A 72,089-nucleotide genomic window follows, 5' to 3' on the forward strand; every position below is an offset into this window, starting at 1 on the left:
GGCCAGGTATCACCAAAGTGAACCACCTCCTTCCTTCCTACATTGCTGTTGAATTCGACATACAAGTAAGTAATTGTTCTGTTTAATTCGAATTACATGGATCTTGGTTTGGGTTTTTAGATAAATTTTTGAAATTCCGCTGCGTTATGAACCAATAAAACCCAACAAGTGGTAGCTCCAAATCCCGTAGCAAGCCTAAAAGTACAATAAATTTTTCGCGAATAAAATATATTATTATGTATAAAACGTTTCCAGAAAATTCATTTAAACATTGTGATGAAAATATCAAAATCTCATACTCCCTTTCTGAAAACGTATACGACAGAAACCAGGGTCTTACGAAGCGATATCCCATATCCAGCACTGCCCTGTTTCTAGTCATAAATACGACCAATTCCATTCATGGAAATTGGTGTAGAATTCAAACGGATAAAAACGCATCTTTATAACTAAATATCAGAGTTTACATCTAAAATACCGTTTGAAATCAAAATTTTATTCATATACTGACACCTTTAGACTACTGCAACTCTAAGGACTTATAATTTGTGTAAGTCAAAAGACTTCCAACACAAAGGAGATTGCCCGTCTGATCCGACTCCAATCACCTGAAAGACATCAAAAGTGAGGGGTCAGTATTTGGGAAAATACTGAGAGAGTTTGCATATTACTAACGGTATTATATAAAAGAAAACATAATATTGCATGCTCAAAACATATGAAAATAATATAATATTCTCAAGCGATTGATCTGATCGAAACCCTGAACTTGAATTCCTAACCTTTTGTACTCATATCATTTCCATATCAAATCATTTCGTATCCAATGGTCCGGCCCCGGGATAACTCAACCGCGTTAGCCGCGACCAACCTCTTAATCCCAAGTTGTGGGTCCCAGGATAACTCAACCGAGTTCAACCCACTAGCTTTTATAAATAACACGCGAAAGTAAAATGCAACTCACAGTGACCGCTATCCAAATAATAATATTATTCCCCAATCACGTAAGTTCCCTGCGTTATTCGGTCCTTTAGCAATCCCAGCTCGTCGGTCTGGTAGCTCGTCGACACGTTAGTTACTTATCCAAATTACATGTACGTTTAATTCATAAACGTAGACGTAGTGCTAAAACTCTAAGTTATGAACTTTGGTTAACACGATCTTATTCCAAATACGACTCTTAACTTTGATAACCTCTTAATCGTATTCTTTTACTTAGTCGAGATACTTATTATATTCCTCTTATCGATTCCCAACTACAGGTTCTATATTCAAATTTCACGTTTTCGGGGTCCGTGATTCATTTTTAATGTCCGACATACTAGAAGTCGGAAACTAGGTCAAAACAGGGCGGAAATGCTCAAACTGATAAGTTCGTTGGCTGACCCTGTGCGTTCGCGCACTCTGGTGTGCGCCCGCACACTCTGGTGTGCGATCTTTCGCACAGTCCGGAATCCGTTTCCGGTCACTCCGACGTGCTCCAACTCAATTCTGTCATGCTCCCATCTCATTTTAACACAAATCTCAATTCAAATTTCATCAAAAACGACAATAGAAACATGATTTAAGAACGTTCGATTCAATCGCAACGTTATAACTTCAAAACAGCCCTTATTTACCAATTTTCGCAACAAAAACGTCGAACTTACCTTGTTTTGAAGCTCAAAGATGGTAGAGGATTGAATTCTGAGCAAATCGATATAAAGAACGCGCGATTTGGACGAGAAACGGCGAAACGACGTTGAACCAAAATGGATCGCCACTTTTCTCCCTTTTCTGGATTTTTCTTGCTTCTTCATCATCTGACTCATATGAGTTTTTATATATATATATATATATATATATATATATATATATATATATATATATATATATATATATTGGCGAATATACTCTTTTAATCCTTTATTTCTTTAACTTAAACCAATTCTCTTTTAAACTTTCTATTTTAACTTAACGGTTAATCATTCACTTTAACTCAATTACGTACGTATCATTTATATCCAAATAAATAATACGATTCCAAAATTATTATTTTCTGTCAAAAATCTTTTAATTGCTATTCTCGAGGCTTAATTGGATAATTTACACTTTGGCCCTTGAACTTTTCAAAAGTTGCAATTTAGTATAAAACATATCCAAATTTTAAACAGTCTCCGATTGACTCGAAACTTCCACCATAGATACTACAAAATATTTCGCAGACTTTGGCAAAATAATTATCAACTCGGGATTTATATTTTATTTTATACTTGATTATCTCTTAATCCCGACAATTCTGTTTAATGGAAATTATTCCAAATTTCCTACATTATTATATTAAATCCACTTTTATCGAAAATTATAACACGTGACACGATATAATTTAATTTAAATATTCGGGGTATTACACAATCAATACGGCACAACTAAATTTTGTTCGAGTCCTAGGAAGCGGGCACATGATCCCACCAGCGGACCAAAGAGTTGGGAAAGAGTACTGCAAGTATCAATTCCTCGAGACGTAGCACCAATAAATGTGTTATCTCTTGGAATGTGATCCCGAAAGATATCACCGACGGAAAACTTATTTTTCCAACCAAAAAAGAGGCCGAAGTGAAGTGTATCACTATCAACACAGTTCGGCCACACCTTGAGAGAGTTTTCGGAAGCGGACGTGCTATAAAAAGATGGGATCCAAAAAAGCCCAAGTATGGAGTTGAAGATCAACCAGGCAAAACACCAGTTCCTAAAAATGATACACCTACCATGGTTACCGAGAATGGCACACCCATTATGATCTCCAAGAATGGTACGCCTACCATGGTTACCAAGAATGGCACACCAACTTCTGTTCCCAAGAATTATACACCTGTTGTTGGTAGGAATGGTACACCAGCTGTGTTTTCTAAGAACGGTACACTACCTTCAGTTCTCAAGAATGATACACATATTGTTGGTAGGAATGGTACACCAACTGTGGTTTCTACTAACGGTACACCAGCTGTGGTTCCCAAAAATGATACACCTGTCATTTCTAGGAATGGTACACCATTTGTGGTTCCCAAGAATGGTACACCAACTGTGGTTTCCAAGAATGGTACACCAACTGTGGTTCCCAAGAATAGTACACCAGCTGTGGTGCCCAAAAATGGTACACCAACTCTGGTTACCAAAAATGGTACCCTAAGGAGGAACGTTTTTGAAAGAATTTCTGAGGTTCGATGTCCGTCGTGCAGGACATGTTTCAAAGCGGAACAACATTTGTGTCGCCAGAACCAGACGACGTTCAAACCAAAAGCACCTACAAAGGAATGGAAGAAACATGAGCCAAGGTGAGAAGTGGGTATCACTATTTTTAAAATAATGTTTCGGTCAACAGAGGATCAACCTCATATGACAAAAACTCAAAAGAGACGAATGCAGAGAATGAAGCAAGAGTCTCGTAAAATGGTTGATCCTACAGAAATGCAGAGGTCAAAAGAAACGGAGAAATCTCTCCCAATAAACAGGCGTTTGATGTATGCTGATGAAAATAATAAGCAAAGTACACGTATCTCTATGCACCAGAGTCATCGCTCTCATTCACCGGTTATGAAGACAAGGAAAATTTGGATGGAAAAGAAACGTGTTGATATAGTGAAGCAGGCAACCTCAACCGCCGAACCAAAGGTCAAAATGGAAATAATCACTATAAGTGAAGTCGGTTCTGAGACGAATAAATTGTCATATAGAGATATTGTACTTTTAGAAACAGATGGCGAGCTACAAAGGTGTCACAGAAGACTCACATAAGATTTGCATGGTGACACTACCTGATTCGTTCCGCAATAAGCCGGGACAAAAGGGAATATTGGATGGAAACATGGTTATGCCTGATGTTGAAAACGCAGAAATTTTAGTTGTTGTGTCACTTGGCAAACCACCACACTGGATGACGAGACACATTCGGCCATTATATATTAAGGCCCATATTAATAGCATACAGGTGAATTGAGTACTTATTGATAATGGTGCTAGAGTTAATATATTACCTGCCCGAATGTTGAAAAAGTTGGGGATCGCACGCGATCAGTTGGAACCAACAGATGTCTACATGACTGATTTCGCGCGTGGAGAGACGCCAGCTGAGGGTTATATAACACTGAGAACAAAAATTGGCCGAGTCGAAATAGAAGAAGGTTTCTTTGTGGTGAACGCTGGAAGTAACTATAATATTCTACTCGGTCGGGATTAGATTCACTCCAACATATGTATCCCGTCAACGATACACCAGATTTTTATAATATGGCGTGAAGACGGGATCGCTGAAGTAATCCAAGGAGATTCAAATCCATTTGGGGAAGATACTAATTCCATGGAAGCGTTAATGTACGACGACCAGGTTAAAGATATACAACCTTTGAGTGCTAAGTACAATAATGCATCACGGATGGTTGTAAATGCAGATCGGCCGATCGCGGTTTCCCTAGGGGGGTAAGGGCCGATCTTCAATAATACAAAAGTATGATGAGTAGACACCAAGGAATCAGAAGAAAAATTAGTGAACTTCATGAGACTCATGAGCTCGACTCCGCGGAGTGTATTTATGAGGATCAAGATCAAGATCCAACCAGAGCACTTCAAATTGTCGATCTGCAAGTGGCTATGGGGAAGATAGAAGACAATCTTGCTCAGGTGCAAGATGCCTTAGTTGAGATCAACATGAGATCCGCGGAGCATGTCAAGCTGATGTTCATCAGTTCGACATTCGATCAAAACTTGGCGATCATATAAGCTGAACCTCATAAGGCTAAGAAACAACTCCAAAGATTAATCGGCCCAATCAATTTTTTTAAGAAGGTTTATCTCAAACACTGCAGGGCGATTAAAAAGTTGGAGAACTTTATTAAGAGACAGTGAAGTAGCTCAGTTTGTTTGGACAGGGGAGCAGCAACGGGTCTTTGATGAGATCAAAACGTATTTGGTCAAGCCTCCTGTCATGATGCCTACCAAATCGGGACAACCCCTTTTATCGTACATCCCTGTTGTGAATGAGTCCATAGGATCGATGCTAGCTCAAGAGGATCAAGGGGTTGAGAGATCGGTTTACTGGGGGCACGATCTTGTGTAACCTCAAATCAGTGTATCAGATAGACCGAGCAACCGATAGGAGGAAAGAGTTGTTGGAATGGTTCACACATCCTGAACCGACAAACCGAAGGATAAAGACGCTTATCTTAATTTTGTGATCTTGTCAGAAGAACTAAATAGGATGTGTTGAGATGGTCTTTTATTAAGGTGTATCGGCCCAAAGGAAGCTATGTTGGTAATGTCTGTAGTACACGAAAAAATCTTGGGGGCACATCAAACAGGGCCAAAGATGTGATGGTTGATCCACAAGTATGGTCTTTATTGGCTAAAATTAGAACAAGATTGCATTCGGTACGCCAAGGGTTGTGAGGCATGTCAAAAGTTTGGACCAAAGAGCGATATAGTGGTCAGTGGAAATTGATTCCCCAAATCGGCTTCTAGCCGAACTAGTCTTATGGTGAGACAAGAATTTGATTCGGAAAATCAGCCAAAATCATTTTGTAATTCCGAACTTATTTTATCTGTATTTCATAAATTGGCCGAACTAGAATTAAGTGAAGCAGATTGTTTAAAGTGATAACCAAAACATCGGACTAAAGTGGCCGATTCAAAACGAAATATCAATTAAAGGAAGCATGCATATAATCTGGGCCTCAAAGGTTAAAACAAGCCTAATATTTAAAATGAAAAGCTTGTTGGGGCATTGTTTACACGGGCCCAGAAAATGAGCCCAAAGAAGATGGGTTGTCAAGGAGCATAATGAGCTAAATTGGGATTAGGCCCACAATAGCTGATTTGTTTAGTTTAACTATAGAATGAGTCAAAATGAGACGACTTTGTGTTTCACTAGAAGTGTTATTTTTAGTTGTTGAGTTTTAGTCTGTTTTCGTTTTCCTATTTCATAGGGGGTTTGTCCCTATAAATATTTTGTTTTTTAAATTAATAAAATCTACACAAATCAATCAACAAAAACCAATTCAAAGCCCTATACTTTTCTATCCCAAATCCCTGCGGTTGGTTAACTTAGGAGTAGATAGACATCAATCCTGCTTAGTTTTTTTAATCTCCGGATTGATACTGTTAGATTTAGTATAGTTTAATTACTTTTGTTCTTTTTGCGGAACAAGTTCGTGGAACACGTTTGCGGAACAAGTTTTGCGGAACAAGTTCGCTTGCGGAACAAGTTCGCGAGACAAGTTTGTAAGTTTTGTTTACGAGACAAGTTTGTGAGACTTGTTTGCTAGACATCTTTTGTTCCACCGGTGAAACATGATCGATATGTTCCGATTAGGAAAACACCTTTCGATTCACCAGTGAGACCTGATCGATTCGTTCCGATTACGCAAACATTTTTTGTTTCGCTAGTGAGACTTGATCAATTCATTCCGATTAGAGCATCAGACCGAGACACAACCGAATCATAAATTCAAAGATTCCAGTGGCGGATTATTTTCACGCGAACAATTTGTTTCGGTTGTGAGCTAAGGCATATACTCGAGGATTTGTTAGACCGGTTATGAGCATCGTTGTAGTTAGAGGTTTCCTTTTGGATTGCTTGTACTCTACTTATTTATTGCTCGGGTGCGTGTGCGTTCTTATTGGGCTATGATTGACTTTGTTGAATACAGTGACTTTCTAGACGTTTTGATGTTGTTTCCTCTGTGTTATGTTGAATGTTGAGGCGTGTGCATGGCGAAAGCATTAAATATGTATTTGTGGTAAATAAAAAGTAAAAAGGGAATGGCGAGGTTTTAGAAGTAAAAAATAGAAGATTGTGATGACAAGTAATTGAATTTTGGCTTGTTATAAAAATAACGTAACACATCCGTCGTGTGGGATAAACACTTATAGAAAGATACAAAAACATAAGGTGCTGATAGAGCCAAATAATTGTCCTTCGGAAGTGGACCTTATGAGAGACAGTTGAGCGTTCCCTATTTATTTATGGTGAAATTCTAACGTTATCTTTTATTTTCTTTACAAAAACAACACATAAAACAAGATCAAATGTGGTAATGTTAATGTGACATCTTTATCACTTGGCTCCATTATTTTGAGTGATCCAAAAGCTTCTTCTTGTTTTCTTGGGATGTTGGTATTCATTTTGAATCTGTGATCAATGGATGCACCATCCAGTAGCAGAGACTCTGCCAACAAGTGGATGGCTTTCGAGGGTGCAGCCGGTTTGGATGCTTCCAAGAGAGTATTAACAGAAGCAAACATAGCAGAAAGAACAGCTGAATGGGGGCTAATTCTAAAGTCAGATGTCGGGGAAGGTAGTTTCAAAGCAGTCGGAGAGCAAGATCGAAGCAAAAACTCGTTAGAGAGATCGTCCAGAAAGACTTCTGAGGAATCAGATGCTGGACCCGCCCTTCCCAGAGTCTCCCAAGAATTGAAGGACGCTCTCGCGAGTCTACAGCAAACATTTGTTGTTTCTGATGCCACCAAGCCAGATTGCCCTATCCTGTATGCCAGCAGCGGATTTTTTACTATGACCGGCTACTCTTCTAAGGAGGTTATTGGACGAAACTGGTGAGCATTATGCATGTTTCAGTGTTTATTTTGGAATCATTTCAGAAACTTCCCGTTTTACTCTCTTTTTCGTACACATAGAAAGACCAAGTGTTTATTTTGTCTTTGCAGCCGGTTCCTCCAAGGTCCAGAAACAGACAGTGAAGAAGTGGAGAAGATACGAGCAGCCGTGAAAAATGGGAGTAGCTACTGCGGCAGGCTGCTTAACTACAAGAAGGATGGCACTCCTTTCTGGAATCTTCTCACTGTGACTCCTATCAAAGATGAGCGCGGAAATGTCATCAAATTCATCGGGTTAGTTAGTTATACTACTTATAACGTATTACTCTTTCCATTCATAATGTCTCATATATGTTTTCCAAAATATAGAATGCAGGTAGAGGTCAGCAAATACACTGAAGGAATTCAAGAGAAAGCATTACGTCCTAATGGATTGGCCCAGTCTTTAATCCGATATGATGGTAATTCCGCATTCTTGGTCTTGCTTCATTTTCCAATTCATACTAGTTTCATCATTCACTGCATTTTTCGTGTCTATCAGCTCGTCAAAAGGACAAGGCTTTAGATTCAATCACAGAGGTTCTCCAAACTGTGAAAGATCCCAAATCTCATATTCGATCTGCGAGTCATGACATATCTAGCAACCTTAACTATCTTCTGCCTAAATCAGTTGAATTTGACAACATTAGTACACCTGGTAGACAAACTCAGCTGATGGATGATGTCTCTCAGGAGGCTTCCAAGAAAACTAGAAAATCAACCCGAATTTCCAAGATGGGGTCAGTCAGTATTCCTATTCAAAACTTTCAGAGGATATTCCCTTAAGGTATGTGTTGATAATTCTTGTCCCGCAGGTCGAAAGCAAAATCTTTAAGTTCTACGGGAATTAGGGAAGCACCGCCTCCAACTGTTGATCTAGAGCTTTTAATGACTAAGGAGATAAAATTGTCAGCCAGTTGGGACCGTACCGAAAGAGATAGGGAAATGCGTCAAGGGATTGATTTGGCAACCACATTGGAGCGCATTGAAAAGAATTTTGTCATCACTGATCCAAGACTTCCTGATAACCCTATCGTAAGCCATATAAAACTTTCTTGTATTTGTAAAACAAGAATTTTGTCATCACTGATCCTAGACTTACAGTGGAAAATGCAGTTTGACAAGACTATTATTTGGCCTTTATGTGCAGATATTCGCATCCGATAGCTTTCTTGAACTAACAGAATATACGCGCGAAGAAATCTTGGGAAGAAACTGTCGGTATGAAACTTTCTTAAAGTCATTCTGCAACTTTAAGTTGCACTCACGTAGTAGTTGAGTTTTTTGTTCGATGCCAAATTGTATAGGTTTCTTCAAGGACCTGAAACTGATCAAGAAACTGTCTCAAAGATAAGAGATGCTATTAGAGAACAAAGGGAAATTACTGTTCAGTTGATTAACTTTACGAAAAGTGGTAGGCAATGTGAAATTTCATATGCTTTTCAGTTATCTTATTAATTGCTGTTATCGAGCCCTGTGATTTGGTGGCTTGCAGGAAAGAAGTTCTGGAACTTGTTCCATCTTCAACCTATGCGTGATCAAAAGGCAATGACCGACCTTCCGTTCCAGCTTAAAATACACTGCATCTTCTCATTTGATATGTTCTCACGAGTTGGTCGATGGGATGTTTTGTTTAGGGTGAGCTACAATACTTCATTGGTGTTCAACTGGATGGAAGCGATCACGTGGAACCGCTAAGAAACCGTCTCTCTGAGCATACAGAGCTACAAAGTGCTAAGTTGGTATGTGATTTCTTGATAATTTTTACAAATTTCAATGTTTTTGTAGAAATGTGAGGCTAACATTACTTGTGATGTTTTCCAGGTCAAAGCTACAGCAGAAAATGTTGATGAAGCTGTTCGAGAACTCCCTGATGCCAACCTGGTAAGGTACTCTTTCCACTCTGTTTTACAAATTGATCACTGTCCATAAATATTGAACTTTTAGTGCCATTGTGATACCAATTGAAGTTTTAATGATAATTCGAAACATAGAGCAAAACGTTAGTAGCATCGGAACTTTTAACCCACCGATGATAATATTAAAAAGGTTACTATTTTGCAGAGACCTGAAGATTTGTGGGCAATTCATTCTCAGCCTGTGTTTCCACGGCCTCACAAAAGAGAAAGTCCTTGTTGGATAGCAATACAAAAGGTGTGGTGTGAGCCAGAAAATCAAAAAAGAATATTTCATTTGGCTTTGCCTAAGATTGTTGTGTATGCAGATCACTTCCAGCGGTGAAAAGATCGGGTTACATCATTTCAAGCCTATAAAGCCGTTAGGTTGTGGCGATACTGGAAGGTACTGTCATGGAAAGTGGAAACTACTTATGCCCTAAGCCCTTTTGTTTATAACATTCAGCTGTGTATTATTTGTAGTGTTCATTTGGTGGAACTCAAAGGATCAGGCCAACTCTATGCCATGAAGGCCATGGAAAAATCTATGATGCTAAACCGTAACAAGGTCCGAATCTATTATACTAGTAGTGGGTTCAACTTGATTACTAGATAAACTGTAGAACTCCACTATGCAGGTACACCGAGCGTGCATTGAAAGAGAAATCATTTCACTTCTGGATCATCCTTTTCTTCCTACGCTCTACACTTCCTTTCAGGTATTCTTATTTCCAGAAAAGAATGCTGTCTCTTGTTTCTGTGATTGACCCGCTCTTGTTTCTTCTCAGACTTCTACGCATGTTTGTCTAATAACAGACTTCTGCCCCGGCGGAGAACTATTTGCGTTGCTTGACAAACAGCCTATGAAATTTTTCAAGGAGGAATCTGCAAGGTACTCCTGTTTAGCATTTCAATGGTTTATTCTTTCCTTACTCATTGTTATTTACATATTCTATGTAGATTCTATGTAGCAGAGGTGGTCATTGGCTTGGAATACCTTCACTGTTTAGGTAATATATCAACCTTACTTGCCTTACTATATATCTTCATTGCTGCATCCTAATATGCAGCAATACTTACAGGAATTATTTACCGGGATCTAAAGCCTGAAAATATATTGCTTCAGAAGGATGGACATGTCGTCTTAACCGACTTTGATTTATCATTCATGGCGTCCTGCAAACCACAAGTGAGTCCTTTTGGGCCTCATTTTACTACTGCTTCAACAGGTCTGATTGCATGTTTATGCAGATAATAAAGCACGCACCGCCGACCAACAGAAGAAGATCTAGAAGTCAGCCGCCACCCATCTTTGTTGCAGAGCCGATATCACAATCAAATTCTTTTGTTGGAACTGAAGAATATATCGCTCCTGTATGATTCAAAGTTCATGTTTGATGTTAATGCAAAACAAAAATTCTTTCTTTTTTTATAATTGAAAAAAACAAATATTCTTATGTGATGGGCTACACTTGCATTGCAGGAAATAATAACAGGCACAGGTCACAGCAGTGCCATTGACTGGTGGGCTCTTGGTAAGCACCTCTGGAGAATCTCTTCTTTTGGAATGTAGATTTTTGCATCAGTCTGACAGAGCCTCTCATTCAGGCATTTTGTTGTACGAGATGTTGTACGGGCGAACCCCTTTCAGGGGAAAGAATAGACAGAAGACATTCGCCAACATTTTGCACAAAGATCTGACATTTCCAAGTAGTATACCAGTAAGTAAGATGGATGTTTGATTTGCAACCATCCACAATTAAGTTATCCTCAAACTTGAGGTTATGATTATATGTTTGCAGGTTAGTCTGGCTGCCAGGCAACTCATTAATGCACTGTTAAACAAAGACCCCGAAACCCGGTTAGGATCAAAAACCGGTGCCCATGAAATCAAACAACATTCCTTCTTTCGTGGAATTCACTGGCCGCTCATCCGCTGCATGGTACCATTACATGTGTTTTCTTTTGCTCTTTCGTTTTCCAAATTCCTAACATCTGCACTTTTGCAGCAACCGCCACCTCTGGACGTGCCTCTCCAGTTCATTGTAAAAGATCTTACCACCAAAGACATCAATTGGGAAGATGATGGAGTTCTTACATCACCAACCGACTTGGAGATTTTCTAAATGTTTGCTTTACACTTCTGTCTAGTACAATCTCTTCCACGCAATTGCTAAAAGAAAATTTGTAATCTTATGGAGTGATGAGACAAGTACATCATTTTGTATTAATTGTAAATCATATGTAATTTAACTGAAAGAGGGTGGAGTGGTCCTATATGTTGCTTCAGGATTTTGGCTTTGCCTCCTCTAATGAGGCAACATATTGCAGACAACCAATACGTTCATTGCAATTGATATCTATTTCCATATTTACAGCCATAAAACAAGGACATGTACAGGGCATTATGTGATTCTGGCGTCCTCGGTATCTAACTGCTCGTCTCCCAGCAAGGAAAATGTTCCACTTCAAAAGCGAGCTATAACAACTCTTCTTTTTCCTTCTTTATCTTAGCTGTGGGGAGCATTATCTCGTCTCACCTTAAAGCTACACCTACATTCTGCCATGTAAGAGGATAGTGTGGATTCGATCAACCAAAGAGCCTGAACTACACTCCAACTGTATCATTGTTCTAAAATATTCTTTCTAACAATTATATCAGCAGCAAAGCCATAAAATCATTTTGAAAAGTGAATTACGCAGATTCTGTTAGCCTAATGTTTGTCTTGACCGTCTAGATAGAATCGCTCTATATCTGAGAGCTAAGGACCATTAGTGATCTAAGTTGCACAACCATGACTTCGCTGGGACCGCATTCCAGATCCTAACAACATATTATATCCCTTTGAAGACCAGATGGTGATTTGGCTTATCTTATCTTATCCTTCAGAAACTTATGATATAGCATGTTTAGATCAAAAATGAAAATGAGAGGCTGCCGGTATCATTCCACAGCAAAGCATCAGACCACACACCACCCCCGCCCCCAAGTAAAACCACTCATCAGAAAACAACACAGATACAAATAACTCTATTGTTGTACCCTGATGCCCCATGCACAGAATTCAGGAGAGAAAAGATCCAACCAAAATACATTTCATGATGCACAATAAATTTTCCATCAACATATTCATATTAATAGTTTGAGCATTCAGTTACAGTTACTGGCAACATAATTGAAAAGAGCAATTTAGTAACCGACCCAGGTAATGAGAATTGAGACATAAGATCCAAATTTGAGTTATCTTTATATATGAATCACAAAAGCTATCAAGCATACAGCTTTTTGAAAATACAAGCACAACACATCTTACATGACAAAAAAAAACTCACAGCACTTGAATATTAACCATTACAAAATGGAACTGTTGTTTCTGATCTTACTTGGTGGCCTGGGCAATGATATTACTTATGGAACTGGCCTGCTCTTTTGCCGTCTCCACCAGCGAATCCTACAGATTTACATTATAATAAACTTAGAGAACCGGGAAGAATATAGAATGATAGCGGTAGAAGAAAAGGTATACCTGTGCAGCTATTAGCCTGGCTACTGTTTTCTTGCTCGATTCTTGAAGTTCACCGGCAATCAAAATCTCATCCAATATGTAGTAGGCCTTTCAGGTTAAACAAATCATGTATTAAGGATAACTAAAACTAGGTTAACTGTCGTTGGCAATAAAAAAAAAAGCAGTAACATACCTTATGAAAGTTGAAAATCAAGTCCAACTCACAGACCTGCAAAAACGAAATAAGATTCACATACAGTTGAAAAACCATGAAGCTAAAAGGCAGTGTGGAGAAAAAAGAACTGACACTGCCAAAATATCGATCCAAAATCTCGACGAAGTGATGGATAATCTCGAGGACTTCGAGTTCATTGTCAGCCTGATCAATGCACATACAGAAGTAGAGACTAGCATACCTGTAAGTTCAAACACAGTTAGTAAACGGAATCGAATAATAATGAAGAGATAGTAGTAAAATAGTATACCTTTTGTATACAACTTTGTAACCTCTCCACTCAACAAAATTGCACAGCTTAGGGCCGCGACTCAGAATAACTCCACTGAGCTCGCGAATGACCTTGCTCCTTTCCTTCTGCGAATACGGCGAATACCATTTCGTCAATCTCACTTTTCCTTGCCGACTTATGAGAAGCACGAATTGAATCTGATGAACACAAAAAGCATTACAATTAGATCCAACTTTTTCAAACTACCGAATCAAATTACGGATCTCAATTACCATTTCTCTCAATCTTCGCTGATTTCCCCAGACTTCTAATCTCTTTCCACAAATTCCGATCAACAATCTTCAAATTCTTCTTTTTCTTTTATTATAAAAGGTACAAAAAAGTCCTCGTAGTTTTTCAAAGCCCTTTTACGTTTTTTAGATACAAATCGATCCTTCAATTTATTTTTTTAATGAACAAGCCCTTCCGTCCAAAATCTCTGTTAAGTGGTGACGTGGCATATTTATAATTGTTTTAGCACATTTTAATCTCTTCTTCATTTAAATCGAAACTCAGTTAAATCAATTGAGTATCTAGGTTGTAAACTATCTTTCTATCACCTCAGGGTAGGGGTGAGCAAAAACCGAACCAAACCGGAAAACCGAACCGAACCAGTCCGAAAAAAATTATGGAGTGGTTAAAACGGTTAACATGGAGTGGTTTGGTTTAAGATTTTTAAAAATCCCGGTTTTCGGTTATGGTTTGGATTTAAGGCTCGGTTAACCGAACCGAACCGAAAACCGAAAAACCCCTAAACTACGTCGTTTTAAAGATCTGATAAAAAAAAAGAGACAAATGATACACACTATAAAACCTACCTTTATAATTGTAACCCTAATTTACCTTTGTTCCAGCCGTCTCACATCTCTTCTCCCTATTTTCTCTAACCCAAACATTTTTCTTCTCCTCCTCCAATTCTTTCCCACCCAAATATTTCCCTTGTCCTCCATCTATTCTCTCCATAGTTGAAAGATTTTATTGCAAAAAGCTTCACTGTTATTTAATGGTTATTCAGGTGTGAAATTCGTCGGCTTTTCGATGGCTAGAGTTCGAGGTTTTGCTATTAGATGCTTATTATACATGTTTATACAAGATGGCTTCCATCAAAAGCTTATTTTTAAAGGTTTGTTCCATCCAGAAATCACATGCATATGGATTACTCTAAGAAATTTTATGTGTATGTAGAGATAATATACTTTTCCGATGAGTACTCCATGTTTTTTATTAAAATTGATATCTTTTTTGTAGATCTGTCTTTTATTCTATGTTTTCTTCTTTGAGATTTTGAACAAATCTGTTTAATTCTTAGATATTTCAACATATGTTTGTTATTTTTCATTTCAATGTCTGATTAAATTAAATTCTTATTTTCAATTTTTGCAGGTCTAGCTATTTATGCAAATCTGTGACTAAAGAAAGAGCTTCAAAGGAAATCAACAATGTTTTGTATTTTAGTTTTAGATTTGGTGACAGAAATGTAATAAATTGCATTTTAGTTTTAGGTTTAGAAAAATGTAAAACTATATTTACACTTGATTAGTATAATAAATCATGTATATAATTATTTAATTTTTATATTTAGACCTGTTTTTTTTGTCTAAAGATGGATATTTTAGACCTATGATTTGAGTTTTATGTGTTATTTGTTATTCGGTGAACCGACCGAACCGAACCGAAAAACCCGACCTTTTCGGTGAACCGAACCGAAGATAACCGCAAACCGATGAGTGAAGTTTGGTTTTGGATTTTATAGAGGTGGTTTGGTTTGGTTTCGACTTTTTGCAAACCGAACCGAACCGAACCGTGCTCAGCCCTACCTCAGGGTTATCCGTTAAGTGTAAGCCGCCAACATTTTGATCGCCATATGACTTATCATAATCATGCTTATTTCTATGATAATTACAAACTTAGTCTAAATTATCAATATTGGTGATCATGCAGCCCTAACTTTGAGTTGTTTGGACTTTGAAACATAAACTAGGACGTTTAAAAGTGTAACACCCCGTATTTTTCTAGCTAGGTTCGTTAAGTTTATCGTTATACTTCGGGATCGTTTGAGTGATTCGACCACTTGGAATTGTGGTTTCCGGATTCCAAACCTTTTGTTATATGTTTTTGAGATGTCTTGGTGTGGCCTCAGAGTTCGGAGAGGTCCCGAACTCGTTTTCAAAAATTTAATTATTTTCGAATCCAATAGATTTTCACAGGCGTGACTCATGTGTAGCGGGCGCGACATACGTGCTGTTCACTTTGCTGTTTTATATAAATAGCACCCTTATTCGACCTAAATTAGTTTTACACTTTTCTATAAATCCTAAAATGGATGAAGCTTTATTCTAAACCATTCCTTATCATCCCTTGGTCCTTTTTTATCGATTGTAAGTATTTAAATTTTTCCTTTGTGATTTAATCTATGGTTTACCATTCTTAGGGTTTGTATAATCATTAGTTGTGATATTTGATTGATGTAAGTTTGTTCTAATCAATTAACTTCTGGATTTTCTCCTTTTAATCATCTAAGAGGTATGTGACAACCTTTCCTTTGGATTTATGATATAATCTATTTATTAATTGCAGTGTTTTAAAAACCGAACCGGTGGCCGAACCGGTGATGCCACCGATTTCCGGTTCAACCGGTTGAACCGGTTTAATAACCGGTTCAACCGGTTTAATAAATTTAAAAAAAATTAAAAAAATTCTGATTCACCGGTTTTATACCGGTTCAATCCGGTCCGATCCGGTTCCACATCCGATTTTTACCAGTTCAATCTGGTTCAACCGGTCCAATCTGGTCCAACCAAAAGATCCGGTTTTTCGCAGTTTCAGACCGGACCACAAGCCGGTTCGCGGTTCAACCGGTCCGACCGGCCGGTCCAGTCCGGTTTTTAAAACACTGATTAATTGGTTGTGTTGTAGAATTATACCTTTACTTAGGGTGTTTGGCTTATTTATTACTGATTTACTTTGTTTATAAAAATCTGAAATGTTGTTTGGATATATATTTGGCTTATTGTTGTCACGACCCAATCTCAGGGCCGAGACCGGCGCTAGGGAATGGGAGTGGTTGCTCCGAAACCCGTAGCAAGCCTAAAAACGTAAAATAATTTTTCGCGAATCATATACGTCATGCATGACATACATAAACACGTGTCATGCAGAATCATACATGCCAGGCACACATATCCTCTGGCAGTCACAATATAAATAACGCAGCAAGCGTAAAACGTTTAAAACTTTAAAACGTTAAAGTAATATTTACAGAAAACTTTACATACAAGCTGGCTGACAAAATACTTATCTACTGCAGCTCTAAGAGTAAAGTACTGTTTCTTTACAAACTCAAAAATACAGACTTCTGGAAGTAGGATAGAAGTCCGTTGCTTCAAAGCGTCTTTATCCTGAAAGGAAATCTGTGAGGGGTCAGTATATTGGGATATACTGAGTGAGTTCATACATTTACTAATAAGTATCCAAATAAAACATAAAATCATAATCAATCATATGCAGCCAAGTACAGGATCCGATTGAAACCTTAATCCTCAAACATACTAATAATCGATCGATCAACCCAATCATAAATATCAATTGCGAGTCCAACTCGATGGTGGCCCAGCCACTAGATACGGGGACTCCAGACTACACCGTAGCCGAGTGCTCTCTCGTATCAAAATCATAAACCCAATCGTAAATTTCATATTCATCATCAGCTCCCAGCTGAGTCATATCAAAACTGGTGATCACACAGCCCTATTGTCGCCCAATAGGTAGCACGTTCCATCGGATCAATACTAGTTTCAAATCAAGCATATGCAATTCGTATAAAAGTTTCGCATATAAAACATGCAGTTCAAATAATAAGCAACATAAAATAATTGCTTAAGTAAATACTTTTAAAGCAAATCATATAAACTCACAGAAAACGCTTATCCAAAAATACGTCGGGGCTTTAGAAACGTCTAGCTTCCCGAGCTCCTGGTCCAGCTCCTTCTTGCCTCGCTGGATCTAAAAAAATTTCAAAACATTTGACTCACATCAGAATCCTATTCTAAGATTGACTCTAGACTCGAGACACGACAAGACACAAAACATAAGCCGTCGTGCTTCAAACGTAATCTTTTCCGATAAACAAATCATTCTTCTCTCATTTCTTAATACTTCTCAATTCAATTCTCAATAGAGAATATAGGTTTTCTCAATGAAACCAATTGATATCCATAAACTAACTTATCCCAAACAACTAGTCATAATTTACCCGTTTTACGTCCGAATCTCGCATTTTCGGAGTCCGGGAGTTGATATCGAGATGGGGAATCATCAAATTAGGTTTTTAGGGTCATTCCCCTTCAAAGGAGGGGTGGTGCACGTCGTGCACCCCCCTAGTGCACGTCGTGCACCTTGGGTGCACGTCGTGCACCTCATTGGTGCACGTCGTGCCCCTGCACGACGTGCACTGATGTTGTGCACGTCGTGCACCTTCGTGGGCACGACCCCGGCCGCTGAAAACGGCCCTATCAACGTGCTAAATTGATCCCGAGCTCATCCAACATCCATATAACATCCTAATCTATCCAAAAACACAATAAAAACGTGTAAAACGAATTGAATACGTAATCGCGATACGGTTTCGCCGTAACTTATCGTTTCAATCGTTTTTCCACCAAATATACTCAAATAAACGGAGAAACGACTTGCTTACCTTTATCGCCCTTTGAAATACGATCGATTCGAGTTATTAAACGTCGAAAACGGACGAGAAACGGAGATCGTACGAGAGAAACGGTGAGAACGAACGAAAGAAATGAAATGTATCTGATGAAGGTTCTGTATCATTCCTTCATCTGAAGGAAACTTATATATAATGGTCAATTTGCAACTTGATCTTTGAAACTTTTCAAAAGTTTCAATTTAGCCCAAAACCTATCCGCGTCCAAATTTTAAACGGTCTCCGATTGACTCGAAACTTTTACCACATATACTATATATTATTTTGCGGACTTTGGCAAAATAATTTCCGTCACGGGATTTGTATTTTATTTTATATTAATTTTCGAAGTTAAATCCTTAAATCCCGCTAATTAACTTATTAAAATTTATTCTAAATTCCCGATATAATTAAATTAAATTCTCCTTAATTTAATTTATCGGAAATCTTGACACGTGGCACGACGTAATTATCTTAAAATATTTTGGGGTATTACATTCACCCCCCCTTAAAATAAATTCGTCCTCGAATTTAAAATTTAGCCACGTACCTTGAGTGAACAGATATGGATATTTCTGCCTCATATCCTCTTCTGTCTCCCACGTGCACTCTTCTATGGATTGACTCCTCCATAAAACTTTCACCATTGGAATCCTCTTCGTTCGTAATTGTCGTATCTGCGTGTCAACAATCTGCACTGGTCGTTCTTTATAAGTCAGTTCTTCGCTCACGTCCACCACTTGCGGTTGAATTATTCGAGAAGGGTCTGGTACATATTTCCGAAGCATGGAAATATGAAAGACAGGATGAACTTGCGACATCTCTGGTGGCAAATCTAGCTTGTAGGCAACAGAGCCTATGCGTTCCACGATCTGATACGGTCCGACATATCTCGGAGCCAACTTGCCCTTCTTTCCGAAACGAATAACTCCCTTCATCGGTGATACTTTGAGAAACACGTAATCTCCGATCTTAAATTCGATATCTTTCCTCTTGGGGTTCGCGTAACTCTTCTGTCGACTAGAAGCAGTAGTCAAACGCTGCTTTATCAATGGTACTTTTTCTGACGTAATCTGGATGATCTCTGCTCCAGTGAGCTTTCGTTCACTGACTTCGTCCCAACAGATAGGGGATCGACACTTGCGACCGTATAATGCTTCGTAAGGAGCCATCTCGATGCTTGAATGATAGCTATTGTTATAGGCAAACTCGACTAGAGGTAGGTACGTATCCCAACTACCTCCGAAGTCTAATACGCATAGTCGAAGCGTATCTTCTAACGTTTGAATCGTTCGCTCAGACTGACCGTCCGTCTGAGGGTGAAACGCAGTGCTGAAATTCAATCGCGTTCCTAATGCGTCTTGTAGACTCTTCCAGAAATGAGAGGTAAATACAGAACCTCTATCGAAAACGATTGACACGGTAACTCCGTGTAGGCTCACAATCTTATCGATGTAAATCTCCGCCAACTTTGCGGCAGAATACGTCGTCTTGATAGGTATAAAGTGTGCTGACTTCGTCAAACGATCCACGATTACCCAAATAGAATCAAAACCTTTCTGTGTCTTGGGTAGTCCGATTACGAAATCCATCGTGATCTGCTCCCATTTCCACTCCGGAATGGGTAACGGTTGAAGAAATCTGTAAGGTCGTTGATGCTCCAATTTGACTTGCTGACAAGTAGGGCATTTAGCCACAAACTCTGCGATATCTTTCTTCATTCCGCTCCACCAGTACGTTGTCTTGATGTCATGGTACATCTTCGTGGAACCAGGATGAACGTTATACATCGTTCCATGCGTCTCTTCCATGATCTTCTGTCTTAAGTCTTCCACGTCTGGAACGCACATTCGACTACCGTATTTCAGCATTCCGTTGACGATACTGAAATCTTGACTCTTTCCTTGTTGAACTTCCTCAATTAGATGCTTCAATTGAGGGTCATCCGCTTGCAACTCTTTGATCTGATCTATCAACGTCGATCGTTTCGTTAACTGAGCCATTAGGTTTCCGAGAGATGAAATCTCGAACTCAATCCCTTGGCTAAACATCGTATGAATCTAGTTGATTAATGGCCTCCGCCACGTCGTTGTAACGTGCGCGAGACTCCCTGCCGACTTTCTGCTTAAGGCATCCGCCACTACGTTGGCCTTGCCTGGATGATATTGTATCGTGCAATCATAATCCTTTAGTAACTCCATCCACCTTCGTTGTCTGAGGTTCAACTCTCGTTGATCGAAAATGTACTTCAAGCTTTTATGATCTGTAAAGATCTCGTACGTAGCGCCGTACAAATAATGTCTCCAGATCTTTAGCGCAAATATCACTGCTGCTAGCTCCAGATCATGCGTCGGGTAGTTTGTTTCGTGCTTCTTGAGCTGTCGCGACGCGTACGCTATTACTCGACCATGTTGCATAAGGACACATCCTAGTCCAATTCTTGATGCATCACAGTATACTGTGAATCCTTCCGTTCCTTCTGGTAACGCTAAGACTGGTGCCGTCGTCAGACACTCTTTCAGTTTCAGAAAACTGAGTTCACATTGGTCCGTCCAGTTGTATTTCGCGTTTTTCTGAGTTAGCTTCGTCAAAGGTACAGCGATCTTTGAAAAGTCCTGTACGAATCGTCTATAATATCCTGCCAAACCAAGGAAACTTCTAACTTCCGTAACTGATTCAGGCCGCTTCCATTCTGTCACAGCTTCGATCTTCTTTGGGTCAACCTTAATGCCGCTTTGTGAAACCACATGACCCAAGAAAGCCACTTCCGTTAGCCAAAATTCACATTTAGAGAATTTGGCGTAAAGCTGATGCTCTCTTAGCGTCTGTAGTACTATCCGCAGATGTTGAGCGTGTTCTTCTTATGTACGTGAATAGATTATAATGTCGTCGATAAACACGATCACGAATTGATCTAAGTACGGTTTGAATATCCTATTCATCAAGTCCATGAAGGCTGCTGGCGCGTTCGTCAATCCGAATGACATAACGAGAAATTCGTAATGTCCATATCGAGTTCGAAAGGCAGTCTTCTGAATATCATCATCGCGAATCTTTAGCTGATGATAGCCTGATCTCAGGTCAATCTTGGAGAAAAACTTCGCTCCTTGTAACTGGTCGAACAAATCGTCGATTCTAGGTAACAGATATTTATTCTTGATCGTCACCTTATTCAGCTGTCGATAATCGATACATAATCGAAACGATCCATCTTTCTTTTTCACAAATAGCACTGGTGCACCCCACGGGGATACACTCGGTCTGATGAAACCACGATCAAACAATTCTTCTAGTTGATCTTTAAGTTCTTTGAGCTCTGCTGGCGCCATGCGATAAGGAGGTATCGATATCGGCTTTGTGCCAGGAGCCAATTCGATACAAAATTCAATCTCACGATCTGAGGGTAACCCAGGTAACTCCTCTGGAAAAATGTCTGGATATTCCGATACAATTGGTACATCACTTAAGTTCACGCTTTTCTTCTCCACGTCTCGTACTATCGCTAAGAATCCTTGACATCATTTCTTCAACATTCGACAAGCTTTAATAGCTGAAATAATACTCGTAGAAGGTTCCATCTTATCACCCTGAATTGAGACTGGTTCAATCCCAGGTGTGTTAAACGTTACCGTCTTCTTCCGGCAATCCACATTGGCATAGTGCTGAGCTAGCCAATCCATTCCTAGTATGACGTCAAAAGCTAATACTTCGAGTAGAATCAAATCCACTAATAAGTCTCGCCCTTGAACCTTGACAGGACAAGACGGGTAAACAATACTAACTTCCACACTCTCTCCGACTGGAGTAGTTACGGATAAAGGGTTCCTAAGGTACGCTGGTTGCACTCCTAGCTTACTAGCAAAACTAGGCGAAACAAACGAATGCGTAGCGCCCGGATCAAATAAAATTAATGCGTCATGAGAAGCGATAGGAAAGATACCTTGCACCACAACATTGGAAGCCTGAGCCTCCTGAGGATTCAGTGCAAAGACCCTAGCCTGACTTCCGCCAGCCTGCGAAGTCTGACCAGTACCGCGTCCTCCGCCATTTCTTCCTCCACGATTTCCATAACCACGGCCTCTCTGGCCAGTGAAGGTACTCCTTGTCTGATCATATCCTGACGCTGCCTGATGTGCAGTCCTCTGCTGCTGATAAGAAGGCTGTACTACAGTAGTCATCGAGCCTTGGGGCATATGCCTCGGACAGTCTCTAGCAAAATGGCCCCGTTGACCACAGTTAAAGCATGCTCCAGTAGCAATATAGCACGCGCCGTAGTGCCTCTTATTACAATTCAAACATATAGGGACTCCGCCTCCCATGTCACTCATCGATCTGGCACTAAATCCGGTGCCTGAAGTACTAACTCTAGTTCCATACCGGGCTTTCTTATTTCTCTGCTGACGTGATGGGGGTCGAGAATAACTTCTGACGTATGATTGGCTAGGTGCGCTCTGTATGCTACGAAACACATCACTCCTCACAGGCGCAACATTGGAAGGATCGGGAATCCTCCCAAAACGGATAAAAGAAACCTCCATTTGCCTAGCGCTATCGATCAATTGCACTAGGGTTCTTCCGATATCAGACGTCAAACTTACAAATTCAGCTCCTAGACCCTCTACAAACCTTGAGTTCACTCTAACTGGGTCTGTAGTCAGGTCTGGTGCAAACCTACTCACCCTGGTAAACTCTGTCACATACTCTTGCACAGACCGATTGCCTCTACTCAGGGTCAACCACTGACTACGATAAATCTCTGTCACCGCATAGGGTAAAAAGTATTCCCTAAAGTGGTTTGCAAATTCAGCCCAGGTCATAGTGTCCATGGTTGGCTGAATATGCTGCTGAAACCAATCTTTCGCAGGTCCTTTCAATGACATTTCCACCATAATGATGGTCTGCCTCTTATTAGCTTGCAGGCGTCGAGCATTACGTTCTACTTCTTCAAGGAAATCGAGAGCATCGCCTGTACTGTCAAACTTAGTTGGTTTGAGTCGCATATAAGCCAAGACGATATCTCGGTCAGTGAAAGCCACATTACGCAACTGTTGTTGTTGAAGTTGTTCACGATGCATATTCTGCACCTCTGTCTGATTAGCTTGCATAGCCGCAATTCCCGTAAGAAACTGATTCAGATCAAAACCCACAACATTAGGTTGATGGGCTTGCGCTTGCACTCCAGGTGCCTGCGCCTGGGCCTCTTGGCCACCACCTCCTCCCTGAACAGAAGACTCATCTTGAGCTTCTGGATGGACATCATGCGCCCCTTCTATAACGTTACGTGCTGCAGCGGCAGCTCGCTCTACTTCTTGTCGTTGGTCAGACATCCTGACCAAGACAAACAGCGTTACTTAGCCACATAATCGCATATTATCGCAAACGCATACTGAATTAAACGCGCATCTCATCACATGCAAACACACACGTATGACAGACTCACGTCCTAGAGGAAAAGCTGAAAGTTTAAAAAAATCAAACGAATACGTACAAAGACAAGATTCGAATCCTATGTGCTGCAGTAGAATCCTAGGAAAATCAATCACTCTTCTGACATAAGCAATGGTAACTGGACCATGCTCTGATACCAACATTGTCACGACCCAATCTCAGGGCCGAGACCGGCGCTAGGGAATGGGAGTGGTTGCTCCGAAACCCGTAGCAAGCCTAAAAACGTAAAATAATTTTTCGCGAATCATATACGTCATGCATGACATACATAAACACGTGTCATGCAGAATCATACATGCCAGGCACACATATCCTCTGGCAGTCACAATATAAATAACGCAGCAAGCGTAAAACGTTTAAAACTTTAAAACGTTAAAGTAATATTTACAGAAAACTTTACATACAAGCTGGCTGACAAAATACTTATCTACTGCAGCTCTAAGAGTAAAGTATTGTTTCTTTACATACTCAAAAATACAGACTTCTGGAAGTAGGATAGAAGTCCGTTGCTTCAAAGCGTCTTTATCCTGAAAGGAAATCTGTGAGGGGTCAGTATATTGGGATATACTGAGTGAGTTCATACATTTACTAATAAGTATCCAAATAAAACATAAAATCATAATCAATCATATGCAGCCAAGTACAGGATCCGATTGAAACCTTAATCCTCAAACATACTAATAATCGATCGATCAACCCAATCATAAATATTAATTGCGAGTCCAACTCGCTGGTGGCCCAGCCACTAGATACGGGGACTCCAGACTACACCGTAGCCGAGTGCTCTCTCGTATCAAAATCATAAACCCAATCGTAAATTTCATATTCATCATCAGCTCCCAGCTGAGTCATATCAAAACTGGTGATCACACAGCCCTATTGTCGCCCAATAGGTAGCACGTTCCATCGGATCAATACTAGTTTCAAATCAAGCATATGCAATTCGTATAAAAGTTTCGCATATAAAACATGCAGTTCAAATAATAAGCAATATAAAATAATTGCTTAAGTAAATACTTTTAAAGCAAATCATATAAACTCACAGAAAACGCTTATCCAAAAATACGTCGGGGCTTTAGAAACGTCAAGCTTCCCGAGCTCCTGGTCCAGCTCCTTCTTGCCTCGCTGGATCTAAAACAATTTCAAAACATTTGACTCACATCAGAATCCTATTCTAAGATTGACTCTAGACTCGAGACACGACAAGACACAAAACATAAGCCGTCGTGCTTCAAACGTAATCTTTTCCGATAAACGAATCATTCTTCTCTCATTTCTTAATACTTCTCAATTCAATTCTCAATAGAGAATATAGGTTTTCTCAATGAAACCAATTGATATCCATAAACTAACTTATCCCAAACAACTAGTCATAATTTACCCGTTTTACGTCTGAATCTCGCATTTTCGGAGTCCGGGAGTCGATATCGAGATGGGGAATCATCAAATTAAGTTTTTAGGGTCATTCCCCTTCGAAGGAGGGGTGGTGCACGTCGTGCACCCCCCTAGTGCACGTCGTGCACCTTGGGTGCACGTCGTGCACCTCACTGGTGCACGTCGTGCCCCTGCACGACGTGCACTGATGTTGTGCACGTCGTGCACCTTCGTGGGCACGACCCCGGCCGCTGAAAAAGGCCCTATCGACGTGCTAAATTGATCCCGAGCTCATCCAACATCCATATAACATCCTAATCTATCCAAAAACACAATAAAAACGTGTAAAACGAATCGAATACGTAATCGCGATACGGTTTCGCCGTATCTTATCGTTTCAATCGTTTTTCCACCAAATATAATCAAATAAACGGAGAAACGACTTGCTTACCTTTATCGCCCTTTGAAATACGATCGATTCGAGTTATTAAACGTCGAAAACGGACGAGAAACGGAGATCGTACGAGAGAAACGGTGAGAACGAACGAAAGAAATGAAATGTATCTGATGAAGGTTCTGTATCATTCCTTCATCTGAAGGAAACTTATATATAATGGTCAATTTGCAACTTGATCCTTGAAATTTTTCAAAAGTTTCAATTTAGCCCAAAACCTATCCGCGTCCAAATTTTAAACGGTCTCCGATTGACTCGAAACTTTTACCACATATACTATATATTATTTTGCGGACTTTGGCAAAATAATTTCCGTCACGGGATTTGTATTTTATTTTATATTAATTTTCAAAGTTAAATCCTTAAATCCCGCTAATTAACTTATTAAAATTTATTCTAAATTCCCGATATAATTAAATTAAATTCTCCTTAATTTAATTTATCAGAAATCTTGACACGTGGCACGACGTAATTATCTTAAAATATTTTGGGGTATTACATTGATGTTCCTTATATTTTGGGTGGATTGGTATGAATAATGTAATTGAATGATTTATTAATTTATTTAAGTTTTTGTTTTGAAATTATGTATTAGGCATATTTCAAAATATGGAAATTTATTTTATGCTTTAGTTTTGGCTTTAAAAGCTTGCTAATACTTTAGATAGTGGATAATCTTTGTCTAATACTTAAATATGGTGTTAATTGAGTTTTGATGAGATTAATTCACTGTTTTGAGTTGTTTAACATTGCTGGAATTATTTTCAAAGGATTGATTTTAAATAGTTAAAAGATTACTTTGGGTGTTTATTGGTTAGTGGTATAACCAATGTTTTTGGGTATTGTTATGTTGCCTACGTAGGGTTGTTTTAACGAAAATATTAAAGGCTGAAAATATGTTTATTAGAACTATTTTGAACACATAAAGGATGTTAGTTTACCTTGGGTTGTTTTGAAAATCAATGGTTGTTATGGTATATAAGTGTGGTGGATTTTATAAGAATTTTATGGCTATTTAAGTTGATATTTCAGATTTGAGTTTAAGTCTTTAATAGACGTTTCAATCATATTGATTTCATTTAAGGTGGCTTGTTTAAGTGATGTATACATTGGGTGAAACTTGCCAAGTGTTGGCAAGTTATATGACTTATTTGCTTTTTATGGTTATGACATTGTTAAGCTATGGATTGAGTTCTTGTTTCAAATAGCTTTGGTTTATTAAAGGACTTTGGTTTTACTTTGGTTTATATATTGGTATACGTTTGGATCGGGTTGTACTTGTGTCGTCCGACATGTTATGTTGAGCTATACTGCAGTTAAGGCTAACACACTACTTTGAAGAACTTTTTTTGGGTTTAAAAAAACTATTTAAGTTATGAACTTCGGTTTTGTTTTCAAGAATAAGAACTCGTCTAATTTTAACTTGCTAAATATATGGAATGTTGATTGTATGGATACTTTGGCTTGTACCTTGATTGTTGTTTGAGATTCTAGTCCTCTGCGATTCTAGTATTCTTAGAGTTAGGGGTTGTATAGTTTTTAACTTGTGCCTTATTTTTAGACCCGTCGTCTGCTCGTACTTTTGAGTCTACGCAGGGTTAGCTTGCTTGCCAAGATTATCACGTGGATACGCAAGCAGTGAGTTTGTAGTGTTATTTACCGCTTTATTAAGTACCGTAATTTATTTTAGAATTACAAATGTTTATGAACTGCTTTAAGCGATTATGGATTTGGATTGGAATGAGCTACTCGATAGGCTTATATCGAGACTGTAGACATTAGTAAGTACTTGGGATTAGCTAACTATATGTCTGGCTTATATTGGGATCGATGAGAATTTGTTCCCATCTACTCTGAGTTATACTTTGGGATGTCATTTCAATACTATTATTCCATAATCAAGTATATATACATATTAGTATAAAAGAATTTCAGGTTTTAAGGGTTTTAAACTTAATAAATGTAAACAGCATTATGAACTCATCTCAGTATAACTGGCCCCGTTATTTTTCCAATTTATTTTTTCAGGCTTATAATTTGAGAGCATTGGTCGATCTCCGATTTTTTGATCTTCCCTCGGAGGTTCTTTTGTTTTAATAAAACTAGTCAACTGTTTAAATATTATTAGACCGTAGTAGAACTAGAAGTCATTTATGATTATCTTATATTTTGGTTTGTTGGATTGGTCTGAGTGTTATTTAAATCAGTGCATGCTATACTTTGGATTAATTATGTATGAGGCATGTTTGGAGTCTCGAATTTGAGCCGAGTATTTTATTATAGAACTGTTTATATCAACTGTTAGACTTAGGTTGGAGTCTCGGTTGCCCCCGAGCATTGTTTTATGCAGGTTTATATATGTGATTGGTTATCCGCGAGCTTGCTACGGGTTTTGGTATGACCATACCCATACCCTAGCGCCGTTCGCGATCCATGAATTTGGGTCGTGACAAAAAGGAGTTAGACGTTGTGAGCAGAGCGGGGTCGGGGGCCGCTTGTCCAAGGCTTATGGCTGACTTCTCGATCTGAAAATAGTTTGAAAAATGGAGTTGCCACCTAGTTCAACTAGAAAATGCCTTTTAACCGACTAGATAGCCTTACTCGCCTCCGGTAAGACTATCGTGCATCGAATCAAAAACTAGGGTTCGTGGACCTCCCCGAACCTCTTGTGCTTGGCTTATCTGTTACCGGCTTTATTTACTGGACATATTCGTATTATATCTAATCTCAACAGTATATGCAATTCACAGGATATAAAAGTTATAAATAAACATGTGTGAAAGTAGTAAACACGTTTGACGCGCATATGACTCGATCTGAACTGGCATTTGAGGCAAGTAGCAGGTACTCCGAAACATACATCTAACCTTAGAGGTTTCTAGCAAATAGTCACAAGTCTGACTGGTCTGGATTGATTAAATTCACAAAGCCTAAAACCGGATGTATAAATGTGATTGATTGATTTTATTAGGTGAGCCTTGAAAAGCCTATACAACCATTACTACTTTTTCGTATTACTCCTACGATGTCTAAGTGATGGGCTGGAATTGCATTAATGGGCCAATTTTAGGTGATTAGTCCTTTAACGGGTTATTATTGGATTTGGAATGTTTTTGGAAAGCAGTAAACATTGCAGGCATGCTCAGGGGCAGTTGGATATACATACAAGATTAGAGATACTTTTAAACCTCGTTGACTTTGAGTGTCTGACACTCGTGCGGGTTTTGACCATCGATCTGGTCCGAATGGGCTTTCGATTAGATCACAAGAGTTTTGTGTCTTGTCAATCCGATTTTATTGGTTTGATCCGGAGTCGATTCCGAGTTTGGGTTACCCCAGAATCGGCCCTGAAAGTTGCTGGTTTGCTGGGCCTCGGGCTCGTGGGCCCGGTTTATACACTATGTTTACATATTTGGACTTCTGAGTCCGTTTTACATCGGTCTGGCCCGTTACAATACAGAATATTAAAGTACATTGGATTAGCTACGTCTGGCTTCAAACTGGGTCTGATTTGGGGTCCGAATGAGCTCGGAAACCCGTCTGGAAGTTTGGATTGAAGCCTGGAAGATCTGTGAGCGAATCTGGGAAAGGCAGAGGAACGACGAACACGGCGCCGGTGTGACTGCCGGCGCCGGCGCCGCCACCTTGTTCTGGCGGCGCCACCAGTCTGATTGGCGGCGGCGGCACTGCGGACAATGGTAGCAGCAACAGTTTTCAGCATTCGTCTTTGAGCGTCTTTAGCTCGTTTCAGCTCGTTTTTTAGCCTGTCTAAATATGACATATAAGGAGTATTTACATCATCACAACTATCAAATTGCAGCAGTTATTGAATTAAACATATTATGTCAAATAGGCTTGTAATTAACCTAAACATGCATTCTAAACAGTTTTAGTGTCTGGATTTCTGGATTTAAACATACAAAACATATTAATTCATCTATTAACATGCTTCCTAGTCAATTTTCATGGCAAACATGACAATATTCTTAAAATCAACGATTATGGCAAAAACATAATTAAAGCAATTTACAGTAAAATAGCCTATGCAGTCTAAAAACATAAAAGTTAGCAGTTCTAAATAATCATGGAAAAAAGTGATGGAAAGAAGATTAGAGTCCTCAGAGGTATCGGTCTGAGTCCTTGGCTCGTTTACTGGCGAAGTGGATGCGGAATCCAGCTTCGAATCTGTGCAGGGCTTGCGTTCTTGGAGAATCAAAGTGATCTTAGTTGTATTTCTGGATTGGATTGAATCGATTTTCTGTGTGTGTGTTTGTGCTACAGTATTCGGATATACTAGGGTTTTTAGGGGGTGGTCGGTTTTTCTCTTCTATTTTCTAGGGTTTGTGTGCCACCTTCAGCCAGGCTGACTTAAGGCTGTATTTATAGTGGTTAGGGATGACCTAGGGTTTTCTACAATCTTCTAGAACATTCTAGAATATTCTAGGGTGAAAGTGTGTGAAGTGATAAGTTTTTAGGTGTTAAGATTAGCTTTAAACTCTATTTTTCTAGTTAAATTCGTATTAATGATTAGTGGCTAAGTAAAAGATTGTTAAAAGTGCGTTTCGGTGCCCGAAAGTGTTAAAAAAGGTTCCTTTTCGGTGCCCGAAAGTGTTAAAAAAGGTTCCTCGGGCCCTATAGGTGTGGTTAAGGTCAATTTCAGTCCGTCAAACTTCCAAATTGGCCCATAAATTTCTAAGATATGGCAATTAGTCCAATTTCTAGATTTAGATTACAATCTCTTTAGATTTTTATTGGCTATTCACGCCTAATTGTGTTTTAATCCTCCAAGTTTACAATTGTGCGCAGATTACGTCTGCTTAGATTTCAGCAAGAAAATCGAAAGCTCGTCACCCGGACAGATTTCTCTGGAAATCATCAATGGACGCTTCAGTTCTTTATCACTTTTTACATGTCCGAGAAATAGGTGTCTTTAGACGTATATGTCTAGTTTGTCGATAGAGTCTACTCTTTTAAGTTAGAATTCTTATTTGAATTGTGTTTTAACAATTGAATTCTAACAGTATCCGATGGGCCAATGAGCTACCGTACCAAAGGAGTAAAGGGTGTTCAAGTTTTTTTTTAGGGATAGCGATTCTATGAGTTTGCATTTTTATTTTGAATATTGATGCTAAAATGTTTTATAACTCAAAATGTTATTTAAATCGCATTGCATTGAGTCAATTTGAAACCGATTTAGATCCACTGAATATATTACCTATTGAGCGGGAATAGGGTTGCGTGATCATCAGCACTGATAATTTAGACTAAGTTGTAATCATCATAGAAATAAGTATGATTATGATAAGTCATATGGCGATAGAAATGTTAACGGCCTAGACTTAACGGGTAACCCTAAAGTGGCAGTAAGATAGTTTACGGCCTAGATACCCAATATAGAATTCGGGCAGTAATAATTCAGTTCATGGTTTAAATTTTGTATCGAACTATGGTATGATATATTGTGGTTCGTACTATAGATTAGTCATTAGGGAATTAATGCTTAGGGTTCAACTAGATCGGTTGTTTGGTTGCATTATGTATGTTTTACATGCGATTTTTATTTTTATTAATATTTCTAAGTAATTATATAGACTCACTCAATATTGAACCCGTTGATATTTCCATTTTACAGTTACATAAAGTTTTTATGTGACCAATTTTATAATCCTTTCTTCGAAAATCGTTTGTATGTAATGTCACTCTAAAGTAGTTTGGTCTATCCAATAATAATTTATTTTAAATAAATTACTCTGATATGAAACTATTGTTTTGTATATATAGTACCAAGGCTTTTTGCCAGTTGTTTATAAAGTAAAATTGGATTTATATTAAAGTTATATTTTTGTTCAAAATATTATGTTAACTAGTTCTATACTGTTGGCATTGTATTCGGACTTGGCTATTTCATTATATGGAATATAAACGTACGCCCTGATTTCTAGAGATACAATCTCAGTGTTTTGATTACATTTTTCGATAAAGGTTTTCAAGTACTTATGAAAAAGCAGTTGAGACCTTTTTATATTTTCAAAAATGCGAAAGAATTGTGGAGGTTTCTGGGCTTACTACAGATTTCAGAACTGTCATTCTCATGCTGGTCTCGACTTATGGAATTGGGTCGTGATAGCTAATTTTCCATTTTGTCCCTAACTCAATCACACACTTTAACCAAATTCTTAATTATTGTTCGTAACAATTACAGAAACTAATTCATAATTTCATACAATTTTACCAAAAAATCCAATAAAATATAAAATGAATAAAAATATAAACTTTATTCGCACGATATTTATATTTTATTATATATAATTCTTTAAAGATATATTAGATCCCGCTCAGTCTCATCTAATTATTTAAACTTCGTCCAAATTTTATGAAATTTTTACGACAACTTCTTAAAATTATTTTGCGAATATTCATATTAAAAATATTCGCTCGGGACTTATAAATTTGTAATACCCCAAAATATTTTAAGATAATTACGTCGTGCCACGTGTCGAGATTTTCGATAGATTAAATTAAGAAGAATTTAATTTAATTATATCGGGAATTTAGAATAGATTTTAATAAGTCAATTAGCGGGATTTGTGGATTTGACTTGGAAAATTAATATAAAATAAATTATAAATCCCGTAACGATAATTATTTCGCCAAAGTCCGCAAAATAATATATATTATTAGTGGTAAAAGTTTCGAGTCGATCGAAGACCGTTTAAAATTTGGACGCGAATAGGTTATGGACTAAATTGAAACTTTTGAAAAGTTTCAAGGATCAAAGTGAAAATTAGCCAGATTATATATATAAAACTTAGAGATGAAGGATTGCCAGAAGCTTCATCAATCCTTCTTTCTCTTTCGTTCTCTCTCGCCGTTTACGTACGGTTCGTCGCGCGGTTTCTGTTTCTCGTCCGTTTCCGACGTTCTATAACTCAAAACGATCGTATTTCAGTGGCGTATCACGGTAAGTTTGACGTTTTCTCGTTTAAACGGATATATTTTGAGTTATATCGATTCAAAGTTTTAGACCACGAAATGATTTTATCGTTTTATCGATTATAGGATCGTATTTGGGTGTTTTGAAGTTAGAAATAGCGTTTTGGATACGTTTTGAGCGTTTTGGCGCGTTGGAGCTCGTCGGAATCGACTCCCGGGCAAAGGCCCGTGGCTGTGCGTCGCACAGCCGAACTGTGCGAACGCACAGCTGGACTGTGCGAACGCACAGTCACGCACTGTGCGAACGCATAGTCTGCCAGGACTGTGCGAACGCACAGTCCCCTGTGCAATCGCACAGGCAGACACGCGCACGCACAGTGTTTTCGCCAATCGACCTAGATTTTCGAGAAAATTATATACGCATATATCGAGATTCGTAATGGATTAACATTCGATTAATTATTGTTTAATTAGAGGCGTTAACCTAATGAGGTTAAAAGAGGATTGAGTTAAAAGTGATTTACGATCCGTAAACGAGTTAGATACCGTTTATCGGAGTATACGTGAGAAGCACGGCGGTTAATAAAAAGTTCAGTGTGTCGAGTCTAGAGTCAATCTTAGAATAGGGTTCTGACTCAAGTCAAATGTTTTAAAATTTGTTTTAGATCCGGCGAGACAAGAAGCAGCTGGACCAGTAGTTCGGGAAGCTTGACGTTCTTAAGCCCCGACGTATTTTTGGATAGGCGTTTTCAGTGAGTTTATATGATTTACTTTTAAAGTATTTATTTAAGCAATTATTTTATATTGCTTTATATTTAAACTGCATGCTTTATATGCGAAACTTTTATATGAATTGCGCATATGCTTGATTTGAAACCAGTATCGATCCGATGGAACGTGCTACCTATTGAGCGGCAATAGGACTGTGTGATCACCAGTTTTGATTTGATACAGCTATGAGCTGACTATGATTATGAAATTTGAGATTTGAGGTATAGTTTGATACGAGTGAGCAATCGGCTACGGTGTAGCCGGAGTCCCCGTATCTAGTGGGTTGGACCCACCAGTGAGTTGGACTCACAATTTGATATTAATGATTGGGTTGCTTGATTGATATTTAGTATGTTTGAGGATTAAGGTTTCAGTCGGATCTCGTACTTGGCTGCATACGGTTGAATATCGTTTTATGTTTTATTTGAATACTTATTAGTAAATGTATGAACTCACTCAGTATATCCCAATATACTGACCCCTCACAGATTTCCTTTCAGGATAAAGACGATTTGAAGCGACGGACTTCTATCCTACTTCCAGAAGTCTGTATTTTTGAGTATGTAAAGAAACAGTACTTTACTCTTAGAGCTGCAGTAGATAAGTATTTTGCAAGTCAGCTTGTAATGTATAGTTTTCTGTAAATATAACTTTAATGTTTTAAAGTTTTAAATGTTTTACGCTAGATGCGTTTTAATATTTGAGACTGCCAGATGATATGTATACCTGGCATGCGTGCTTCTGCATGACACATGTTTATGTATGTCACGTATGACGTTGATGTTTCGCGAAAAATTATTTTACGTTTTTAGGCTTGCTACGGGTTTCGGAGCAACCACTCCCATTCCCTAGCGCCGGTCTCGGCCCATGAGATTGGGTCGTGACAAAATTATTTTATTTTAATTTTCTAATCTTTTCTTAATTCCGGTCAACCCACTTTAATGATTAAAAAATTTCAAACTTAACTTTTATCCCTCCATATCTAAAATAGGTCCTTTACAAATATTCTTCTTAATATTCGAACCTTAAAAAATTATTTTTTATATTTTTAATTATTCAAATTAGACTTCATGGCATATGCTATTTATTTAAAATTGTGGGTTATTACATATGTACTAAAAACAAAGTATAAATGCATTTATCAAGGGCTTGCATATCTACTCACCAAAATAGATTCCAACACGCACATTATTGATTCACTGTTTTGCCTAATTTGCAACGGTACTTTTATTTCCTTTTTTTTGCACCTATACTACATACTTATAGATTCTAAGCAAATATTAAATTTACATGTACTCGTTATAACACTTTCCTTATGCACCCAATGCCTATTTTACTAACTTTGAGATTCAATTCGACATGAAAAATGCATGAACATCAATAATACATCAATTCTGCCTTTTTAGGCACTGCATATCTACACTAAATATTATTCAGAGTTTAATTTAAACATAATTTGAGTAAAGCCTTTAGTAGAGTTTTATCCTTATGAGTGTAAAATCAATATTAAAAAGAATTTCATCATTTCAATATATGTGCAAAGAATTATACAAATTTTAGTGAGATGCGTTCATACTAACATCACAGATAAAGCTATAAGATATCATAAAATCTTACAATTTTAAAACGACCGACCCGGATTAAACTCAAAGAAAAAGGATTATAGTAGACTTATGCATGAGATCTTAAGGTTGAAAATTAGAATTGCATATATACAAGATTTACAAACTATAATTAATAAACAATCTAATTTTATGAAATTACTTACCAATTTCTCCTCAATCTCTTCTTACACCTTAAAAACACGAAGAATATTATGTTTAGAGCTTTTAGTTGAGGTCTTTAGGAAATTACTTTCCTTTCCCTTCTATTATATATAAGCATATTAAGAAGTAAATCACCAAATTAAGATATGTTTTAAATTTAGGTTTGACGTCTAATCAAATTTGCCAATGTGGGCCTAATTTGGATGGCTAAGGTATCTCTAAGTGCAGGTTGTAGGTTTGAATCACACTTCTGTAACTAACAACTAACAATTAACAATTGAAACTTTAAAGAGCCGATTATCATCTTACAAAAAGAAAAAAAAGACATCGAATCAAATTCTAAGGGAATTTTTGACAGTTCATACTAGTTTGATATACATTGATTCTTAAGTCTTTTGTTTCGTCCATTCCAATTGATTCAATTTATAACGTATTCTTAGTAATGCGAAGGTACTGTTATGACACAACACTGATGCCTGACTCACTGACCCAGGACTAGACTCAGGCTCTGACGTGTTTCTAACGCATGCGTATATGTCATCATTTGACAGGTAGCATAAGTAATGTATGGGTCTGATGTGTAATTTATAAAGGAAAAAAGTTTGTTCATGCCCTTAATGTTTACCCTAAAGTCCGGATTGGCCTTTACGTTTCATTTTGGCTGAAATGAACCCCTAACGTTTTAAAATTGGCCTGTTTAAGCCCTCAATCTTGACGGGGTTAACTTTTTTATATTTTCCGTCCTCTCTTTCCTACATGGATGATGATATGGATGACAAGGCTAGTACACCTAAGCACACATTTATTTATGCCCTTATTGTTTAACACAAGGCCCGGATTAGCCCTTAAATTAAGAATTAATTATAATTATTTTCACAATAAAAATTGAAGGGCTTTTTTAAAAAAATTTCTCTCTGTAACTCCTACGAGTTCATCGTAGCAAAAATTGGTACGAAATCGTAATTAAAACTTAATTAATCTCTATAATTATAATTTACTTAAATTTTAATTAATCAAAAAAAAAATTATTATTGTCCTATTACCACCACTCTCACACTCGTCCACCGCCACCCGCACTCCGGCCTACACTAAACGACCACGGAATGAACACCGTTCATCCACAGAGGATGAACGGTGTGTGTGGATGAACAACCACTGTTCATCCCCAAGAGGATGAACAGATAATGTTCATCTTCAAAGAGGATGAACTCCGACGTCTCCGGGGATGAATCCAGATCTAGGATATCCTCTTTGAAGATGAACTGGGTTCATCCTCTTGTCCATCATCCTCTTCCAGAATGAACAATTGCTGTTCATCCTCTTTGGATGAACAGAGACTGACTGTTCATCCAAAGAGGATGATGTCGATTAAATTAAATTTAATTGTTTTTTTATTAGCATTGTCATTCTTACTAAAATTGATTTTTTTATTAATTAGAATTTTAATTAAGTTATAATTATTTATGATATTGCATATCAATTTTTGTTTCGATGAAATTGTCGTAGCTACAAAGTGTAATTTTTTAAAATTAATTCTTCAATTTTTGTTGAAAAAAACAATTTAAATTATTGTTTAATTTAAGGGTATATTTGAATCTTAGGGTAAACGTTAGGGATATAAACAAACTCGTGATTAGGTGTACCAGCCATGTCATCATCCACAGAGGAAAGAGAGGACGGAAAATTTGAAAAAGTAAACACCGTTAAAATTGAGGGTTTAAATAGGCCGGTTTTGAAACGTTAGAGGTTCATTTCGGCCAAAATGAAACGTAAGGGCCAATCCGGGCCTTAGGGTAAACATCAGGGGCATAAACAAACCTTTTCCCTTCTATAAAATAGAGAATGCTTTAGATATTTTTATGATTTTCCCTTTAATTTGTGAAAATTAAGCTTGAATTTTGATAGGACCTGAAGGAACGGGTCTGAGTAAAATTTCCATAGATTTGAATTCTGTACAAATTAAGAGTGATCAATAAAGTGATGAGGTGCATGAATAAAATTCTACCGAAAAGTTATAATCTATTTGTGAAATTCTACTGGTTTTTCTTAAATTTTAGAAGCTTGTCAGTTTCTTTCATGACATTTTATTTCCATTTAACTAAAACTCTGTTCCAACAGAGAAAATTCTCAGCTGGTTAACAGACATCCGAGGGAAAACAAGATTAAAAAAAAAAACAGTACACTACACTTTTCAGACAGTGATAGCAATTTTCCAATTTAATAACTGATATGAAATCTGAAGGGATTTGAAAAGAATTAAAAAGTAGTAACCTGAAGTAAGATTGGAAAGCGGAAATCAATAGCTTAAACACAAGATGGTAAAAAATGAAATGCATCTTATGAAATCTTCATTTGCAAAATTTATTATCAATACTCATCCCTTCATGTTAGCCCATTATTCTTGCACTCATTGCTATCGACATACAATGGTTAGGCTGCAGGGAGCTAAATAAATCAATGAAATAAATCAGATTAAACGGGCAGAATCACCTGCTTCACATATCGTTACTATCGACTCTGGATTTATTTGACTAGCCAGTTCAGGCTGTGCCTTGAGATACTCTTCCCTGACGAAAGCAGCGGCCTCTCCTGCAAAACTAGAATCTACAAATGCAACACAACATCCTCTGAATCCGGCACCACTAAACCGTGCCCCGAAAATGCCTGGAGCCCTCAAAAGGATCTCATACAGTTGAATCAAAGGCTCACAACCTGAACAACCATATAATGCAGATACCAAAAAATCAGTCAGATGTCAATGCCAATTAAGAATTAAAAAGCCAAAAAATGCTTAAACTTTGAACCAATAGATAGATGGCCAGGTGTTCAAGCAAAATCCTACAAGTTGAAGATAATTGAATTTGGGAAATTAAATGAGTTGCTTGATCTAGAGATTCATTCCGTAACAGAGAAAGGAAGAAATACTTGTGTATTATTGACAATCATACACCTGCTGTTGATATACATGTTTGAGTGTATACTAGGAAGGAAAGGTTTGAATCTACACTAGAAAAATAAAGTCAAAGAGATTCCCTATAATCAAGCTAATCAATTAAGCTTATTTCATAATATTTTTGCAATCGTAATACTCCTCAAGCTGGAGCATAGGTATCAATCATGGCAAGCTTGTTACAAAGACAATTGACCCAAATTTCATTTCAGGCCTTTGTAAAAATATCTCCTAATTGATGTCCAGTTTCACATATCCTATGAAAAAATAATTCTTATTGTATCTTCTCACAAACAAAGTAACAATCAATTTTCAATTCAATTCATTTTAATTCATTCATGAAACACGTGACTAGATCCAATATGTGGAGCAACCTGATTATCAAGCCATAATTTTTCTGGTTATGGAGTTGTAAGACCCACTTATGTCGAGTTGATATATCCACAGTATTTCACTAACAGACTGCGCCGTAAATCTGTATTTTAGTTCCGCGCTTGAACGAGAGACAATATTATGCTTCTTATTTTTCCATAACACCAAGTTCCCTCCCACGAAGACACAATCACCTGCAGTGGTTCTCATATCTACCTTAGATCTTGCTCACTCTGCATCAAAGAATCACTCAATATATGAGTAATGCTCAAAATTTTGATACAAGATACAACGCCTAGGAGCCCCTTTAAGTAACACAATATGTATTCTAATGTTTGGAGCAGATACGAATTGACTCACAACACTGACAGAATATGCAAAATATGCACGAGTTACAATAACATAATTCCGCTTTCTAACCAATTTTCTATACTTCTCATAATCTTCAAACGATGAACCATCTTTTGCAAGATACAAATTCGGAATCATAGAAGTGCTATATGGTTTATCCCTCGATTTTTCCATATCCTTCAACAAATCAAGCACATGTTTCCTTTGAGATAGGAATATTATTTGCTTACTCCTTGTTACGTCAAGGCCTAAGAAATATTTTAACCTTTCTAAATCCTTGGTTTGGAGTGTTAGTGAAGGAAGGACTTCAAAATATACAATTCCTTCACTGTCGCAATGTCATCCACATAGACTACTAAAAGAATGACGCCGACTTTAAATCGCTTATAGAATACATGATGATCAAACTTACTTTTTCACATACCATATCTTTCAACCACTTGGTGAAACAAAGATTTTCCTTGAGCCGAAACACCGTTTGATCCTCTTCCTTTGGTACTATCTCTATACTGTAAACGTCCAGATTTAAATTTAGTGCGCCTACTGACAAGAGCACCACTAATTTGAACAGATGAAATTGATCAAACATATAGAGCATTTTCTATGTGGAGAATCCTATGATAAGGATCCTGCAAAGATGGATCTCTGGGCTCGAGAAACTATGAAATTTAGCAGTTTCAAATTCATGGGGGGAGACCGGCTAAAAAACTCATAATAACCATCTTCTCTTTTTGAGCTTATTGAACATTGACATCAGAGCTAAAAGCATATTAAGTTCTTCATAAATTTCGCATAACACCAAATAAATCTGCAACATGTACTATTTTATACATATAATGGAACTAGGGAACATAAGGCAACAATTAAAAGCAAAAATTTTGAGTTCGTACCGCATTCATAATTTTGAATAGAACTTAAACCAGAAGCTGAAATGAGCCTCCCAAATTCTTCTATGTTGCCGGTAGCCCAAGCTTCAAGTCCTGAAAAAAAAAAGTATATCAAAAAAGCTGATATCCCAACATAAATTGGTGACAAATGTGATGAAATAAAGCACATGTTTTCCATAAATTTTATCAACGGAAGTTAAGAGAGCGACCTTTGATAACCCGCATATTCTCTGAGAAAAAGTGTTCTGCTCTTTTGGCTAGAATAGGATCCAACTTGCACTACAGATGCATAGAAAGACAGGACAGAGAATTATTGACAACATAAAATATAAGTACATAACTTGGTTCTTAGATTTTCATGAAAAGAAAAACTAACAATGTAAAACAAGACGGACGCAGCAAAACAAACAAATATCGTTTTAAATTAAAAACAAAATTTGAAAATAAATCAACACAGAAGACATTGAGCTATTGACGATATAACTTGTTTGTCATTTTCATCTAGATACATGGTTGCCATGATATATCTTCTCGCACTTGAATGGCAGCCGAAGAGAGACTAGGGTTGTTTAAGCATTTACCCAATTTACGAAATTACAATACTATAGAATGTCAATAGAATATTTGGATAATGGCCTTATTTTCTCTTTCAATATCGAAAACTTCTTTGCTCTTTCAATTTACTCAAGTCAACAAATTCAAGGATTATGGCCTAGCTAGGTTGAATAGAGTTGAGCAACAAAAATAACTTTGAACTTTGACTAGTTGCAGGCGGATGCTTCTTGTGTAAATAAATGTAGGTTCATAATGTACTCTACAAAGCCACATGGTCTTAAATTTCCATAATTGTTTTTCCCATTTCATTCTCCAAGTAATTGCTACTAAATTGTTTAGGCTTCATACAAACTTTCTTGTTGTTGGTGTAAGCCATCAGACATATGAATTGAAGTTATATAAAACTTCTCTATTACTTTACGAAAAACAGAAGCCAATAAGATGAAAACCAAAAAAATCATTTTGTGTTTTGTATTGAATTGCCTTAGACATGCATCTATCTGCTAGCATAATATACTGATACCGCAAAAAGCACAAATCAACATGTATTAAAAGTTTTAGTTTCAGAAGATAACATTAAGAGACGTTATTTAATTACCTTGTACATTTGATATGCCTCTTGTTCAACTGTTTGAATACAGACAGGGAAAAAAGACAAAACAAAAATTTATGATGGAAGTAGAGGAACAAAGATTATGAGGAGAAGCAAAATTCAGATATTTACCGTTGCAAAGAACAGGCTCCACATTGTCATTTCCGGAAGCTCTATGTATCAAATGTTTGGAAAAAAAAATTAAGTGTTCATTAGAAGTTGCATATTCTAATTGAAATTCAATTCTACAATTATGTAAATAGGAGAGTAAAAGAAAAGGAAAACAAAAAGTTTAGAAGTTACTCAAAAGATTAGAATACTTTACTAAGAAAAAGAATGGGTTAGTTCTGCTTTAGGTTGTAGGGCTATTTAACAAGTGCATTTAATAAGAAACAATTAAAATTTGTGATGATTGTAACCAGTACAGAGCTAGAATGTAAACAAGATGTGACTGAATCATATCATTCATTTTCAGAGGCATTTATAAACAGAATGATATTTATGGCATTAAGTAAAAATAGGATTAAGATCCTCTCAAGTTCTGATGAACATGAGAGGTCATGTTCACTTAATCTAGTGAGTCTTGCAGACATAACCTAAAATAAGCTTAGGGTACTGATAATAAACAACAAATGTGAGGTCATGTTGCATGTTCTGATTTTGAAGAAACAAACTAGGTAGCCAGGACTAGTGAAAATAAGTTAACTCCTAATCCTTATCCTTTAATATAATAAGAAATTAAAAAGAGAAAGAAACATCAGAACCTTTAACACTTTGATTATGTACAAGAGATGGAACAAACAATTTCAGTATTCTACATCTAATTTTATACAATTCCACACAAGCAGGGTAAGAGAAATATCAACCATGTCCAACTCGTAGCCTAGGAGAGGAAACAATGGAATATGTCATAACGATTTCACCTAAGTGCTCTCCTAATTTGGAATGCACATTTATTTGGAATGCACATTTAAGAATTTTTTTCACTTATGATAACTCCATCTTCATAAATGCCTAATCACAGTATTTCAATCTGTTTAGTTTTTAATGACATACAAGAATTAGCTTTAGTTTGTTAATGCTGGCAATCATTAACTATAGAAAGTATCCTCTTGGCAAATGCAAATAAATCTCATATTTTAGAAAGAGACCTCACTAACGACATCCCTCATTCTAAGTGCCCATAGTATTCTGCCTTCAGCACCTAACCTTTCCATAATGTCCTGTTCTTTTACTTGCCCATGTGACAATACTACCTTGAATAAAGGTGCAAGTTGCAACAGTTGAGCAACCAGAATTTTAGTACTTCACTTGATTCATGCATCAATAGAATCAAGAAACTCCAGATCTACAGAAACCCCATCTAAATAATGAACCAGATTTTCACTTTAAAAGCGTAAAATTAACAGTTGATATTCATTATCTATATTTTTAGGCAAATCTCTGACTTTTGCTTCAATATTGCCATACCATAGGTTCTCTTTAGTTCTAGAACTAATAATCGTTCAAATAGAGTTACGACATGAATATTTCAATATTTAAAGAAAAAACAAACATCCCAAGCATGTACTTTTTGTAGATACAGAAATGAAGAACTCAAGAAAGTACTGACAAGTTTTTCTCTTGTTAAGGAAAGATAATCGTACTTAAGTAGAATTCTTGCAGCTTCTTGGCACTCTGCAACACGACGATTGTATCCAGGGTTGTTGGTCAAAGCATCCCTGAGGCCCGAGAATGCAACTAATATTTTGTATGGTTTCAACGACTTTGACGGAAGTATAAGCTTGTGTTGTTTAGTCTACAAATACCAAATTAGGCCAGTGAGACAGCATAAATTATGAATGATAAATAAGTAACGCAAACTTTCCATAAAATAATTAGAGGAATGTAAAATAATAAGTTAATAGATATATCCAAACATAGAGTAAAAGGCCAAACTCAAAACTAAAGTATCACATAAGTAAATACAATTTGAATTAACGCTACACGACCAGCATAACATGCATATATTTGAGAATCTAAGATTTTTTTTACTGTAAAAAAGGATACTAATGATACCTTGCAGTTCATGCATGTTAGGCAACCATGGCTTGAAAGCAGTATGGCTGATTGATCAAGTATGCCATTTCGCAGGCCAAAATATTCATTTTCAATAATCCTGCATTTTCAGATGCTTATTTTAGCAATTTCATAGGGCATAAAGAGATAAAATATACAAATAACAAATTTTAACTGAGCACCTATTAGAATAATTTAGTTAGTGACATTCTTAACAAAGGATCACATGCTTGACATTGTTCAGTCAAAATGTTATGCAGATGAGGACATCCAAAACTCATTATTAGACTTCCAAGAAAATTGCACATACAACTACAAACATGAAACAAGAACTGTTTTATAATTTGTAATTTCTAAACGCAAGTTATAATGAGATATTCATCGATTTTGTCAGGATAAGTATGTCAGTTCTCACTTTTCGATGAGTATCTGAGTTTTATCAACTTTGGCATTACATAGAATCATTGATTGCATCACGGCCAACCAGTAACCTCTCCATCCTTGATAATGATACCTTTAACAGTCCCTCACCCCAGCAGCCCCTTTCTCAGTATACCAGTCAAATTATACCGCCTCTTCTATAGAGATGACCACTACCTCTCAGCACAATCACCAATTAACAGCACAAGTTGTTCACCACAAAGACATTTCCCTCAAAACTTAACAAGTCGCCAGACTAAATAACAATATTGCACAGCAAAGCTAACCATCAATCTAAAAGCAAAAGGAAACTAAGATGTCTCCTCTCGTTACAGTTATACTAGTCTATTGTCTTGTGAAATCAAACCCACGAATCAAAAAATCAATTAAATTTTTGAGAGTACATCTCAAACTGTTATTTGTTTTTGTCTGGTGGTATGTATTCTTTATCAGTTTCGAGTGGTAATAAATTGGTAGAATTTTGTGAGAAGAAATTTGAAAAGGAAACAAAACAAAATTAATGTGACTAAAATTATTAAGAAAATGCTAAGAAGGCAGTTGATTTCAAAACCGAAGCATATAGGCCCACTTTACCTTATGCATTTAATTAATCAAATGGTGGTTGCCAATGATTGAACTTTAGAACTTTGGATCAAGAGGCTCTCATACCATATCAAATAACCAATCTACCCAAAAGCTCAAACAGTTAAGAGATGCTCCAACAATATTATAATCTCTAACAAAAAATAGAAAAAAAAAAGAGACCAGGGAAATGTCAAACAAAGGTTTGGACAAAGACGGAATATACACAAAAATTTGATCCTCACAGTGTCCAAAATATAGAGTATTAAAGAGATTAAATAAGAAAGCAACTCTAAAGAAATATAATGCTCTTTAATTACTAATCAAGCTTTGATCTTTAGTATTTCAAATTCTTCATTAGAGAATTTATCTAGATTACTGCAAGAAAAAAGAGGATATCGGCATTATGGGAATTTTAAGAGTTCAAAATCCAACTAATTTTTTCTTTACACTGGATCCATGATAAGAGAATAAAATAGAAGTATTATCAGGAAAAATAAACGAATTCGAACATCCTACCGGTCATATTCAATATTTACAGTTGGAGGAAAAGTTAAGTTATTTGCATTTTCCAAAGCCAACAGATAAGCAATTCCAACCTGCCATATGTAACTATATGAATTAGTATCAAGTTTAAAACTATGGATAAGGAAAGAAAACAAAAAAAGACAAAGCCCTAAATTGTTCCGGTAACATAATTTTATCAAGAAAGTTGTTAATATCCCATATAAGGGTAGACAGAGGGCATAATTGTAGACAGTTTACGTTTAGGATCTTAGAAGTGGAAAAGGAGAAAAGAAAACGATTAGCCTCTAACACATTACTAGCATAGTTCTCTGACCGAGTTCCTCAAACAAGAGGCCACTTAAACAACCTCCTCTGCTTGTTGCAGGCCAATGCATAATAAGGTTTACCAACTGGGATTCAATAATGTGAAATCATATGATCAAAACTCTAATTTTACAAAACATAATGGAAGATATTACACTGAGGCACTGATTCCATATCCTTCCTGCATGCATGCAACTCCATTAGATAAACTGCCACCATTAGGAAGCCAATTAATAGCTGACATCTAATGAGCAATTCAAACACAGTGTAATCTTAACTTATTTTCAACAGGTATCATTAACACCCCCACCAAATAGTCTCATTGCCTAAAGTAAAAGAACACAATAATTATCTTTTCATTACTCAATGAAGAAACCATACTCCCTAAAAACAAATATTCTATATCAAAGTTGTTCACAATGTAACAAGTATGCCTCTCTTCTCATCCAGCACTGTAGTTAGACGCATTTAAAACATTAAGTTTTGTATCTATAATAATCACCACACAACCGCAGTTAATGCCACGCCCAAATAAAGGATATCGTAAGCAGTTCATTTACCTTCACTTTCGTGAATAAAATGATTCACTTATTTCCCTTCTTTCCAAAGGAAAACAAAAACAAAAATTATCAACTGTAGTAGAGATTTTTTTTCATATTAAATCATCAATTTTGAAGACATTTCCAACTCCCAAGCAAATGTAGTGCATTGGAATGTTCATCTTTCTTGCAAACATTTTCCAAAGAGGTTCTTCCCTCATTCCAATTCTCTTTTCTCAGTCTTCACCAAAATAATTGAAATGGAGAGGGACAATAGTAAAATAGAAGCAAGCTTTTTGGTGAGAAACCAACTCACCCTGATTTGAAATGAAATAAAAATGGAATAGGAATTGGCTAAGTGATGAATAATTCCGCACCAATTACCAAATAAAATAAAATAAAAAGAAAAAGTAATGAACCTTCCATACAAGTTATAGAAAATATTCTTCCACTGCAATCCTTTTATGATACACAAGGTAATTAACAACTTATTAACACTACTAGATGCTCTTTTCTATGGTTAGGATTTATGAAATTTGTACAAACAGTATCTTTTCCACAATAAATATGCACAACTATTTCTCTTGAACTGTCCTTTGAAAAAAAACACTTATATCTCCCTTATAACCAGAAAATTTAAACTAATTCCAAGTTGACGAAGTCATTAAATTTCACCATTCACTTCCCACATCATTATGTTTCAAAGACACTAGTCCTCTATTAGCCCGACTAAAAGTAGAATAGAAAGATAGCATATTCACAATTTAAGAAAAAAAAAGCACTTTTAAAGAGTAAAGGCCTCATTTCTTGACAAATATTTCCTATTCCACCTTACGATCCTATTCTCTAAATTTATTTTAATAACAAGGTCTTACCAACTCCATCTTATTTTTTATTTTGGGTTGGAAATTGAAATAGCAATTGAACGGAACTTACGACATAAATTTTGAGCATATTTATAGATTCAACACATCTTTTCTTGACAAATATTTCCTTTTCCAACTTGCAGTCCTATGTTCTCAATTTGTTTGATTTATAAGGTCTCACTACCTCCATCTCAATATTTTTTTTGGATTGGAAATTCAGTTACCAACTGAACCAAACTTGCAATGGAAAATTTTGACAAGAGCTTGACCATATACTCCTTCAAAAAAGCTACATCATCATTAATCCAATGCACCATACACCTGAATAAATCCGACTTTGAACAAGTTACATTAAAGAGTGAGAATGTCTTTAAAATATGAAAACTCGCAAAATACGCAGACCGTTCTCTCTCTCCACTTTCATGGTAGCATGATTCTATATATTCAATTGAATAAAATTCAATAGGAAAGTCATTGAGGGTTTAGCTCAAACTTTCCTGCTCCTTCTTGGGTATCCAGGACAGGGTCAAATAGTGGATGGTGCCTTCCCCATCCATGGCATGCTCAAAGCACTTTCAGCAGGTGAAAAAAAAGACCACTTAAAAGATTAAATGTAGAATTCTAGATGAAGGTTATGAGGAGTTAGGCTTGTAATTGATCACATGAACTTGGCTGGAAAATGACATTTCAAAAAATACTTCATTTAAAGAAAATTGTATATGTCCAAATGCATCATTGACATCTTTTTCTAGCAATCTAATTTCTTATAGTAATGTAATAGTAAAAGGCAAGAAATGACGAGCAAACTTACAGCAGCGGAAGAACTGAGGCCAGAGCTGTCAAAACCTTCAGATCCACTGATAAATCCTGTGATGCCCTATAATGATAATAGTTGAAATTATTTCCTGATTTAAATATGCAGGATTCGCCAAAGGAAATCTATCTAAAGCTGTCGTAAATATCTAGTTTTATCAAAGATAATATAGCCACAGCAGTATTATCTTAAATGCAGCATTTCAGGAAAAACAAATGCACATGTAATGTATGGAAGAAATTGTCAGATCACGTTATGATACGACAACTTAATGTTTCTAATTTTTAAGATATGAATTTGATTATATGCATAAATGGTTTCAAATGTGCATAAATTTAGACACAGCATTGGTGCATTCAATATAGACTTGGTCACAAATTTATTTCAACTTATCACAACTGAACTCGGGTTAATTAATTTGAAAAGCCTAGTGAGCATAAGAATGAAGTAAACCTGTGTAATAGTGTGTCCCCTACTCTGTAATGCATAGAGAGCTCCTCTGGCAAAATGTCCCCAGTTAGAGTCTTCTTTTTTGATAATTGGTTTGGGGAATTGAAGTTGGTCAACACTGCAAAATAGATGGAATAATGTGAATTGGAAATCACAAAGATGAAACAGATGAAGATAAGAGCTGAAGAATACCTGAAGCTAATGGTTCCACTAAATTGTGCGGAGCCTAATGTGACCTGCACCAAGATTTGCAGGGAGCTAATAAGTAAAGAGATGATGAAGATAGAAGAATTAAGTTGGATGTTTACCTGGGAATCAGGTGAAGGAACAAAGGCCAAGAGAATTCCTTTGTTGATGGTCATGGCGGAAACAATTCCACCCTGATGATCAATGTGAGCGCCGAGGGGACAAATCCTATAAGGAGACACCACCACTCGGACTTCCTCGCACCTCCTCCCCGACATTGAACTCGCTATTTCTCTCATTTTATTTACCTCATCTTCACTCGGCCAACTCGCCCTTCTCTCCATTCTCCAAATCTCTCAGCTTTTGGATGCCTTTTGTTATGATTTATAAATAAGACAAGACAGGTTAAAATGTCACATTTCCACCTTCCATCAGTGTGAATTACTCGATAATTAAGTTCCGCTCAATCTTTTACTCCTTCCGTCCTAGTTAACTTTTTCACATATATTAAAAAACATTAACTATTATAAAAATGCATTACTATATACATAAATACATATATTAGGCTTAATACATCTGTGTGTCCCTGCATTTTTCTCATTTTGTGCATAAGGTCTCCGCACTGAAATACCCCATCATTAAATCCCCGCACTTTAACTTCCCTCATCCTGAGATCCCTCTGTTAACCTTCTGTTAGCGCGTGTAGCACACACGCCGTTAATGAGACTAAAATTCATTTTTGTAGTTTGATATATACAAATAAGGACTATGCACTTTAATTTTAGGTCCCTGCATTTTTAATTTATACAAATAAGATCCCTGCACTTTGATTTTATAGAAACGAAGTCCCTATAATTATTTTCATAAAATAAAAAAATAAAAATTTATTTTTATTTTATTTATTAGATTATATTAACGATCACTTTATAAAAATAAATATGATTTAGATATTAGAGTATATATCGTAAATGAGATCCTTACTCGAAATATATTCAAAATTAATTTTAAATATTTTTGAAGGCAACTTAGTAATAAAAAATTAAAATTCCATTCAGACTTTGGTCTAATATGTCTCCTTTAAAAAATGAAGTAGCCAGATTTATCTTTTAAGTTTATATAACACACTCAAATTCGAAATTGACATATATGAAGATCGACGTATGTTTACACCTGTAAGTGCAATGTTGTTATATTATTTTAAAAAATAAAAAAACATTGGTATAGAATATTGTTTTAATATTTTAATAAAAAATATTAAAATTAGTTTTATTTATGTAATTCATATTTACTTTTAAAAAATAAAAAGTCTAGTTCACTTTTTTTTTAACATGATAAAAAAATTAATTAATTTTATTTTTTATTTAAAGATAAATAATAATAATTTAAAATTTTAATAAAATTATATTAACGATCATTTTATCAAAATAAATATGATTTAAATATAAGAGTGCGTTTCGTGAATGAGGTCCTTACTCAACATATATTCAAAATTAGTTTAAAAAAAATTATTAAGAAATTAGAAATTCATTCAGACTTCCGCTTGATGTGTCTCCTCTATAAATGGAAGTAGACAGCTCGAACTTGTAAGCTTATATAACATACTCAACTTCGAAGTTGACATATATCAAGATGAATGTCTGTTTACACCTCTAAGTGCAATGTTGTTATATTATTTAAAAAATATAAATTTATCGGGATAGAATATGATTTTAATTATTTAATAATAAAGATTAAAATTAGTTTTATTTCTCTAAGTTAATGTTTAATTTTTAAAATAAAAATTAAATTCACTTTTATTTTTCAACATAATGAAACAAATTAATAAATTATATTTTTTTATTTATAGATGAATAACAATAAATTAAACATTTAGTAAGAATAATTTAAATATTCAATAAAATAATAGTTAAAAGATAGAAATTTTGACATTATTATTATTTAATTATGTTAAATTCATACCCATTAAAAAATATAAGTTTTAATATTTTATACTTAATTTTAGTTTTATTAAACTAAAAATTAATGTATATTTATACACAATCTCTACATTTAAAAGTGCAGGGACGTAACATTAAAAAACTAAAAGTGCAGGACGTAACATTAAAAAACTAAAAGTGTAGGGATCTAAAGTTAAAAAAATTGAAAGTGCGTTAACGGCGTCAACACTCGCCTTAACAGAGGGACCTCGGGATTATGGAAGTTAAAGTGCAGGGATTTAATGATGGAATTATTTAGTACAGGGACCTTATGTGCAAAAAGAAAAAAGTGCAGGGACACGCAAATGTATTAAGCCTATATATTAATATGACATGCATCATATGCATTATATTTAGACGAAGAGGTGAGATGTGGCAACTCTTTGAGGATGAGAGACATCATTACCCTAGTGCACAATTTCGCTAAAATTTAAATGGAATTTTAAAATGAGTCGTTTTATTTGAAAGAGTTTTTCAAGAAGTTTTGTTTCTTTTATGTAAGTATACCTAGACCAGAACTCTGTGATGGAAGGGAAGTGCTCGCGAGCAAGCTGCGATCAAGGACACGAGAAGATCGAATATGTATAATTGCGAGAACATATGAGTTATACTTCTAGGATATGAACTTAGCCTTAATTAAACAGGCTAGTAGACGATTAGAATAATAAATATGTTCGGATAATAATTCATATCCGATTAATAATGAGTTAGAACATGAATGTTATGTTTTGATACTTTTAATGCTTGATTAAGTTCATTCCGCTCACAAGACTTAAGTTACAATACGTAATCAAGAAAATCTAGGGGACATTGATTTTCTTGAATCCGGTCAACATAGATGCTTATAGCTACGATAGTAATATGCGTATAACATATACCACGCGAGTATATGTTTTGATAATTTGCTAAGTCTATAATGAGTTAGAACACTCATAAGACTAGCAATAAGAGACGTAATCATAGAAGGTCGAAAGGAAGGAGATGTTCCTAAAGTCCAACGTACGTGGACATCGATTAGTCATGACGATTTGGAAGTGTTATATTTTAAGGAATTTATCAGTATTCCTTTATATAATCGCTATATCATGAACAAAGAAATACGTGAATGCGCGCTGTTGCACAGCAAGTATGTGAGGCGCGATAAGAAGATCAAGGTAACAAAAGTGAATGCAACCCAGTCCAGTTGACCAGTAAAGGCCAGAAACGAGATGAAAGTCAATGGGAATCTGGCAAGATAAGGTGGGAATATACAGGCATCAGAAGTGCAGCAGTAATCCAACGTCGCTATGAATCAGTTAGCCGTTAAAGCAACTGATATAAGGAATTGTATGTCAATAATTGGATGATGGATACAAAGACAGTATTAATGTAAAGAAAGGAATGCATATGGAGGTTTGATAATGGTATACATAACTTAAGACTAAAGGAGTTTGACGGATCAAGCGATATGCTAGATCCTCTAAGAGAAGTAAAGTAAGATGTTCGTATACATCGAACGAATGAAGGACAAATAGTATTGTTGATTAAGATGTGATGAAAGGTTTAAATCCATGATTAGTTTGACAAGCAATTAGAGTAGTGATAGATCAGATAGTATGAATTAAGTTTGTGACCCGACTTGGGGAATTCTTTCTACCATTAGTTCCGGTTAAAGATAATCGGGAAAGATTAAGATACTTAGATCAGAGGATATGACGAAAATGAATAATTGAATTATACAATAAGAAAGATCGAGAGTTAAATAACAAGAACTGCAATCGGTGGATTAAGAGTTGAAACTTCCACCTCAAGGTATCGATTATGAAATAGAATAATAGGCTGTGAAAGGTACAAAAGCAATGAATGCTTGTGAAGTGCTAAACCGTAAATTTCAAGTTAGATCAAATAAAGAGTAAAGTGTATAATGTGATCGATATAGGAGATTGATTATGATCCTTAAAGGATTAAGATGTGTTAGACACGATTAAACTTGTTTGATATATTCCCAGAAGAAGATTCTCAGGAAGAGGACGTCAGGAAAGAAGAGTTATCGGACGAGTCTGATGTCGAGGAGTACCAGAGCGAGCATTTTTGGTTCAGTGTACGAAAGTATCGCAATCCGGGAAAGGATGCAGAGATAGCCAATGGTCAGGAATAAATGGCCTTGAATCAGGTTGGGAAGCAAATGTGCTCCTTTTCATGAAAAATGCTATCAATGGGACTGTATTCCACTGACTTTCTGCATATAGTCAAGGGAGTGCCAGAGGTACATGACATATTTGATAAGATATAAAGATTCAAATGTAGATTATGGATAATAAGAGATCAGTTAAAGTAATCAGTGTTAAGATAGTATGAACAACCTGCGTATGACGCAAGGAATTCGTTAAGAATGATCGAGGAAAAGAAAAAGAGAAAAATCACGTGGAGAATTGACAAGGAGATTAGAGAAATAGAACTCTATATAGTCGCAGACATATAGAAACAAAGAAGGATAAAGAGGACATAGACATAGAATGTGATTTACTGACAGTTAAAATGTCAGTAAGAGTACAATAGAACGGTATGTAAGAAACCGAGAGCGCATTATGTCGATAATTCAGGCAAAAGAAGCTGCGACCCATTAGTTAGTCGGTGATCGACGTTAGAGTGCTGAGACAAGAAATATCAGGAATACGAGATACAATAGAAATGATACCAGCATATGATCGGCTTTACAGATAGCCATGATGATAAGACGATACGTATACAATTGGGAACACACCACATCAGGAAATTTGGACGAAGAAGACCACAACTCTCTATTAATGATTGATGTTGTGGATATTAAAAGCAAGTAATACATGATGTATAAGATACGCTGAAGAGGAAAGTAAAGAATGCAAGGGAAGATAATTAAGAAACCCGATACTAGCGTGAATAAAGAATGCAAGAAGAACAACATAGGATCATAGTATTTAGACTATGAATCCTATTGGTTAACTAAGGACAAGAAGTCAAAGGAAAATGTCAAAGAAGTACATCTACGATATGAACAAAAGTAGGAATAACAAGCGGAATAGCAAGATCGTGGATAGTAATAAGAAGTAAGCTTAACGCTATATGATAATAAAGGAAAATGATTTGAAAGCTAAGAGTCATCTAAGATTGAGAATTGGAAGGAGGAAATAGATAAAAAAGAGTTAGATTATGACATTAAATGCTAAAAGCATCTTCGAAGGTTAAAAGACGAATAATGTCAAAAAGATGACAGAGGAAAAGAAAGAGGATGATGAATGAAAAGAATAAGCTTGAAGCAAATAACAACGTCATCAGAATATCCTAACATAAGTATATAATTAGAAGAGGATTAAGATCCTCATTTAAGGTTTATAAGCAAAGAAAGTTTACCTAGGTATTAGTCACGCGTTGTCTTATTAAAATAAGAAGTCAACGACCAATATGAAAATCCTATCTGATTGAAAACCAGATTGATGAAACAGATTGATATAAAGTAAGAAGGAACAAGAAGTTTCGAGAATAGTGCATTACGCTAAAGGAAAGGAAGTAGGTAAATAAATATACGAGATATATTGACGCAAGAAGAAAAGTAAATAAGCTTTACAAGGAAAGTAAGTTGTAATACCCAAAATGTTTAATTGTTTAATTGGACCATGTGTCCAGTTTTGAGACGCTAGAGTGGCGATATCAGAAGATTTTCGGATAAGATTTAGATAAATAAGTTTTAAGTAGGTCGGTTTTGGGAGGATAATAATGATGTATTTAATATTATCTCCTAGCTAGAAAGTTGGAATTGGAATGAAAAGGGAAAATGTAAAGAAAAGTCCCAAAATGAAGTTCAGGGACTAAAGTGGTAATTTAGCCACTACGTCTCAAAATGGAAATTTATAAGTTTTGACGGAAAAATATTAATAGTGGAATTCGTATTGTTTATTGGATATAAATAATACGTATGAAAATTGGTTAAAAGATTAATCAATTTAGTTATAGACCAAATTGAACAAAAGAAAAGTTCAAAAGATAATTTGTAACAAAGAAAGAAAACAAGGATCAAATAATCCTTTTAACCTTGATATATAAAGGTTTGGATATGAAAGAAATAAGATCAGAGAAAGGAGAAGAGAATCCAGAAGCTTCGCACTTTCATCGATCGATACCGTCGTTCGCTAGCCGTTTCGCCGTTCGGCGTCCGTTTCGAACGATTTTCGCGTCGATCTCTTCGGAATTCAAGCCTCTATCTCTCCCAAGCATCAAAACAAGGTTAGTTACACGTTTCTACCATGAAAAATGAAGATTTAGTGGCTGTTTTACCGTTTCTATCGTGATTATATTGGATTCGCCGTTTGGAGCGTTTTGTGTTGATTTCGAAGTGATAAAAGTGTTATTAATGTGTCTAAATGATCTAGGTATGTTTTGGAATGAATTTGGAGTGATTTGGGGCTTCGAAAATGGTCTAGGAGCCTCAAAATCGTCGTCCCCGAAGGGTGCACGACGTGCTGAAATTCAGCACGTCGTGCTGGTGCGCGACGTGCACCACAAGGGTGCACGACGTGCACCACAGGGGTGCACGACGTGCACCAGTGAAGGGCACGTCGTGCCCTTCATGAAAAATGAAGGGCACGATGTGCCAAGCTGGCACGACGTGCCCCACTTCGACGCCGACCTCCATGGGACTTCCGGGAGTGAAAATGAGCCTCCGATAGCTTGATTTGAGTGTGAAACCCAGTTAAGTGTCTGAAAATGGATGTAAAACATTATAGAAATGAATGTTAATGTGATAAGTAAGAATTCAGTTAAGAAAGTTATATAATTTCCGAGTACAAGGAATAGTACTCGATAAGTCGTAAGTACGACTAAGGATCATCGAGTTTTCAAGCAATCTAGAAGAGGAATCCAATCAACTTAAACTTAGAACTTAAAAGCATTATACGTATAGGAATACGAGATTCACGTCTAATCATTAAACATTAATTATTTATCAGACGTGTCAGAGCAGAGAGGTCAGTAGACGTGGGATAGCAAGGGCATATCATTTCATCGACCATATTTGTGATTGGATTGCGGTCACTGTGAGTTGCACTTTACTTTCGTGTATTATATATTAAAGTTATTTTATATAGATATATATACTGTTTACACGCATCGCATTATATATATAATTGTTTGAAATGTTATATGTTTTATTAGTTTCTATATACGAGAACTAGTATGCGATCCGAAGAAACTAGCTACCTATTGGGTGTCAATAGGCTGTGTGATCACCAGTATCGAGTCAGTCTAGTATGTTTGCATTGAGAAATGACTTGACACAGCTGGGAGCTGTTGATGAATATGATATTTACGATTGGGTTATGATTTCGATACGCAGAGTGAACTCGGCTACGGTGTAGCCTGGAAGTCCCCGTATCGAGTGGCTGGGCCACCAGCGAGTTGGACTCGCAATTGATATTTACGATTGGGTTGAATGATATATGATTATTCGAGAGATGTGTCGCATGCTAGGATATTAGTTTCACACGGATCGAATACATGTTTATATGTTTTATATTATTGTTTTCTTGAGATGCGATGCTATGTTTTTAAATTAATGCCGTTAGTAAAATGCAACCTCACTCAGTATTTTCCCAAATACTGACCCCTCACCTTTGATGCTTTCAGGTACTTAGTATGTGGACCTAGCTAGAGGCCAATTTTGAAGTCCAGAAGTAAGTTGTATTTGTTTAGTATCTGACTTCTGTGAATGCTGCAGTAGTGGTCCCGCGTTGACAGAGTCGTAGCCTAGACAGCAGTACACATTGAGTGTACATATTACTTGCTTTCCAGTTTATATGTTTTTGTAGGCTACGTGTTTTATATGTTGTGCACGGCACTAGGTGCCAGTAATATGTTGGATACACTAACTGATGTATATAGTACCGCGAGGCCAGTTCGTACGAGGTACGGTAACTAGAGCCCGCGAGGATAACAGAACAGTTAGTGTAAATGTTTGTGTATACATGTTATGTATACTTGCTTCTGTTGCTTTATGTTATTTGTTTATTATTTGCGAAAAATTAATAGTGATTTAAGGCTTGCTACGGGTTCCGGAGCTACCACTCCCGTTCCCTAGCGCCGGTTGCGGCTCAATATTTTGGGTCGTGACAATGTTGGTATCAGAGCAGTTGGTCCAGTTACCACTGCTAGTTTGTTTTGGATGTCTGTCTGAATTGTGAAACTCTGTCAGTAAGTAAACCTAGGAACTACTGCAGCAAGAAAGTCAAACCTTAGTTGTTTGCATTTGATTGATATGTGCATTATTAGTAAGTTCCATAGCGCGCGCGAACGCAGATAGTTAAGCGAATAAAGTGATTAGTGTTTACAAATGCGAATTGCTAAGGCAATTAAGTGTGTATTGCTCGAGCAAGGGATATTAGGTGATTCCATATTTATGAATTATGTATAGACTGATTGAAAGTTTAATGTTTGTGATGCCTTATGAGATGATACTGAAGTTAAGCAAGGAAAAAGAGGGCTTAGATGGTCGTTGGCGTTTGAAACTGTTTCTTTTTAGTATGTCTGGGCAGAACGGAGCTTAGTCACATGCTGCAGATGAATGGGAGGAAGCGCCTCCTATCTGTCAGAATGGTTACATGTCAGTATCTGGGATTGGCAGTTCTTCTAGAGTTAGGGGTAGAACCCACCCATCACAGATATAGTACAGTAAAGAAAGTGAGGAGAATCCTGAGGAGGATCCAGAGGAGGACTTTGAAGAAGAAGAGTTATCAGATGAGTCAGACGTCGAGAAGTATCGGAGTGAACATTTCTAGTCCAATGTGCGGAGATACTACAATTTGCGAGAGGATACAGAGATAGCTAAAGGTCAGGGGCATGTGATTCTGAATCAAGTTAGGAGGCAAATGCGCTCCTTTTCTAGAGGAATACTACCAGTGGGACTATATTCCTCTGACTTTCTGCACATAGATGAAAGAGTTCCAGACCTTAATGAAGATAATAGGACAATTAACCGTAGATACGTTAGGGGTTTGGGACTCGAGTTTGATGAGCTATATGAGTATGTTCACGAGCACTTTGGGACGCTCACTATGATGGCCCGTAAGATCGAGGCTGACCACGAGTGGGATGGCAATCTTGTTCGACCCTACTTTTTCAGACGTGCGTTCTATCCATATTATACTAGTCGATCCTCTGGTATTAGGACTAACCCCCACTTCGTGCATAGAGGCGGAGGCAACTCCAGTAGAAGAGTTAAGGGTCGACACACTGGTATAGTTATTAGGGAACCTAGCGTTCCACATCAGGCACCCCCAGGTATAAATGATCAATATGCTTTGAGTATTTGTGTTTATATGTTGCATTGTTGTGTATATGTTTACTGCATGCATGATAGAGCATAACGAGTAGAATGTACCTATAGGATAATACCTCAGATAGGTAGGGCCTATAGGAAGCGATATTGACAAACATGTGCTTAAGAAATTAATATATAAACATAATTTACAAAAACAATAATATAATAAACGATAAATAATACATTTATCGCGAACGTAATTCCTGTGTTACGTTCTAGAAGTCGTGAAAGAAAAGATGGAATACTGGAAAGGAAATTTGATATGAAAGAACTGATACCTACACTCATAAGTGATGTGTACCAATACCTATACTTACACATGGTATGATACAAGTATAGTAAAGAGGTGACAATAGTAATTACGGCTATAAGAAGTTTCAGAATGAACTGGGTTATTGGAAATATGGAGAAAGAATTGATGTGATAGGAGAATAGTCAGGAAAATGACAGAAGGTGACAGCAATACAAAAATTTAAAATATACTCAATAAGTATAAAGAAAGACGTTGATAGTCGCAGAGTGTACAATCTGGAGTAAACTTATATTTTATGGAAAGTATGAAGAATTTTTAAGATTTTTCAAGTTACAATTGTGCTCAGACATCGCATGTGACATTGCATAATTATGATAGGAATGCATAAAAGAATGATTTTCAAAATTTTAGATCATGCACCATATCTTTACAATGATAAAGAAAAATGCGATTTTGAGCAACTCTTTGGTGATGAGAGGTGTCATCACTCTGAGCTGCAATTGTACTAATGATTTCAAACGATTTATAAAAAGTGATTTAAAAGAGCTGGCCAGCCAAAGAATGTTTTGAAATCTTTTGTTAGTAAGTGAACTCAGATGTGAAACTCTGCGACGGATAATAAAATGTTCTTAGTAGATAAGAATAAAATTTAAAAGCAAATCCCAATAACAGAATAAAGCCCTGTTAATGATAATTGCAATATTGTTAAGGGAGCTACAGTGAAATGTGAACGAGGAGTTATTGCCGGAGAGCGAACGCAGTCAAGATGCAATGCGCTGGCAATATTTAAGGATATAGTAATTATCCTTATGATAAAATAAAGGATGAAATAACGGAGAGTCATGTTAGACGAAAGAAACGTACGAGTACGCAAGGATGAAGAATGTAACGATTGTTTTTATGTTGGGATAGATAGCGTGACGATCGAAAATTATATTAGAAAAGAAAAATTGGAAGTGTGAGGGACGAAAAGACGATAATATGAATGAGGAATATTGAGAGATATTTTAAGGATACGTAACCTTATGGATGTCAGTATTAGAAAGTACAGAAGTAGAAAAGAAATAAGGAATACAGACGATGAAGAAGATAATCCAATAAGACGTGAAAGTTTGAAATTAGATAGATCAAAAGATAAGTGATGCTAATTGACTGATATTAAGTGAAGTCACTAATATCAGCATTAAGAGCTATAGATTGTGTTAACTGAAAGGAGAAAAGTTAAGTTGTAAAATTCTAGTATAAGGAGAAAGGCACACGTATAGGCATACGTGTCAGTAAATGTAAGAATTGTGGATAATATGAAAGAAAGTATAATGAAGAAACTCATATACCCTCAAGATTTAGTAAGATAAATAGAAAAGTGGAAAGTTCTAGAGATATATCAGAAGGATTATCAGAATAGCACAGCAGTAGCAGAGCTATTATAAATGAAGGAAGGACGTGATGAATACAGTAAGTAAAGGATAAGATGATACTTCATTGCTATTGAACAGATAGGAATGAATTACATCTAAAAAGCCATGGTATTATAAAGACGAAGTCAGTTCTAGTACAAAGGAATCAAGTTGTTTAAAAGACAAATAGAACCATGTTATAAGTATTAATGAGGCATAAAGTATATTGAACAACAGAAATTGAAATTTACTCCCAATTGTTTTGGAAGTTACGAAGTTAAGTACAATCTAAATGTTAAGGAGAATCGGAAAACCCTTCAAGAAGGAGGTGAGAGACAGAATAAGGATAAGCTAAGGAACGATTACGATCAGTGAAACTAAAGTCGTGAAGCTAATTGAGAATAAGAAACAGAAGTGTAAGATAAAAGAGAAGTTGATTATACAGAAAGAAGGAATGACGATAAAGGAAGTAAATAAGTTATTAAGGATCTAATGAATCAGTTAAAGATTAAAGATAAAGTTAAGCGAAGATTAGTCAGAAAAAGGGATTCTTAAGAAAGTTAAATAATAAGAAACGTATAAGGTCAACATGAATAAGGAATTATGACATAAAGGAAAGACAGTTTTGACTGATAAGTCAATATGAGACTTGAGATGATCTTCAAAGATCATATAAAGAAAGATAAAGGAAATAATAATACAGATAGTATTGGTTAACGAAGGTAGCTGTACAAGTTACATGATTCAGGTTAATGTGAAGTGGAGCATTTATAGTAATGGTGAACGGATGAAGGATCATGACTAACAAAATGTCACGAGATTCACAATAGCTTAAAAGAACAAAGGGACAGAAAAACTAAAGATAGTAAAAGAAGCGTCAGAAATTAACTATGTTAAGAAACAACAAATGTGATAGACAAGGTACAAATGGAAACAAATTGATTGAATAAGACACGAAGTATCAGATAAGGAAAGATGAAAGTATGAAATAAAAATAATGATCTGAGAAAGGAACATTATAGTAACAGAGAACGGTTCTTGATTAGCCCAGTGAGGTAAAGCTCCCCATAACTCGAAGAAGAATGGAAAGGGAAATTAAAGACAATAGAAGATGTATCAGACTCATCTTCGCTAAGAAATAGCGATAATGATAAATAAAGTGCAGTTCGAGGGGAACTAATCGACAAAGAAACTAAATGGCGATTAGTCAAAGAAAGAAGTAGGAATGAAAGATAATCGCCTAGGAAAGAAGCATGGCGAAAGGGGTGCCAGCAAATATTAAAACCGCTGATTTGTCGTTACAAGTACGAATAAAGTTAGTACGTCATTAAGGATGTGGGTAACACGTCATTGACTATTTATTCATAAGAGAGGTACGTAACTACCCAATAGCTGCTAAGAATGGAATAATGGAATGAGAGAATATTAAACAACGTTTAGTGACGACCAGCAAGGGAAATCCCGACAAGGTGGTGATGACCCAAGGATTACAATATCAAAGAAATGACAAAGGTCATACTAAAAGCAATGGATTGAGCGAAAACAACAATGAAAAGATTCTCAATTATGCAACAACAAGAAACTACGACGGACGAGTAATAATGGACGTCAAGAAAGATATAAGAACAATTATAAGGTCTCAACTAATATTATGAAAATTCGAGGACGAATTTTTATAAGGGGGGAAGGATGTAATACCCAAAATGTTTAATTGTTTAATTGGACCATGTGTCCAGTTTTGAGACGCTAGAGTGGCGATATCAGAAGATTTTCGGATAAGATTTAGATAAATAAGTTTTAAGTAGGTCGGTTTTGGGAGGATAATAATGATGTATTTAATATTATCTCCTAGCTAGAAAGTTGGAATTGGAATGAAAAGGGAAAATGTAAAGAAAAGTCCCAAAATGAAGTTCAGGGACTAAAGTGGTAATTTAGCCACTACGTCTCAAAATGGAAATTTATAAGTTTTGACGGAAAAATATTAATAGTGGAATTCGTATTGTTTATTGGATATAAATAATACGTATGAAAATTGGTTAAAAGATTAATCAATTTAGTTATAGACCAAATTGAACAAAAGAAAAGTTCAAAAGATAATTTGTAACAAAGAAAGAAAACAAGGATCAAATAATCCTTTTAACCTTGATATATAAAGGTTTGGATATGAAAGAAATAAGATCAGAGAAAGGAGAAGAGAATCCAGAAGCTTCGCACTTTCATCGATCGATACCGTCGTTCGCTAGCCGTTTCGCCGTTCGGCGTCCGTTTCGAACGATTTTCGCGTCGATCTCTTCGGAATTCAAGCCTCTATCTCTCCCAAGCATCAAAACAAGGTTAGTTACACGTTTCTACCATGAAAAATGAAGATTTAGTGGCTGTTTTACCGTTTCTATCGTGATTATATTGGATTCGCCGTTTGGAGCGTTTTGTGTTGATTTCGAAGTGATAAAAGTGTTATTAATGTGTCTAAATGATCTAGGTATGTTTTGGAATGAATTTGGAGTGATTTGGGGCTTCGAAAATGGTCTAGGAGCCTCAAAATCGTCGTCCCCGAAGGGTGCACGACGTGCTGAAATTCAGCACGTCGTGCTGGTGCGCGACGTGCACCACAAGGGTGCACGACGTGCACCACAGGGGTGCACGACGTGCACCAGTGAAGGGCACGTCGTGCCCTTCATGAAAAATGAAGGGCACGATGTGCCAAGCTGGCACGACGTGCCCCACTTCGACGCCGACCTCCGTGGGACTTCCGGGAGTGAAAATGAGCCTCCGATAGCTTGATTTGAGTGTGAAACCCAGTTAAGTGTCTGAAAATGGATGTAAAACATTATAGAAATGAATGTTAATGTGATAAGTAAGAATTCAGTTAAGAAAGTTATATAATTTCCGAGTACAAGGAATAGTACTCGATAAGTCGTAAGTACGACTAAGGATCATCGAGTTTTCAAGCAATCTAGAAGAGGAATCCAATCAACTTAAACTTAGAACTTAAAAGCATTATACGTATAGGAATACGAGATTCACGTCTAATCATTAAACATTAATTATTTATCAGACGTGTCAGAGCAGAGAGGTCAGTAGACGTGGGATAGCAAGGGCATATCATTTCATCGACCATATTTGTGATTGGATTGCGGTCACTGTGAGTTGCACTTTACTTTCGTGTATTATATATTAAAGTTATTTTATATAGATATATATACTGTTTACACGCATCGCATTATATATATAATTGTTTGAAATGTTATATGTTTTATTAGTTTCTATATACGAGAACTAGTATGCGATCCGAAGAAACTAGCTACCTATTGGGTGTCAATAGGCTGTGTGATCACCAGTATCGAGTCAGTCTAGTATGTTTGCATTGAGAAATGACTTGACACAGCTGGGAGCTGTTGATGAATATGATATTTACGATTGGGTTATGATTTCGATACGCAGAGTGAACTCGGCTACGGTGTAGCCTGGAAGTCCCCGTATCGAGTGGCTGGGCCACCAGCGAGTTGGACTCGCAATTGATATTTACGATTGGGTTGAATGATATATGATTATTCGAGAGATGTGTCGCATGCTAGGATATTAGTTTCACACGGATCGAATACATGTTTATATGTTTTATATTATTGTTTTCTTGAGATGCGATGCTATGTTTTTAAATTAATACCGTTAGTAAAATGCAACCTCACTCAGTATTTTCCCAAATACTGACCCCTCACCTTTGATGCTTTCAGGTACTTAGTATGTGGACCTAGCTAGAGGCCAATTTTGAAGTCCAGAAGTCAGTTGTATTTGTTTAGTATCTGACTTCTGTGAATGCTGCAGTAGTGGTCCCGCGTTGACAGAGTCGTAGCCTAGACAGCAGTACACATTGAGTGTACATATTACTTGCTGTCCAGTTTATATGTTTTTGTAGGCTACGTGTTTTATATGTTGTGCACGGCACTAGGTGCCAGTAATATGTTGGATACACTAACTGATGTATATAGTACCGCGAGGCCAGTTCGTACGAGGTACGGTAACTAGAGCCCGCGAGGATAACAGAACAGTTAGTGTAAATGTTTGTGTATACATGTTATGTATACTTGCTTCTGTTGCTTTATGTTATTTGTTTATTATTTGCGAAAAATTAATAGTGATTTAAGGCTTGCTACGGGTTCCGGAGCTACCACTCCCGTTCCCTAGCGCCGGTTGCGGCTCAATATTTTGGGTCGTGACATAAGTGAAGACCTCATAAGGATACGTCTTGAGGATTCACCTCATAGATAACCATGATTAATGATGATAGCGAAAGAATCTTCATACGAGAAGTGAAGCAACGAGAAAAGAGTAGATAACAAATAGTGGGATAAATTTCTAGCACTACTATAAATAACAATCAGACAACGGCAACAGCCATACAAGAGAGACTACGTAAGTAGTGAAGCACGAGTTGTTTGAGTGTCCACATCACTCAACAAGAAATGATGATAAGATTAGACGATGTCAGAGAATAAGATCAAGTCGTGACAACGACCAAATATAGAAGATTAATGGATTATCTAAACAAAGAAGCTAGTGACAAAGATTATCATCTTTAATGATAAGATATCATTAAGACGAGCTATCATTGAACATCAGTAAAAAGCTGAAAGTTCAATTACGATTATAAGAGTTTATAGTAATGAATGACAGACAAAAGACAAACACATGGATTGTGTTGTAGAATAAAAAGAAGAGATCAAAGGTAAGACTGTCAATGATAACTGACGTCAAAGTACAAGAAGTACATAAATTGAAATGACGATTCCTTACGCTAACCAGTGTCGTAAGATAAACATGGTACTCCTATTATGAGGGAAATTCAAAATGTTAAGGGAATTAGGATAAGTCAAGAAAGGAATATGAAAATTCGAGGACGAATTTTTGTAAGGAGGGAAGAATGTAATACCCCAAAATATTTAAGTTTTTAATTGGACCACGTGTCCAGTGTTAAGTCGCCAGAGTGGCGATATCGGAAAGATTTCTGAGAAATTAAGATAAATATTAAATTTTAGCAGGACGGATTCGAAAGGATTATTGCGAGAGATTTAACATGATATTTCAGTTCTAAAGTTGGAATTGGAATTAGAAAAGAAAAATGTTAAGAAAATCGCAAAATAAAGTATAGGGACTAAAATGGTAATTTAGCCATATAAATTCCGAAGTGAAAATTATTTCGCCAAGGTCCGCGAAATGTGTTATAGTATATGTGGTAAAAGTTTCGGGTCAATCGGAGACCTTTTAAAATTTGGACGCGGATGCGTTTTGGGCTAAATTGCAACTTTTGAGAAGTTTAAGGGCTAAAGTGTAAATCAGCCAATTAAGCTTCGAGAATAGTAATTTGAAGATTAATGATGGAAAATAAAAATATTGGGTTAGTATTATTTATTGGATATAAATAATACGTAAGTATTCGAGTCAGGATAATTTAACCGTTTGGTTAAATTAGAAAGTTTAAAAGAGAAATGGTTTGAGTTAAAGAAATGAGGGATCAGAATAACCTTTTTACCAATATGTATATAAGAATTGAGAAGAGAAATGAAGAGTCCAGAAGAAGAAGAAAGCATCATATGAAGGAAATGACGATCATCGTCGATCCGTCGTCGTTTCGGCGTTTCTCGTCCAAATCAAGCGTTCTTTATATCGATTTGTTTAGAATTCTATTCTCTATCTACCACGAGCATCAAATCGAGGTAATTTGATGGTTTTTAATATTGAAATGATTGGGTTAGGGTTATTTCGTTTAAACGAATTAAACGAATCATAATCGCGTTTCTATAGTCGTTTTTGGTAAGAATTGAATTGAATTATGTGTTATAACGAAGTGGAAGCATGCCGGGAATGACGAGGAGCGACGAAGCGCCCGTAGAATGGATTTTACGGGAGCTGAGTGCGGTGTGCGAACGCACACCTGTGTGTGCGGACGCACACCTGCTGATATGCGAACGCACACTGGGGCCGTGCGTCTGCACGGGACCCTTCGTGCGCTCGCACAGCCAGCTACCGCGCCTATTTGGACATCTTACCCCGTTTCGACCTAGATTTCCGACTTTAAGTACGTCGGACATTAAAAGTGAATCACGGACCCCGAAAACAAGAAATTTGGATATCGAACATAACGAGTTCGATTAAGGTTTCGGGATATAAAGAACCTACGTTTAAGAATCAATGAATAAGAGATATAACGAATATCTCGATTAAGTATTAGAATACGACTAAAGTTAAGAATCGTATTTGAACTATGATTATATTAACCTAAGTTATTAACTTAGGGTTTTGATATTACGCCTACGTTTATGGATTAAACGTACAGGAAACTCGACTAAGTAACTAACGTATCGACGAGTTATCAAGCTGATGAGCTGGAGTAGCTAAGAGATCGAACAATGCGCGAAGCCTACGTGTGCGGGTGATGATAATGCAGTTTTGGATAGCGGTCACTGTGAGTGGCAAATTTACTTTTGTGTATTATTATGAAAGTTATTTTTATACCTTATTAGTATTATTACCCGTATATCGCATTTGTATGAACTGTTTATATGAGATGGTAGGTTTGATGAATTTGATTATATGAATATTGTGTATTCGTTGTTTTGAAGATGAATGTCTAGTGTGCAGTCCGAAGAGATCAACTACCTATTGGGTGTCAATAGGCTGCGTGATCATTAGTGAGTCAGTCTAGAGTGCCTGACTTTGTAATTAGAATTTAATATATATTTATGCATGATATAATATGAATTCGATACGAGTGAGCACTCGGCTACGATGTAGTCTGGAGTCCCCGTATCTAGTGGGCTGGGCCCACCAGTGAGTTGGACTCACACTTTGATTTCGATACAAGTGAGCACTCGGCTACAGTGTAGCCTGGAGTCCCCGTATCTAGTGAGTTGGACTCGCATTTTGAAATTTAGAATGTTTATGATTTGCCTATATCATGAATTTATAAATGTATTAAGCGTATGACGCTATACTTTGATAATACCATTAGTAACTTGCAAACTCACTCAGTATTTTCCCAAATACTGACCCCTTACTCTGATATTTGCAGGTAGACAAAGTCAGATCAGACAAACCATCTCCACTGTGCCAGAAGTCATTGGACTTGCACAAGTATGAGTTCCTACAGCTGCAGTAGTCAGTAGGTGTCAGTCTAAGATTAGTGAATTGATTTCAAATAGTTATTTTTGAATGTAAACTCTCATATAATATTTCAACATTTATAAGTATATTATTTAAAAGAGTTTTTCTGAAAATGTTTTATGTATAATATTATACTTTTAAATGCAAAAAATTATTAGTGGTTTTAGGCTTGCTACGGGTTTCAGAGCTACCACTCTCATTCCCTAGCGCCGGTCTCGGCTCAATAATTTGGGTCGTGACAGCTCCAATTAATCAAGAATATGCTGTTGCACTTCAATCCATAGATGGATTCAATAGTTGGATTGCTACAAAACGAGCAACAGTTGGATTGCTACAAAATGAGCCAAGATCTCATAACGGTACTTCTGAGAACCCAATTTCAATTATATCACGTATTTGTTGTCTTTTATATGCATGTTATTCAATTTCAAATTGATTTATGATGCATGATTAGTGATTTCTCACGTGTTTGTCATAAACTGCCATATTTGCTGTAACTTCCATGATTGTCATGATTTTTATATTAGATATATATTTTAGTAAAAAAAACATGTTTTAGGATGTTTTATTCATTTTTACACATATATTTCGAAAATATTGAATTCCATAATCTTAATCGCATTGTGGGCGAAGCGACTGTTCGGGGGCTCGCCCGCCTAGAGTTATGGCTTACTTCGCGATCTGGAAAGATTTGAAAACAATGTGGAGTCGCCACCTAATTCAGCTAGGATATGCCCTTTCTACCGACTGTATATCGCTTATGGGTGAGATTATCGTGCATTAAACCAAAAGACCGGATTCGATGGATATTACCGAAACTCTCGTACTTGGCTTATTGATCATATTATTGTTTACAGGACACATCTGGTTATCTCATCTCAACAAGCATGCAGTTCACCAGATATAATGCTGGAAATGTAAACACGTTTGAAAGAAGTAAACAGCTTAGACGCGCATACGACTCGATATGGACTGGCATGTGAGACAAGTATCATGTACTCCTAAGCATTCAGCTAATCCTAATTGTTTCTATCATGTATTAGATAGTGGTGAGTATTTAGCATTTTGCATGCACAAAGCCTAAAATGTATGTGTAAGTGAGATTGATTTTATTAAGTCATCTTGAATGCCTATACAACCACTAATTACATTTTCATAACAGTCCTACGTTTTTTAAGTGATTTGCTGGATTTGATTGGATTTAACTAAGTTAAAGTGATTAGGTTCATTAGCATGTTAATATTGGACCTGGACATGCTTTGGAAAGCGATAAAAATATATACATACACATATGCAGGGAATATACATACAAGGTTAAAGATACTTTTAAACCTTGTAGACTCGGAGTGCCTAGCACTCCTTTGTCGTCTAACAGTCGATGTGGTCAGAATATAGTTTTTGTTGGAATATAAAAGTTCTTTGTCTTATCTATACAATTCCACTGGTTGGGACCGAGGTTGATTCCGAATTCAAACAATCCCGAAATCACGTCTAGAAGTTATTAGTTTTGTCGGGCTTCGACTTTAAGGCCCAGTTGGCTTGGCAAATTACAAGTTTGGACTTCTAGGCCCAAAATAAACTTATATTAACCCATTACATATTATAAAGAGATCCTACAACTAATTACAAGTCTGTGAGATCAAACGTGGCTCAGTTTTGATTCAAACAAACCCGGAAACATAAAAACAGTGTAAAAACTACATAATAAAGATCTGGAAGCGAATGGCGAGGAAGAACAACAGCGCAACCGTAAGGTGATGGAACCATTGTAGAGTGGCGGCGGTGCCATGTCATAGTGGCGTCGGCGCCACTGTGATTTGGCCGAAGGGGTTCTTCGTTTTGACTCTATTTCATGCAAAAACGCTCGAAAAACAGTCAAAAGGCAAGGGGAAACGTACTAGAACATAGTGAAATTGAAACATAATGTCTAAAATCAAATTAAACACCCTAAGTACATGTTTCTAAGCTTAATTCATGACAATCACTGCAAAACAACTAAGAACACACAAGTTTGTTCGTTTGCCGAGTGGAGGTATTCTGGTCAGTCCGCTTAGGAGGAGATCTGATACGGTCTTTTGTTATGTCCACTAGGGAAATATTGGTTGTCCTGCTCTGCCGATGATGAAATTCGTGTTGGGTTTTCTAGGTTCATATAGCAGCGGAATTTCAACGAATTTATCAAAAACCCAAAATAAGATCCACGTAATTCGAAAAGACAGACAAGTTGTATAAATAAAACTTACTCGAATGTCGAATTAAAACATCAATGTAGAAAGCAAGGAGATGGTTTACTTTGTTGATACCTTTCCTCAGATCAGAAACGCCTACAAAAAATGTGTTCTTTACAAGTATTCATACAAACAAACCTTTACCGAAACAGGTGCTTATGTGCTAGAACTATTGTTTACAAACCAATTACGAATTTGTGAATAATATTTAGTGATAATGTTTTATGTTAATTTCGAAAAACACATACATAAAACCTTAGCCTTAAGAGTGTATTTTTTTTAAAAATAACACATGTAGGGTTTACTCAAAAAATGTATTTTGCAATCAAATTCAAACATTATATTTTTTATAACTATTTTGAATTTATGTATATCAAAAACTTCTTTTTAATAATTACACACATGTATGAATTAATTAGTAATGTTATCTTTAGAGAAAACAACAAAATCACCACAAAAGGCTTTCCATTTACATACTTTACCCCAAATTTAAAATTGTTTATAACTTTTTTTAACCATTCTCACCCTCTTCTTTGTTTAAATATCAATAATTAAATAATATTTAAATATTTATTAAAACAATCGAAAGTCAATTAAACACTTCGAAATCTAATTAAATACTTTGAAATCCAATTAAACAAATCGAAATTCAATTATACCAATCGAAATTCAATTTAGATCTAATTAAATCAACTAAAAATAAAATTAAAATATTCATAAATCACTGCATATTCTCCCCCCCCCCAAAATTTAATTAATATCTTTTATTTTTATTCTAAAAAAAAATTACATCCGAGAAGACGAACGGGACGAACCCATTCGTCTTCTCAAATGCAAAAAGAAAATATTAATTAAATTTAGTAATATATTCGGGAGAAAAATTGACAGTAATTTAGGAAAATTTATTTTAATTTTTGTTGATTTAATTAAATTTAATTTTAATTTCAAATGATTTAATTGAATTTCGATTTGTTTAATTGAATTTTGAAGAGTTTAATCAGGTTTTGAATTGTTTAGTTGAGTTTCGATTGTTTTAATTAATATTTTAAATATTATTTAACTATTGATATTTAAATGAAGAAGAATGTGAAAATAGTTAAAAAAAATTATAAATATAAAATTGGTAAGTATTTTAAACATTAAGCATATTTTTAAATTTTTTTGCTATATGCCACAAAAAAACTAATGGAGTCCGCGTTTGGTATGATGTGAACTATTTTGGACAATTTCAAGACCAAAGTGAGCCACTTTCGATCTTAGGGTCTTATTTCTTCTTTTAATTTGATCTTAGATGCTAAAGTGAGCTTTCTGCCATAATATTAGATTGGTTTTTAAGCATTTTTAAACATTTTCTTTGGATCAAAACACCGTTGATCATAAATCTGGTCAATTCCATTTTATGATTCCAGTAACCATTATAACCAATAAAAATTGGTATGATGAGTTGTCCATATATTTTACATCAAAATAAATTTTACTACAATTTTTATTATTTATTTCTAATCAAAACTCGCAATAATAACAATTTATATTAAACCTTTATCTCTTATCTTAATATATATTTTTTTCTCTTGTTCATCTAAGATTATTCTATTTTGATAAAAAAATTATTAATTTTTAATTTGCTTTTCCGATCTTTTCCTGCTATTGCAATTGCGATACATAATCAATCTTCTATGCAGTTCAAATTTCTTATTTTAGTTTCGAAATTCAGTTGGATTCGATTTTTCATTTTGTGTTTCTTTAATTTATGTAATACCCCGTATTATTTATAGTGTCTATTTTTTCGAGCGAGCCCCATTTTAGTTAATTAGGATTTCGGAAATAGTTAATAAATTCACGAGATGAATTTATAAGTGTGAAAATATGTTTTGGAATGTGTTTTGCTTTAATTTTGACTTTTGGCAATTTTACGTGTTAAAAGTAATTTTTATGATTTTACGCTAAAATAAATATGAATTATTTTTAAAGGCCCGAAAATAATAAATTCAGTCCATATGTAATATTTAAGAGTATTTGAGAAGAGTTATTTGAGAATGTTGTCTATTTTACCTCTAGAGTTCGATTTATTTACAAGAATGTCATAATGGCAAATTTGTAAATAAATGAACAATGAAACAAATATCTAGATATTTTATGTTGCCTTCTTCTTCACTTTGGCAAAGCAAATTCCTTCCTCCATTTTTGTGGGTGCCGAATTCTCCTAAAACCAAACACAACTCAATATCTTTCATTTTCTTATAAAATTTCCTTAACGAAAATTGACGAGAAACTTCCGTAGATTGTTATCCTAAACTTTAATCAACGATCAAGGTGATTTTCAAAACTTAAATTTTAGTAATTATATTTTGTTTTTATTAAGTTATAAATACTTGTATTTAGTTGTTAAAATGATAGTTTGATAATAATAATTTGGTTTTGTAAATTATTTTGTTATTGCTCGGTTTTGATCAATTTTTAAATATGGGTAAATGATTAAATTAAATTTCTGTGCTGATGTTAAAAATGAATTTAATATATATGTTGAAGGTTGATTTTTATAGATTAATTAATGTTGATAAAAAACCGTGGTGTTATTTATAATTGATGGGTTTTGGTTTTTAAACGTTTTAAAATCGTAAATAGTAAAAAATGTGAAAATGGTTTATTTTAAATTTCTGGAAATAATTTTATTCATGTATAATTTATATGTTTGATTGATGATGAACAAGTGTTTAATTGTGAATTTTTGATGGTTTATTAACCGGGTTCGGTTTTGATGACTTTATTAGTTTAAAATTGTTAAAATTATGGAAAATAATTTATTTTCAAAAATAGGGATGCTGTTTTTACAAAGTAAAAATTAAAAATATTTTTAAACTTAATTTTGATGATTTTTGGTATTTAAAATGCTTAGAGAGGATTTTTAAGCGTTTTAAGCGTTTTGATGTTTTCCAGCCAAAACCACCGGAATCCGGTAACCGGAATAGGAGCAGAGGGGACAGAGCAAGGGAGCTCATTCTCATGCTCATTCGGCATTTGTTACTACCGAAGTTGCTCCGGCAGTAAACGAAGGGGGCCCGAACCCCTGGTGCTAAAATATTTGACGGAAAAATATTTTTAAATTTTAAAAGTGTAGAGTATCTATTTGGATTTTCTAAAAGTATATTTTTAGAAAATAGTGTAGATTTTAAAAGTGTTAGAATTATAATTCTATATTTATTTATTAAGTTAAATAAACTAACGTGGATAGGGGTTATCGTATTGAAATACGATGATTCGGAAAGTGACAGTTGGAATCAAATTTGGATATTTGATTGAGTCGGTCTAGAATTTATCCTGTAATTTAGAGGTTAAAACATTTATTAATGTTTAATTTCTAAATTAGATCCAGCGAGTTTGGTCGCGAGTGCCAGTGTATAGAGGCTTTGAAATTTCAACGGGCGAAATTTTAAATTTTGAATAAGCGAGTACTGTGAGTGTATTTACAACTTATCCTGCTAAATATTAATATTAAAAAAATTATTTGTGAACTGCTTTACATAATTCACAAATGTCTTGTTTATTTGGAATTTAAATCGCATGAACTGTTATACTAGTTTTGAAACCGATGTAGATTCATTGAAACATGCTTACTATTGGGCGTCAATAGTACTGTGTGATTACCGGTATTGCATTTAGAAATTTTTGCACGTGTTGTGTGAATCCGGACGACGGTCTGAAAGTCTGCGGCGACGGCCTTGACATATGGGCACAGAAAGAGGCAACGGAATACATACGACCAAAGGCTAGTAAAGAGACACTGTCGAAACCTGAGAGGTTAAACCTTTTTCAAAAAATGAATTGGACAATATTTATGTACAGTCGAAATATGTTGTATGGTAAGAAGAGTATGGGACTTTCATATACATAAAAATCGGATTTGCCTTGCAAAAGCACAAAAAGAAAAAAATAAATATGGCCAAAAAATATATATATAAAAGGTTAACTCGAATAAGGTTGAATAAGGTGGATTATATATGTTTCCTATTTTGAAAGCATATATAGGAACATGAATCATGGTTTAGGATTTCATATGAATCGATAATCTGGGTGTATTACTTTCACATTAATGTTTATTAGTACATGTTGTACACATTCACTCGGTTTTTATAACTAACCCCGTTGAATTTATAAATTTTTATAGGCTAGTAGTATGAGATGTGGATTTCCAATTTCTTGTTCCGAAAATCTCTGACTGAATAAAGTATGATGACCTTTTTCTCCTAATATCTAGAGTTGCAGTAGCTATAGTATCGTATGGTGACGCCTTAGTAGTCGTTGGACTCATTTATACATTA

The 72,089-nt window shown here is 36.0% G+C and overlaps 3 protein-coding genes and 1 long non-coding RNA gene across 7 annotated transcripts; 2 read left to right on the forward strand and 2 right to left on the reverse strand.

Annotated features, from left to right (window-relative positions):
• Nucleotides 1–7,012: 7,012 nt before the first annotated feature.
• Nucleotides 7,013–11,889, forward strand: LOC126676234 (phototropin-2). The gene is made up of 22 exons (XM_050370393.2): nt 7,013–7,584; nt 7,696–7,878; nt 7,954–8,045; nt 8,126–8,363; nt 8,439–8,658; nt 8,774–8,844; nt 8,931–9,037; nt 9,119–9,168; nt 9,261–9,365; nt 9,448–9,507; nt 9,688–9,777; nt 9,848–9,924; nt 10,002–10,086; nt 10,157–10,237; nt 10,307–10,410; nt 10,479–10,528; nt 10,601–10,707; nt 10,770–10,892; nt 11,002–11,053; nt 11,127–11,239; nt 11,321–11,461; nt 11,528–11,889. The coding sequence occupies exons 1-22, from the start codon at nt 7,172–7,174 to the stop codon at nt 11,642–11,644; spliced, it is 2,679 nt and encodes an 892-aa protein (XP_050226350.1). The 5' UTR covers nt 7,013–7,171; the 3' UTR covers nt 11,645–11,889.
• Nucleotides 11,890–12,742: 853 nt separating this feature from the next.
• On the reverse strand, nt 12,743–13,860 carry LOC126676235 (AP-1 complex subunit sigma-1). The gene is made up of 6 exons (XM_050370395.2): nt 13,764–13,860; nt 13,510–13,688; nt 13,332–13,440; nt 13,218–13,253; nt 13,046–13,132; nt 12,743–12,970 (listed from the first exon to the last, which is right to left on the reverse strand). Exons 1-6 carry the CDS (start codon nt 13,764–13,766, stop codon nt 12,899–12,901), a joined length of 486 nt encoding a protein of 161 aa, XP_050226352.1. The 5' UTR covers nt 13,767–13,860; the 3' UTR covers nt 12,743–12,898.
• A 253-nt stretch (nt 13,861–14,113) lies between these two features.
• Nucleotides 14,114–15,132, forward strand: LOC126676236 (uncharacterized). Its single transcript, XR_007640257.2, has 2 exons — nt 14,114–14,653; nt 14,914–15,132. It is a non-coding gene; the product is annotated as an uncharacterized LOC126676236 (long non-coding RNA).
• Nucleotides 15,133–37,296: 22,164 nt separating this feature from the next.
• Nucleotides 37,297–47,870, reverse strand: LOC126676160 (galacturonokinase). 4 transcript variants are annotated; one of them, XR_007640246.2, is made up of 14 exons: nt 47,554–47,870; nt 47,438–47,481; nt 47,249–47,363; nt 46,793–46,858; nt 44,265–44,344; nt 42,744–42,843; nt 42,332–42,483; nt 40,818–40,858; nt 40,692–40,720; nt 39,748–39,817; nt 39,542–39,631; nt 39,076–39,160; nt 38,303–38,533; nt 37,564–37,690 (listed from the first exon to the last, which is right to left on the reverse strand). XR_007640246.2 is itself a non-coding variant. In XM_050370310.2 (12 exons), the coding sequence occupies exons 1-12, from the start codon at nt 47,773–47,775 to the stop codon at nt 37,446–37,448; spliced, it is 1,254 nt and encodes a 417-aa protein (XP_050226267.1). In that variant the 5' UTR covers nt 47,776–47,868; the 3' UTR covers nt 37,297–37,445. The 4 variants fall into 4 exon arrangements, 1 of the variants encoding a protein (XP_050226267.1); XR_007640245.2 differs by having other exon boundaries at nt 39,064–39,160; XR_007640247.2 differs by lacking the exon at nt 39,076–39,160.
• Between the last annotated feature and the right edge of the window lie 24,219 nt (nt 47,871–72,089).

Source organism: Mercurialis annua, linkage group LG4, assembly GCF_937616625.2.
Source record: "Mercurialis annua linkage group LG4, ddMerAnnu1.2, whole genome shotgun sequence".
NCBI lineage: Eukaryota > Viridiplantae > Streptophyta > Magnoliopsida > Malpighiales > Euphorbiaceae > Mercurialis > Mercurialis annua.

Bases quoted from the DNA above. Each gene is read 5' to 3' on its own strand.
- LOC126676235 (XM_050370395.2), bottom strand. The intron at 13,133-13,217 runs GTATGTTACTGC...TTAACCTGAAAG, and splicing joins TGATTTTCAACTTTCATAAG to GCCTACTACATATTGGATGA. The intron at 12,971-13,045 runs GTATACCTTTTC...GTAAATCTGTAG, and splicing joins CCAGGCTAATAGCTGCACAG to GATTCGCTGGTGGAGACGGC.
- LOC126676160 (XM_050370310.2), bottom strand. From the start codon at position 47,775: ATGGAGAGAAGGGCGAGTTGGCCGAGTGAAGATGAGGTAAATAAAATG. The intron at 42,844-44,264 runs GTAGGATGTTCG...CTGAAAATGCAG, and splicing joins GTAAATATTGAATATGACCG to GATTATTGAAAATGAATATT. The intron at 42,484-42,743 runs GTATCATTAGTA...TGGTATTTGTAG, and splicing joins TAACATGCATGAACTGCAAG to ACTAAACAACACAAGCTTAT.
- LOC126676234 (XM_050370393.2), top strand. From the start codon at position 7,172: ATGGATGCACCATCCAGTAGCAGAGACTCTGCCAACAAGTGGATGGCT. The intron at 7,585-7,695 runs GTGAGCATTATG...TTGTCTTTGCAG, and splicing joins GAGGTTATTGGACGAAACTG to CCGGTTCCTCCAAGGTCCAG. The intron at 8,659-8,773 runs GTAAGCCATATA...CTTTATGTGCAG, and splicing joins GACTTCCTGATAACCCTATC to ATATTCGCATCCGATAGCTT.